Source organism: Lepisosteus platostomus, chromosome 5, assembly GCF_059453375.1.
Source record: "Lepisosteus platostomus isolate fLepPlt1 chromosome 5, fLepPlt1.hap1, whole genome shotgun sequence".
NCBI classification, from domain to species: domain Eukaryota; kingdom Metazoa; phylum Chordata; class Actinopteri; order Semionotiformes; family Lepisosteidae; genus Lepisosteus; species Lepisosteus platostomus.
The window spans coordinates 25,921,093-25,993,181 of NC_142615.1; the positions used below are offsets into that span (position 1 = coordinate 25,921,093).

Below are 72,089 nucleotides of genomic sequence, written 5' to 3' on the forward strand. Positions count from 1 at the left end.
CATACAACCTTACTGTGGCTGTGGCCCCTTTCTTTATTTTGTAATGAGTTTCTGAAGATAACACTACAGGTAATACACTGGGACGGGTGGGTCGTCTTCATGGCTCAATAGCATTTCAAATACAGCACCCACACTGTTGAAACCAAGTGTTTTACACACCAGACAGGCCCCCTAACTTTATATAACCTTGCTGTGGCTGTGGCCCCTTTCTTTAATTTTTTATGATTTTTTGAAGATAACACTACAGGTAATACACTGGGATAGGTGGGTCATCTTCATGGCTCAATAGCATTTCAAATACAGCACCCACTCTGCTGAATCCAAGTGTTTTACACACCAGACAGGCCCCAGAACCTCGTACAACCTTACTGTGGCTGTGGCTCCTTTCTTTATTTTGTAATGAGTTTCTGAAGATAACACTACAGGTAATACACTGGGACAGGTGGGTCGTCTTCATGGCTCAATAGCATTTCAAATACAGCACCCACACTGCTGAAACCAAGTGTTTTACACACCAGACAGGCCCCCGAACCTCATACAACCTTACTGTGGCTGTGGCCCCTTTCTTTATTTTGTTATGAGTTTTTCAATATGGCACCATTAGACAGGCGGTACATGGGGATAGTACATTGTGCTCTTCACGAGTCAATAGCTCTTCAAGCACAACAGCCACAGTGCTGCAACCAGGTGTTTTACACACCAGACAGCTCCCCTAACCTTATACAACCTCGCTTTGAGTTGTTTAACATTTCTTTCAAATCACTTGGGTTCATCAATCATTTGATCATTTTTCAGCGTGGAATAAACCTATTACTTGTTCCTTGGAGATTACCATCTGCTGATAAGATATGATCGCTATATTGACCATATACAATTTCTTGCATAAGGAATTCATATTTTGCATACACCGATCCCCCCGGAGTCCCAAGTGATTCTGGTTTTGGAAAGCTAAAGGACAATGAGCTTCACGATACCAGGGGGACAGTGGGTGGTCAAGTCTCCCCTAAACAATGGATCTTGTCAGATTATGATGTCAGTGCATTTAATAAATGTTGTTGAACTCTCTTTAGCCCAAATACAGAGGAGCCCAGACCCAGAATGTTACACATACTGACAGAGAGTGATCTCATTATGTGTGTTTGGATTTTAACAACTATTTTTATTGTTTGCTAGAACCAAAACAATCTATGTTAGACATTTTCATCTTCAGCCAAAAATACAAACCTGTGTACGTTGTGTGGTGCAGGTTCTTGTCCCATCCTGCTCTTGGTCCAGGTTGGAGGGTTGCACCGATTCTGAATCTTGTTAGCTGGTATGGATGGGTTTGGGGGTGTTGATACCAGAGTGGTCCAGGAGGGGGATTCAGGTGTCTCGGGGGCATTCTTGTTTTTCTATGAGTTCAGGTTGATTCTGTTGGTTCTGTCATGAATCTCCCTCACGCAGGCAAGCGCTCCCGCATTCCCTCGAGCTCTCCCCATACCAAACGTGCACATGTCAATCAGTCCTCTACTTAAACCCTCATCTGTCCCCCGGTCATTGCTCACGATTGAGATTCTCTCCCGGAGCTTACCTACTAACTACGCCTTTGCCTTACTATGACTTCTCCCCTGGACCTCGACCCCGCTTTTCCGACAACTGCTTTAGCCACTCGATTTTGTACCTTCGCCTGTTTTACGCTTTCTCGGATCCTGACCCCAGCCTGTCTCTTCATTTACGCCTCTGCCTACCGATGCAACTTCTACGCCTTCCCGGACTCGGGCCCCTGCCTGTTTACTCCGACTACGCCTGCGTCTCGCGCCAACCCTACCAAGGGCACCGCATTGGATCCCTATCCTCAGCAGTCAGCCCCTGCGTGACAGGTTCTGAGTGTCTTGGTTACATCCGTTTGTGTGTATAGATGAAAAAGCTATTGAAGAGCACCCCCACACCCCCCACCCGTCTCGGTGGAAGTTGCCATGTTCAAAAAATCCTAAAAAGATAATTAAAGTTGCACACAACAAAGCATGACTGTGAAAGGTCAGGAGGCCTGCCTAGTGAGCACAACACTTGATTACAGTAAAAAAAAACATTAAAAAATAAAGAAATGTTCCACAACTCAAAGCAAGGTTGTATAAGGTTAGGGGAAATGTCTGGTGTAAAACACCTGGTTGCAGCACTGTGGCTGTTGTGCTTGAAGAGCTATTGACTCATGAATAGCACCCCCCAATCCCCATGTACCGCCTGTCTAATGGTGCCATATTGAAAAACTAAAATTCTTATTAAAAAAATAAAGAAAGGGGCCACAACCACAGAAAGGTTGTATAAGGTTAGGGGACCTGTGTGGTGTGTAAAACACTTGGTTTCAGCAGAGTGGGTGCTGTATTTGAAATGCTATTGAGCCATGAAGATGACCCACCTGTCCCAGTGTATTACCTGTAGTGTTATCTTCAAAAAATCATAAAAAATTAAAGAAAGGGGCCACAGCCACAGCAAGGTTATATAAAGTTAGGGGGCCTGTCTGGTGTGTAAAACACTTGGTTTCAACAGTGTGGGTGCTGTATTTGAAATGCTATTGAGCCATGAAGACGACCCACCTATCCCAGTGTATTACCTGTAGTGTTATCTTCAGAAACTCATTACAAAATAAAGACAGGGGCCACAGCCACAGTAAGGTTGTATGAGGTTCGGGGGCCTGTCTGGTGTGTAAAACACTTGGTTTCAGCAGAGTGGGTGCTGTATTTGAAATGCTATTGAGCCATGAAGACGACCCACCCGTCCCAGTGTATTACCTGTAGTGTAATCTTCAGAAAATCATAAAAAATTAAAGAAAGGGGCCACAGCTACAGTAAGGTTGTATGAGGTTTGGGGGCCTGTCTGGTGTGTAAAACACTTGGTTTCAGCAGAGTGGGTGCTGTATTTGAAATGCTATTGAGCCATGAAGACGACCCACCTATCCCAGTGTATTACCTGTAGTGTTATCTTCAAAAAATCATAAAAAATTAAAGAAAGGGGCCACAGCCACAGCAAGGTTATATAAAGTTAGGGGGCCTGTCTGGTGTGTAAAACACTTGGTTTCAACAGTGTGGGTGCTGTATTTGAAATGCTATTGAGCCATGAAGACGACCCACCTATCCCAGTGTATTACCTGTAGTGTCATCTTCAAAAAATCATAAAAAATTAAAGAAAGGGGCCACAGCCACAGCAAGGTTATATAAAGTTAGGGGGCCTGTCTGGTGTGTAAAACACTTGGTTTCAACAGTGTGGGTGCTGTATTTGAAATGCTATTGAGCCATGAAGATGACCCACCTATCCCAGTGTATTACCTGTAGTGTTATCTTCAGAAAATCCTAAAAAATATAAAGAAAGGTTCCACAACCCAAAACAAAGCTGGGAAAAGTCAGAGGACCTGCTTAGTGTGCAAAACACTTGCTGCATTGTGGGTGATGTGGTTTAAATGCTATTGGTTTGTGAACAGAATACCCCTATCCCAGTGCATTGTGCCATATTAAATAAAAGCCTGAGAAAAAGAGATTCAGAATGCAAAGCTGTGTCAGTGTTCTGTGTAAAAAATCGGTTTGAACATCATGGGAGCTGTTTTTAATAAGCTGCTGAGAAAAGAATATTTTAATCTTCCTGCTGTCAGTAGTATTGTGAATATAGTTGACCCTTACCTGAATGAAAACAGGGCGTAAAGGAAGGGTTTCAGAAATCAAACAAAGCTTTATTCCCGTGCTTACAGTCTGGGTAATGGGAGACTGCGCTGTTCTGCTTCCTATGGTCATATACGGGTTTTTCGCATGAAGCCGTATTGAACAGTATTTCTCGCGTTGTGAACGTGTGCACACAGCGGTCCCCCGGGTTCCAGTTCGTGCGTAATTACGCATCGATGAAAAACCGGAGGTTTAAAAAAAGATAATTAGCTCACTGATAGTTTGATGTAAAGGCTGTGGAAATATCCACAAGTCGTGGTCTTTAAAATGCATTTGGTTTGACGGCGTTCTGTGCTTCCATTGCGAAGATATGGACAAAAGAATATTCGTGCATGGTCAAAAAAATGTCATAAAATCGAAAAAGTAAAGGCTGAGAAAGCATCCACAATGTATTTTATACACAAAACAAGCATTCTCGCAACTCTAAGAGATTTCGTGAAAGCGCTACAGGCGTGCCAAAATCGTTTTCGAACTTCGAGCTAACTTTACCCCGGTGTGAATTTCTTGAAATACAAGTTTCCCAGAAAGGGAATGAATACATGCATTTAACGAAATCAAGCCCTTTGTGACAGTCCGAAATGGTACGTTATGATAGAAGAAGATAGGAAAAAAACATGACTGGGATTTTAAGATACGTGACCTACGGTACCAGACCGGGGTAAAGTTAGCTTGAAGTTCGAAAACGATTTTGGCACGCCTGTAGCGTTTACACGAAACCTCTAAGAATCGCGAGAATACTTGTGTATAAAACACATTGTGAATGCTTTCTCAGCCTTTACTTTTTCATTTATATGACATTTTTTGGACCAAGCACGAATATTCTTTTGTCCATATCTTTGCAACGGAAGCACAGAACGCCTTCAAACCAAATACATTTTAAAGACCACGACATGTGGATATTTCCACAGCCTCTACATTAAAGTATCAGTGAGCTAATTATCTTTTTTTAAACCTCCGGTTTTTCATCGATGCGTAATTACGCACTAACTGGAGCCCGGGGGACCGCTGCATACACAAGTTCACAACGCGAGAAATACTGTTCAATACGGCTTCATGCGAAAAACCCGTATATGACTATAGGCAACAGAATAGTGCAGTCTCCAATTACTCAGACTGTAAGCACGCAAATAAAGCTTTGTCTGAATTCTGAAACCCTTCCTTTACGTCCTGTTTTCATTCAGGTAAGAGTCAACTATATGCACAATACTACTGACAGCAGGAAGACTAAAATATTCTTTACTCAGCAGCTAATTAAAAACAGCTCCCATGATGTTCAAACCGATTTTTTACACAGAACACTGACACAGCTTTGCGTTCTGAATCTCTTTTTCTCGTGCGTTTATTTAATGTGGCACAATGCACTGGGATAGGGGTATTCTGTTCACAAACCAATAACATTTAAACCACAGCACCCACAATGCTGCAAGTAAGTGTTTTGCACGCTAAGCAGAGAGCGATGTCTTCCTCGTTAGTATAGTGGCAAGTATCCCCACCTGCTACGCGGGAGACCAGGGTACATCAGGACATGCATTGAAGTGAAAGCAGGAAGCGCTGCGACATCCACTGTGCAGATCCCGCCACACTAAGAGGTGAGTGGGTCTTTTCGATCACAGCGCTAGGCGAATCCCCAAACAGTGTGCGTGGCAACAAACGAAACAGGCCTGTTTCAGCCCGGTTTTGATCCGGGGAAATAAGGCCCAGTAGTGGCGGGATCTGTACAGTGCATGTCGCAGCGCTTCAATGTCCTTCCTGATGTCCTACCCCGTGAAAAGAAAAAACAGCGTCCGCAGCAACAACAGCTCAAGTCTCTGCACAGGAGCTAAGCTGCCCCCATCTCCTCTGCTCTGCGGCTCCTGCGGAGTGGAGTCCTGCCTGGAGCCGTGTTTGCAGGCGGCAGCTCCCCCCGCCCTGTCTGTGGGTCGTGTCCAAGAGCTCCTGGGAGTAAGAGAGAGCCCTCCCACTCGGGGGCTTTTCCACGGTCTGTGTGAGGAGGGGCGGGTGTGTCCAGTAGCTTATCGAGCGGAAGCCTGGGGCGTCGGAGAGCTGTGATCGTGCAGACCTTGAAGTGTCACCTCTTTGTCTGCTTTCCCGCCCCCCCTCCGCCCAAGCTCTGCTCCAAAGTAGCCCGGCAACCCCTCACACCTGCACGTGTCACAACCTAAGGTGCGGTCATGAGACACCCATGGGGTGTCGTTCTGTTCTTGCTAATTGTTTTCTGCCCGTCGCAGGCAGGAGTCCATGCGAGGAACATGGGCTGGACAGAGCTCAGAGGGCGCACCTGGGTGGCTTTCCTTCTGAGTGACGTTCCTGCAACACTCTCCCGCTCCTCTTGGTGCGCTCATGCCGCAACACAGGAAGGCTGGAGCAGGTGGGTGTGGAGAGTGTTAGACTGAAGATTTAAAGGTCCCTGGTTCGATCCCGGGTTTCAGCATTTTGTTTCATGGAGCCCTCTGTTCCTCTCTGCAGCACCCCCTTCCTAAAGTGACGCTTCCCTTTCTCGTTTCAGCGTTTTGTTTCATGGAGCCCTCTGTTCCTCTCTGCAGCACCCCCTTCCTAAAGTGACGCTGAAACCTGAAAAGTCCCCGGTTCGAGACTGGGCGGAAACAGCATCGTTTTGCACGCTCCTGTACTTCACAGAGGTCTTGAGCGACCGGTCATTTGTTGCCAATGTATTTCCGGTGCCTTCATGCACTCTTGTACCAAACGCACGTTCCTTCTGTACACGGAGCAGATCATTCGCAATTGGGCTGTGCCGACAGACCAGGACGAGCTCTGTTGGCTCAAATGCAGTGCAGGACCTGCAAGAACAACAGAAAGATTAGCATCCAGCGGGGGCTTCTTAGTGAGCCCAAGATCTCATCAAGAATCGGCTCCAGCAACAGGGCTGGGCGCATTGTTCCATTCTCCGCCCACTCTCGGTGTAAACAAGTCTCTCCTGGTCTCTGCTTGAATTGCACTTTCCTGCGTTTGCTTTGGTGTAACTGGCTTCCCCTGCATGGGCGAATGTGAAGAAGATCCTTAGTAAGTCATTGAAGAAAACCGAGAAGAGGTCGGAGTGACCTCTGTCGTTCATCAACGATCCAGTCAGGCAGTACTCCTCTGTAAAGCGCCGTTCGTTCACATGGATTGGCTTTTTTTTGCCTTCATTCATGCAAGTAGTAAAAGCAGACGCCCCTTTAGGGAGCCTGTCAGCACCCGGAGTTTTCCCCTTCTGTAAGCTCTCCATAGCCTCTCAGCTCTTCTACTGTCAAATCCCCCTCAAGTACTTCCCTATCTTCTTCACTCAAAACGTTTTCTAGCTTTGAGGTAAAAAAATGAATTTCTTCATCCTTTACCTCTGTAGAGCTGTACAGTCTTGAGTAGAAGTGTCACGCGCTCTGCAGCCAGAGGGCGGTCCTTCTCTGTCCTGTCCCTAGTTCCTGGTCTGCTGTCCTTCCTTTCCCTCTCTTTCCCTTGGGCTATATATTTCCGGGTCTTGCACTCTGTCCTCGCTCAGCACTGACGTTCGGATGTCCTGAGACCCGCCTAGCACCAGGGCGCCCCACATCCGCTCCCTGAGGGCACAGGTTTCTATACGGCATTCCTGAACTCTTTGCACTAATGAGCCCGGGCCTTTTTCCCGTCTCGCCGCTACGCATATGGGTCTTTTTCCGCACTCCTGCTCCCCACAGTTAGTCCCTTTGGACGTCCGTGACAAGAAGGCCTCGATGCAGGAGAGGATAGCACTCAGCTCTGTTCTCTCTCTTCCCTCCTCATCAACTACACTTTCCATGACAGACTTGGAGCCTACCACTTTCCTGAAAAAGAAGCAGGTACACTTCTCATTTTCTTCCAAGAACTGCACTCTGCTTCTTAACAGCACTCCTCGACTGCTTTCTTCGGCTATGCTCCGGATGTCCTTTTTAAAAGGGTGATATCCTCAAGCACATCGAAGCCACTGTGCAGCATCGTGTAGAGACGCTGCAGCTGCCTCTGTTTCCTGGCTAGCACTCCTCTCCGTCTGGCAGCAGCCTTCCTTCCCTCAGCCATGAAAAAGGCCTTTGTCCTCACCTTCACCTCCTCCCACCACTCTCTTACTGACCCGTACAGACACTGCAAGGACAGCCACTGTGATAGTTTCTCCTTGTAGCGGGATACTACCCCCTCGTTCTCTAGCAGCTTTGTGTTGAGTTTCCAGAGGCCTGGGCCAAAGACAGTCCCGCCCTGGAGTTCCACTCTACACCCTAAAGCCTGATGATCTGAGAAGAAGACAGGCTGAAGAGTGACCCCAACAACTTTCACTCTCTCTGAGACAAAGCAATAGTCAATTCTGGAGCTGCTATTCCTCCCTGACCATGTATATCCTGCTGTTGTGGGATATATACATCTATATGTGTCTGAGAGTTTAAAGTCTTGAACTAAGTTTTGCAGGGCCAGTGAGCTGGAATCCAATTTTATCGGCCTTTTGGCTAAGATCAAGTTCAAGTGGCATGCCCGCAGTTCTTGTCTTTCCAAAGTTCTAGAAGGCAATCGAAGATCCTGAAGAGTGCTTGAGCTGGTATCGCCCTAGGTTGAGCCTAGGGGGTTAAGGCCAATCAGCAGCTGAGCTGGTTGGGATCCGGCAGCAACGTTCTCTCTCTCTGCTCTCTCCTCTCCCCTCCCCCTTTCTCTTGCTCCACCTCCTTGGCCTCTTGGCTGGGAGTAGGTACTCGTGGCCTGCCCGCGGTGCTTGCTTTCTTCCTCGAGACTCAGAAGCGCTATCCGCTCCCTCTCTCTCTCTCCTCCTGCGCTTGCACCTAGCTGGGCTTTGCCCACAAGGACAAAGTCCAGGGCTCACTCGCTGCTCCTTTAGCAGCTAAACCGTCCTCTCCACAGGACCTTGCTCTCTCTCTTTCTCTCCTTTTTTCTTTTTTCTCCTTTCCAGATGGCAGACAAGAAGACACTGATCCGGTTCCACTGGACCAAGAAAACAGAGACGATGCCAACTGCGAAATCCTTTTTCATTACCTTCCTGAGAGGGATCCTGCAGTTGGTGGCCGGAGATCTCTACTGCCTGCAAGACAACAAGGCAGAGAGATACATGGAGGCCTACATAGCCACGGACGCCTCATATGAAAAGGCAACGAAAATGATCAGAGAAAAAGGTAAGCACCCCCGTTTCTCTGATTTCAGGCCGGAGCCTATGAGGAAGACAAACCAGAGGACCATCACAATCCTCACGTACAACCCCTACGTACCAATGGCACTGGTAACAGCGTACCTAGGGAGGTATGTAACTGTGGTGGGCAAACCGACGGAGATCAGGGACAGTTGCGGCGTCTGGTACGGCAAAGGCCAGTACCGAGTCCTCCTGAAAGAGGACCTAGAGGGCGTCGACGGTTTCCAGCACCCCCTGGCCCGCTTCAACATCGGAGCCGACAGGGGGTACCTTTACTACCCCAGGATGCCGGATTTCTGCAAGAAGTGCAGACAGTCCGGCCACAAGGAGAACACGTGTGACATCGTCAGATGTCACAACTGTAACAAAGAGGGGCACCTGGCAAAAACCTGCCGGGCAGCCAAAAAGTGCGATGGATGCGGCGCCGAGGGACACCTCCTTCACTAATGCAAGGTAAGCAAACCTTCGTTTGCGCAGGTGGTGGAAGCCGACCAGCAGAAACCGGTCTCAAGACAAAGGGAGAGAGGTGAGAACAAAGAACCCGCACCTCCCCCGCAGAGAACCGAAACTGCCGAGGCCACACCCCAGCCGCACCAGTGCCTCAAGATGATCGCCAGGACGACGGACAAAATGGCTGACCGGAGGAAGGGCCCTGGATAACTCCCAGCAAGAAGGGAAAGAGGATCCACCTTCGGAAGGACAAAAGAAAAGAGTGGTGTAGCGGCGAGGCTTAATAATAAGGCAGAATTAAGGCCCCATTTCTCTGTTCATCTCTGTGGTGCAGCCACAGAGAAACTATTCATGCAGGCTGATTTAAGATGTTTTCTTTTGATAAGGACAGCTCCCAAAGGGGGATGCACTTAGCTAAGCCTGGCTATCATGATCAATGGTCACCCATTGGCGCCTATCTGTCTAGGGAGTGCCAGTTGGACATCTGGACTGCATTCCTAAGTGTCGGGAGTAAGTGACTCATATCTCACCTTGATCAACCAATCAGGGACTGGTAGGGCCGAGTAACCCACGTGGGACTCTGGTGCCCATGGAACTTTCAGCCAATCAATGAGCTGAAGTTCCTCCAGGTAAAAACAGGCAACACGAGATTCAGTAAGATTCAGTAAGATTCAGTAAGATTCTGGAGAGGATTCTGTGGACTGTTCTAAAGGGAATTCAAAGGAGAATTCCAGGGCAGGACGGCCCAGGAGCAGAAGGCTCCCAAGGGCGGGACATTCTCGCAGAGCGCCTCCTGACCATCCTGAGACTCAGCCCGGACAACCACGGAACGGCCAGAGTTTCCGAGTGCCAGAACCTTCCTTTGTTCTAAGAGTCTAGAGTGGAGGTTGCCAGAGAGAAACCAGCAGCAGGCCTCGTGAACAGGTCGGAACTGTGGACAGCTGAATCACTATTCAGAACTAGCTCTTCATCAGGAACGAACCAGTCCTCTTCCTGACTTGCTGGGACCCACAGTCATCTTTTCTCCTGTGCACAAACTTTGCTAGTTAAAGCCAACACTAACTAGCCGGTCAGTGAGCATTCCTACAGTGGTAAGGGAGAACCGTTTCCTCGTCCTAGAGGAAACGGAACTTTCTTCCCCCGAGGCCCAGGAACAACCGGAGGAGGCAGCCCAGGAAATGGAACCCCCCCCCCCCCCGAGGCCCAAAGATGACAGGAAGTGACAGCCCAGGAAACGGAACCCCCCTCCTCCGAGTCCCACGGACAACAGGAGGAGGCAGCCCAGGAAGAGGTTACCCCCTCCCCCGAGGCCCAGGGACAACAGGAAGAGGCAGCCCAGGAAGTCGGAACCCCCTCCCCTGAGGCCCAGGAACAACAGGAAGAGGCAGCCCAGGAAGTGGAGCCCCCCTCCCCCAAGGCCCAGGAGCAACTGGAGGTCCCCGAAACTCCTGGAGAAAGGGAAGAAAAAAGCCTTCCCGAAGCGGTGGCGGAGAGTATCCTCGAGGAAGACAAGATTACTTTGAAGCCGCCCTGGAGCTGGGACTGATGGTAGGGCTGGACCTGTCCAGCGTGTTTACCTTTCAGTCCCCAGCGAGACCTGGAGGGAGCCCAGCATATTCCCCCCAGGACCCGAACGAGAGGAGTTACATCTAGGCTAAACAGTGCCCAGATGTAGACTCCCAAGTTTTCCACTGTAAGCACAAAGAGAGGAGGTTCAACTTTCACTTGTTTAATCATGATTGTGAAACTTACCTTTCTAACAACTAACGTGAGAGGGCTAAGAGACCCGGTGAAAAGATGGGGAGTCTTTCATGATCTGGTCTCAAAGTCTTTCTCAGTTTGTTTCTTACAGGAGGTCCACCTGAAAGATGAAAGGGACAAGCTGACATTCACCAGGGAATGGACGAAGGGAGAATCATGCTGGAGCGTAGGAGGGGTCCACTCTTCCGGAGTGAGAATCCTCCTCAGAAACCCAGAGATGACGCTGGTTTCCTCCTTCTCGGTGGTGCAGGGCCGGATCCTGGTCGCAGACATCGACTGGAGGGGGCAGAAGTTGAGAGCAATTAATGTCTATGCTCCGACGGAACCCTCTATCCGGAAGGAAGTGTTTGCTGACCTGGCCAGCTGCTGCACCACCTACAGACAGGTGGTGCTTGGCGGGGACTTCAACATTGACCGGGAGAAGGGGAGCAACGCTAGCTCGGCAGAGCTGGAGTCGCTACTCAAGCAGTTCTCCCTGGTAGACGGTTTCAGACGGTGCCGCCCTAACGACGCCGGAACGACATGGAAAAACTCCCGGGGAGTGTGCAGCCGCATGGACTACATCTTTCTGCACACGACCTGCTCCCTGGAATCGGCGACGGTGTCCCCGGAGTGGTATTCCAGCCACGAGCGCTTGACGGTGGTGGCTAACACCAACCTGCCGGGATTCGGTCGTGGGTACTGGAAGCTGAACCGGGAGATACTGCAGGAAGACGACTTCAAGGCACTGTTCCGTAAAGACTACGCGAGCTGGGTCAATCTGAGAGACGGCTACAGCTCCATGGTGGAATGGTGGGAGTCGGTGAAGGACAGGACCCGAACCCTGGCGCAGACGTACTGCAGACGGAAGGCGGCCAGGGAGAGGAAGGAAGCTGCACGACTCCAGAGACAACTATAGGAGGAGTACAGCTCGGCTAACGGGGGAGGAGCCTTCAATTCAGCCGGGCACGGGACCTGAAGGAGAGGCTCCGCAAACTCAATCAGGTCCGAGGAGCCCAGAAAAAGAGGGTGATCCACGGCCTGAGACGGGGAGATGGAGAGGAAGTGCTGGACGAAAGCGACAAGGTAGAAGCGGCCACCGCTTTCTACACGGAGCTGTTTTCAGAAAAGCAGACGGAGGTGGAGGCAGGCGATGCTTTTCTGGAGGAGCTGAAGGCACGAGTACCGGAGGAGGTGAGGGAGGACTTGGAGGGTCCGATCGCGGCCGAGGAGCTGAAGGCGGCGTACTTGTCCATGGAGAATGGCAAGGTGCCAGGGCCGGACGGACTCCCCAAGGAATTCTACACCTGCTTCTGGGACACCCTGGCGGCAGATCTGGTGGAAGTGGCGCAGAAGATCTTCCGCCGGGGGAAAATCGGAGACACCATGAGGGAGGGCATCATCTCCTCTTCAAGAGCCCTTAGCAGAGACGGTGAGATGGGACCCTGTCATCGACGGCCTGGAGATACCGGGAGGCGCGGGGGAAACCCTGAAAATCTCCCAGTACGCCGACGACACGACGCTGTTCCTGAGGTCGGACAGGGGGTTAAGGAGGGCCCTGCAGGTCATGGAGCAATACTCCAGAGCCTCATGGTCGAAAGTGGGGGGCGAGGCCGAAAGAGAAAACTGAAGTTCTTCGGGCCCTGGAAGCACAGGACGACAGCGCCGGAGGGTCTCGAGCTCTGCACGGAGCCCCTCAAAATACTGGGGGTTTCCTTCCAGAGCCAGGACAACGAGACCAACAACTGGACCAAGATGATCGCCAAGGTGAATGCGAAGCTGGGTCTGTGGAAAACACAGTCGCTGTCCTACACAGGGAAAGTGATGGTGTTGAAAGCAGACATCCTGCCGGCTTTGGTTTACCTGGCGGTGGTGTACCCGCTGCCGGCCAGACTCAGACGAGCGCCGCAAGGGATGATCTTCGGCTTCGTCTGGGGTGGCAAGTACAAGTACATCACGAGAAACCGGATGTGTCAGCCGGTCGAGGAAGGGGTTCGAGATGTCCCACATTTCCCCCTGAAACTCGACTGCATCTTCTACTGCAACCTCTGTCGGGCACTGCAGGAGCCCATTGGCCACAAGTACCAGTACTTTGTCAGGCTGTGGCTCTCCGTCCCGATGAGGCACTTGGTCCAGTGGTCAAACACTGGGCCCAAGGCAGAGAGGCGACCGAAGTTCTACACCCACGCTGTCAAGTGGAGCAGGAGGTACGAGGCCACGAGACAGCCAGAGCTCTGCACCAACCACAGAGCCCTGTACAAAGAGGTGAGGGGGCATTTGGTCGCTGACGAAAGGCTGCAGGTTCCCAGACAAGTCTGGGAAAGGACACAGCCCAAAGAACTTGACAAGCAACTGAAGGACCTCAACTGGATGGCTGTACACAAGAGACTGGCTACCAGAGAGGTTCTCTACAGACACTCGCTAACCAGGAATCCGCATTGCCCCCGGGACACGTGTTTTGTCGAGGAGACTCAGGAGCACGTGTTCTGGAGCTGCCTCTTCGCCAAGGCGGTGTGGGGCAGAATGGACAACATTATGCAACTCCTGGGAAAGGATGCGGTGCTCAGTTACCAGTACATTCTGCTGGGGGCTGGCACCCACCGGACTGGACAAGGGGACACAGGACCTGTGGGGGCTGCTACTGTCCCTCACAAAACAATGACTGTGGAAGGCGAGGAACACTCTCATCCGGCACAACATAAAGTGGGGGGCGAGGGAGCTGGAGGAGAGGATCCTGGCGGACCTCAGGAGGAGGACGAAGCACCACGTCGCCAAATGGGGTTTCCCCACGGCGAGGGAGTGCTGGAATGGACTTTGGGCCCTATACAGGGATTAAAGGACAATAGCAAGTGGTAGGTTTGGAGGGACTCTCTTAATTGCGCAAATCCGCCCCCACTTGCAAAGATTGATAACGGACAATCAATCTCCGTTCCGCCGTTGTTTTTTATTCCATGGAGTGCTAATATGAGTGAGATGTTCCTTTTGAGATGTTTTTTTTTTTTGCGGAATAAAGTATATTTTGTAGCACAAAAAAAATCTTATGACAAGGTTTACAAGTTATCTGTTGAACTACATTCTAATAGGTGTGGTCACATTCCAGGTCATTTGTTTACGTTTTTGTTTCTGCAGCAACTGTTAGATGAAATGTGCTAATATGTAACCTAACTCCAGTGTGAATAACTAGAAGAGGGGAGCAGCTCCACTCCAGACCAAGGGAGCTTTGAGATTGGCTGGGCCAGATCTCTCATTTGCATATCTGATTTGGAAATATAACACTACACCCCCTTCTTGCATGGATTTAACTTGCACCCAAGAGTCCCCTACTGTGTATTGCTACTTATTTTTTTATGATAAGTGGTGATTACCAGTTGACAGGTTTTATTTGTTGAATTATAAATGGTTTTGTATTATCATCCTGAATGGCCTGTACTCAAGGTTTGGTAGGGAATGTGTTTTCATTTCATTTACCAAATTGAATTTTTGCTCTTTTAGTATTTGTCTAGAAGGCTTTCTGAAGTCAGGAAGCCCATTTATTTGGTGAAAAAAGATTCTGTATTAATATTAATATTGCTCATACAACATAAATAGGGTCTTTTATGAATAAAAAGATCTTGCACTTGGAAATCTTGATAAAGCTATGTGCTTCCATACACTCGAGCAGTTTTGATTCCTAATATTTGACCTTAGGTGTGGGAACGGGTCTTTTTTGCATTTGATTTCCAATTGATCAGCACAGATCAGCATAGAAAATAGACCCATAAAGCAACCTCAGCAGTGACAAATGTCACTGGGTCACTTGGGTTTATACGTCGGGGTCCGGTAGTGAAGCTCCGCTCCTGTTTAGCCTCCGAAGCCGTACAGGGTGCGGCCATGGCGCTTCAGCGCGTACACCACGTCCATGGCGGTGACGGTCTTCCTCTTGGCATGCTCGGTGTAGGTGACGGCGTCGCGGATGACGTTCTCCAGGAACACCTTCAGCACCCCGCGGGTCTCCTCGTAGATCAGCCCGGAGATCCGCTTCACTCCCCCACGGCGAGCCAGGCGGCGGATGGCGGGCTTGGTGATTCCCTGGATGTTGTCACAGAGAACCTTATGGTGACGCTTAGCACCTCCTTTCCCGAGTCCCTTTCCGCCTTTGCCTCTTCCAGACATCTTCTAGTTATCAGCTGTGAACACGACACACACTGCTCATCTTTGATGTATAATAGACATCTTTCTTTGATGTCTATTAGACATCAAAGAAAGATTTTTATAGGTGTAGAAACTAGTAAATAAAGCCAATGATTTGTTTTAGAAATGTATTCTTAAAATATACAATTATTCACACCTTAACAATATGTAGTTCAAATTATACATTATATACAATATTGTATTCAAATGTCTAATCATTATAAAAAACACAACTAGTAAACTTCAGTTAAAAATTCTAGTAACATGGCAATATATATATATATTAATGACAAACACAAACTAATTACATGAACACGCTAATATTTAACTCAAAACCACATTTCGATTCAGATATAAATTTTTAAAATTTACAACTTCTTTATTTTCACGAAAATATTATTAATGTAGCACAAACGCTACTTTCTAATAAAGACAGAAAGAAACTGTTTTGTGTCTCATGGTGATCCTCCTCTCGAGACTAATGAAATGTTTAATATGATCCCTCGAGAAAAAAAAGGAATCAATTTCCGCCTGTAATGATTGATGCCCCATCAAACATTTTGTAATATCCCTGGAAGTTTATACAGTAGAATTCTGGTTCGTGGCTTAAATTCAAGGTAAATGAGACTAAGGAAACGAGTTGGAAACTTGATGTCGAAGTGGGATTTAAATCACCCATTTCACATTTTACTTCATTGGGCAGTATGTGCCTGAAAGCAATGCCACAGCATCCCTTCGATAGCTCAGTTGGTAGAGCGGAGGACTGTAGTGGAGTCAACAAGGAATCCTTAGGTTGTTGGTTCGATTCCGGCTCGAAGGAAGGTGCTTTTTGTGTAATTTAATCAAAGAGTTAAAAACGTTTTATTCAGACATTGATCAAAAGCTCAATAATCGACTAAGCAAAGGCTCCTGTTCCGAATTCAGCCCACGTCTGATTGTCTTGTTTTGGCCAAGATCTGATCTTTGAATTAAGGGACTAGACTGTCTGCTTTGTAATTCAAAAATACATACAAATGTCAAGTTTTTTGTAGATATAAAGGTGTTCTCTGTTTTCAAAGGATAGTTACTTCATTGGCATAATGATTTGGTATTGATTTTGTATCGTTGTATTATAAAGTTTGTGCTTTCTGTGTTTTTATCGTATTGTGAACTTATTTTTTAAACAAATGCTTACAAAGGCAAACACGGCACACATCTGTTTATACCAGCGGTGAATTGTACATTTTTATTAAGTACAAGCTACTGTGCACTTCTGGGAGTATAACAGGTTCGATATAAAGTGGCAAAAATATAAAAGGGGAAAATACCCCAGACTGCATGTAAAGCCCTTGTTGTGACTGTTTTAGATAAGATGGCGTACTATGCACGAAATGTTGCAGAAACACAATCTGATATTTTGATACAGGTAGGCCAGCGCTTCCAAAGCATGCAGGTGTAGAACAGGACTTAATGCATTTTTAGAATGCAGATTGCAGATTAGAATGGCATATGTTTAGCAATAATATTATTTATGGTACCTGAAAGTTTCAGGTTGTTGCACAAAGCTAAGGTATGCGTATACGTGATCTGACAACTGGAATCAATTTCCTGTCGTTAAACTCTGTTTATTTTTAAGTTGATAATAATAATAATAATAATAAACTTTATTTTATATAGCGCCTTTAAAGGTGGCTTCTCAAAGCGCTTTACAGGATGACAATAACAATAAATAAGAAGACTACAACAATAAATAAGAAAATTTCACAAGACAGGACACAATTATAATTACAACAATACAACAATAAAAATAGAGGAGACCGTGGAAGATGGTATTAAGAAGAGCAGAGGGGTGAAGAATGGAACCAGTTAAGTAAAGGGTTTTCTGAAGAAGAAGGTTTTGAGTCTGGATTTGAAGGAGTTTAGAGAAGGTGTCTCTCTAGTATCCTTGGGCAAAGAGTTCCAGAGCTTGGGGGCATAGCAGGAGAAGGCCCTGTCGCCCATACAATGTAGACGGGCTTGGGGGACAGTAAGGAGGGCAGAATTTGAAGAGCGGAGGTTGCGAGGTGGGGAGTAGGGCGATAAAAGTTCAGACAGGTATTGAGGTGCCAAGCCATGTAAAGCCTTGTAGGTGAGCATGAGGATTTTAAAGTCTACGCGGAATTTGACCGGAAGCCAGTGCAAGGACTCCAGGATAGGAGTAATGTGAACACTTGTACTAGACCTGGTCAGGATTCTGGCTGCTGAATTTTGGACATACTGCAGCTTGTTCAGAGTAGATTTAGATACACCAGGGAGCAGAGCATTGCAGTAGTCAATTCGGGAGAATACAAATATGTTGATCAGCTTTTCAGCCACAGTTAATGATAGCATAGGGCGTAGTCTTGCGATATTTCTAAGGTGAAAAAAAGATGTTTTGACAGTATGCTGTACATGTGGGTCGAATGTTAAGCCAGAATCGAATATAACCCCAAGGTTTTTCAATTTTGATTGAAGCTCTAGTACAGAGCCATCTACAGACAGGGTTACAGGACTGGCTTTACGAAGTTGATGGGGGGTACCAATAAGCATGACTTCAGTCTTGTCACAGTTAAGATGAAGGAAGTTTTGAGTCATCCAAATTTTTATGTCAGAGATGAATTTAGATAGAATAGAGACAGCCATTAGGAGATCGTTGGTGACTTTGACTAGGGCGGTTTCTGTGCTGTGAAGTTGACGGAAGCCAGATTGGAGGGGTTCGAAGTTGAGGCCCAGGATCCAAATCTTCAGTTCTGATTTTTTAAAGTGATATCTTTCCTTCCTGTCGTGGAAGTCACACGATGTGAGCAATTGTTTTTTTTACGTTGCGATCCAAAGAGCCTCAGACGCACAGTCTAACAGTAACCAAACCAGAATGCATTCTGCTGGGAGCCGGGCTGAGCTCATTCTCACTCCCTGTGCTGAAAACAGAATTATTTCTTCCCCGAACATCGTCTACAGATCACTTGTGCGCTTTTAACCTTCTCGCAGCTACGGGCGAGACTGACGCTCATGATATGAAGGCACCCGCTGGAACACATTCTCTAACTCTCACAATCGCGGCAGACTTCGCTTTTTAAAAAAAAAGTAGATATAGCCCTGAAAAAAGCATTAGCTTTATCAGTTTTTACATTAATCTATTTTGAATCAAAGTTTGATTTTTTTATTGCATTTTACATTATAATAATAATAATTATCATCATCATCATTATTGCTTACACTTATATAGCGCTGTTCTGGATACTCCACTCAATGCGCTTTACAGGTAATGGGGACTCCCCTCCACCACCACCATTCTCCTGAATGAGCACAGAGATTCAGGACCTCGGTTTTACGTCTCAGCTGAAGGACGGCACCTGATTACAGTTTAGTGTCCCCGTCATTGTACTGGGGTATCAGGACCCGCATGGACTGCAGGGTGAGCGCCCAGCGACAGAAACCAGACGTGTGTCGGGCTCGGCTGTGAGCAGGACAGTGACGTCACGGGGACAAAGTAGAGGAAATCAAAACGGTTCTATAAAAGACCTGTGTCAGCTGTTGGTTTGCAGTCTGGACTCTAAATCCTCCGATCCGATTTTAAATCTCTCTAATACCTGAGCGGCTTCTTCCGAGTATTTATTCGTATACTTATCAGTAGTATGAAGGATGTGACAAATTTATGATTTCTTGGAACAAAATGGTTTTTATTTGCATTCGAAATGAAGCGGAATTTTAGCGCGACACACAAACCCTTTGTCTTTTTTAGATAGTAATTTTTAAACAGACATAAATGTAGAAAACGTGTTTTATTTTAGCACTACAATAGCAGGGTCAGTGGCGTAATGAATAACGTGTCAGGACTTCCATCAGAAAATTATACTGTAGGTTGGACTGCCGTCTGGCTTGTTTCGTTTATACCACTTACATTCTTTTATATAAATGAACTCCACCTGAAAGCTATAGAACACACTTTAGGTAAGTTGTCTGCAGCCTCATGCGAATTTCGACAACTTACCCAAAACACTGTACTGTCTGGAGTTCAGCTCCAGCTCTGAACTCAATTGCAATGAAAAACCATGCGTAACAAAACTGGAGAACAGCTGAACTTGTGCTCAGTTCGGTGATGAGGGTTCAGAACTGTCCTTGTTGTAATTAGCACGAACTGCACAGTCTCTGAATCAGACCATGTCAATTAGTCTGATCAGTGTAGGACACGTTAATGTAGAATTATTAATAGGTTTATTAGTTAGTTAGTTCAGGTTTACCCACCTGAACTAATGTAGAATTATTACTTGGTCTGTCTCTTGTTTGTATATAAATGAATGTCTCTGACAACTTAATGTTAGTTTTACGATGTAGGTCAGGTGTTGACATATGCACGAGTATACGAAATGTCTCACTCCTGATTCAACTTATGTTCTATAGGAGATTGGCGATTCCTCCTGTTTCTCGTACAACCATATCAGAACAGAAGACCGTGTCACCCAGCTGTGATTCAAGATCGACTCGCATCTTTATCCCTTTTTTGTTCGTGATCATTATTTTCTTTAGTTATGATCAATATTGAACTTTTTCGAAATTAAATGACAATAATCAAACATGCAGGCAGATTTTTTAAAAGTATTCAGAATTGACAGGGTGCCCCTTTGGAACAGTCGTCAGAAAATGTGAGAAAATGAAAGTTATGTAAGCTCTGACACAAAGCATTGAAGATTGGAATCTGAGTGTAAAAAAGCTACCCGTCTCCCAATGATAGGCAGGGATACACACCATGACTCGAATAGACTCAGCGAACTTTAACACCTATGATATTACAAGTGCTTTGCACGTGTCGAATTTCAAGAAGGAACTACTACAACAGTTGTGGACATAATTCATTACCACCGGCAAAGTCCAATACCGGCAGCTTCTGAGAAAATAATGTTCACTCATGGAATTTGGTCTTTGAACGGCTGGCGGGAAAATTCATTTATACTCCTGTTGCACCCTCAGCTGAAACATGTTAAAATAACAACGCAGATTTGTTGGAGAACCTGACAAGAATTATTGGGTTAGCACTGTATGTATTCTGGTATATTTACTTTAATTTTAATATAAATGTAAACATGCATGCTGTATAATCTATTGTAATTTTAAAATATGTTAGCTGAGGATGCGAGGGGGGCTATTATACCTTGTGAAACACGCAAGGAACTGTAAAAAAGGCTGGTATTTGAAAAAAATTGGCGATCACAAGAAAACCACAATTTATGTGGTATCATCAGCAATATCCTTCAAAATCTATGTTCAAATGAAGGATTTAAAGAAACTATGAAAAAAGCAACAGTAATAGCAGAGGATTTTGATTTTTGCTCTTCAAGTCAGTAGATCGATGTAGAGTTGCACCCCTACAAACAGCACAAAGGATGAAACCCACCTCTTTCGTTATTGCTATGTTTGTGCCGGTGAAAGTAGCATTTGTGCTATTGAAAGCATCTCGGAAGATGAAGGTGCAGTCACTTCCACATGTCATGATATCATTAGATCCGACGACAAGAGCTGAAGCCCCCGGCATTTTCCAAGCCAGGAATGTGAGGAAGATGGGCATGGAGGAAGGTAGCGTGGCCGAGCAGTCTAAGGCGCTGGATTTAGGCTCCAGTCTCTCTGGGGGCGTGGGTTCGAATCCCACCGCTGCCAAATGTTAGTGTTTTAAGACCTGCAATACGATCAGTAAAACCACTTTTTGTTAGGCTGCGGGAGGTGTTTAGAGATAGACTTTCTAAAAGACAGGCTTAACATCAAGGCAGAAAAAATATTTTGTTTTCTCAACAAAAATTATTTTTGGCACGTTCAGCTTTATGTAGGGAACAACATCTGCCGAGATCACTTTTGAGGCAGTGCACATGATAGTGTACCAGCAAGTAAATTTAATATTGGCTGTGGTGGTGAGCTGCTTTTGTCTGTGAAACTTTTAATTCTTCACGCCGAATCGTTGGCAGGGGTAATAGCTTATCTTTGAACAGAGCGCTCCATCAGAAATACTTTGTTCGTGCTCAAAAGAGATCAGAGGATTAACTTCATGAATTCACATAGCATACCTTACAGGAAAGATTTAAAAGGGGAATTGATTGTGCTACCTGATGTTGTTCCTGTGGTTTCTTTGGATACAAAGGTGAATGTTCTTTGACGTTCTGCTAGAGTATCCACTGGGTGGGTTTTATCGATAAGCTCGGATAGGTCATCAGTGCTCCGTCTCCGGAAAATAATCAGCACTGTTTTTTCCTGTGCTGTCTTTTAAAACATATAAGATCACGAGTTTACAGATTTCTCCAAATAACAACTATACATTTCAACCCAGCGGTTAGCATTCCTTCAATCCAATAGTTTTACTCTAGGTTAAAAGCAGCGCAATATACAGAGAGATGATATTCAAATATTTCAATGTTCTGTTGGATTACCTGTATGGAGATATCACTCAGAATTCCTAATATGATTTTGAGTTCAGTTTTGCTTTACTACTTTCAGAGTCTTATATTGACCTTGCTGAAGCAGAGAAGTGACATAATCACAAATAGTCTTATTAATATTTCAGTTAAATCTTTTTTTCTGTAGTAACATCAGTTGATATTAATATTAGTCCTGATTTATAATTTTTTGTCATGGTTGATCTTAAATAATTTTGTAATTAGTTTCAGTTTTGAAAAATCATGCAGAGAAGCTACCAAAACGGGTATAGTTCATATAATGATTAATGCAATAGCAGCATTTTGGGTTGAAAACAAAAAGTATATCTTGGTATGAATCCTAACACTTCATAGACAGCGTTCTAGGACTTCTCGCTTCAGATAAAGTTGTCAATACATCATAGATTTCTACTCAATCAATATCAGCAGTGTTATCACTACCGAACGCTAAATATAGATCCTGGCAATACTTCGTGAGATCTTCGTAAGAAAATCCAAAATACTACGGAAGGAATCAAATTTATATGTTTCTTTGGATCGAGAAGATGATCATTATGAGACTCAAAACATGCCTGTCTTTTCTTTTTTCGAGGACAAATGGATTATTGAGGTGTAAAGATGGGTTCAAAACCAAAATCACCTGCTATCGCTGCTGTTTCTTCAAATCCTTCAACTGATCATCGATATCGAGGAATAATATATAGTTTCTTCAAATCCTTCAACTGATCATCGACATAGAGAAATAATATTATACAATTGTGGTTTTCTGTTAATTGCCAATTTGACTAATTACATCTTCGTTTACAGATGTCTTGCATGTATCACAAGGTATAATAGTCGTCGTGCGTCCTCAGTTAAAATGTACGACAAAAGTACAACATTTATGGTTACATCCATATTAAAATGAAGGTTAATATACCAAGATATTAAAATACAATTGTACAGTCCTAACTTAATAATGCCTGTGAAGTTTTCCAACAAATCCAAACTGTAATTTCGAAATATTATAGCTGAGAATGAAAAGAGAGTACAAAGATCAAATTCAATGAGTGAAAATGCACCAGTAGTTCTCTAAGCTGAGTTTCTTCCCTGAACATGACTTGCTTGCGAAGCACCAAGCAGCCTTGAACGGATCGCGGAAATCAAATATAGAGTACAGATGGATTCAGAGTGTCCTTTCCAACTTTTGTGCAACATTTTCCTTTGATAGGGTGGAGTTGTCTTCACAATCTGGGTTAAATAAAAAGGAGTGACGTCAGTGTTAAACAGCTTTCCTTCTTGGAGAACAATGGTTGTGTTCCATATTTCTAATTATTTTGGTTTCAAGATCGCAATTTAGTGTGAAACATAAAAGCCAGCTGGATAAGCTTTATTAATTTCCCTCATGGGATCAATAAAGTATCTACAGCAGTGGTTCTCAAACTTTTTGGACCAAGTACCATCCCTAATCCAACCAAAGCATCCAAGTACCACCTACAAGTCATCATCTCATAGGAACCCCAGAAATTCTCAATGACCAACATGAGTGTACGTGCACATACTCACACATACATATAATAAATATTATAATAATGAACTTTATTTGATATAGCGCCTTTAAAGGTGGCTTCTCAAAGTATTTTACAGAAAAAAAAACATTAACAACAACTAATAAAAAAGCACCATTTCAGTGAGAGGAGTGAGCCTATTTAGTTGAGCAAAGGAGATGTGAATTAATTTTTCGAGCCTTGATACAATTCACAACAGAGTCTAACAGATATTAAATCGTCAGGCATTTTCTTGACGGCAAAGGTCTCGCGGTGGATGTTGTAATGCGTACATTAATTTCTGGAGCAACCTCTCTAATTCGTGCAACTGCACCGTTATGTCGGCTTGTCATTGCTCTAGCACCGTCTGTACAAACTCAGACGCATTTTATCAAGTCGAGGTCATTCTCTTCGATAAATTCATTCAGAAGCTGAAATATGTGCTCTCCTGTAGTTCCTGTTGGTAGCGGTTTACAGAACAGAAAGTCTTCATGGGACATACCCTCAAACTCGTATCTAACGTAAACGAGCAAATTGGCCAAATCAACTACAGACTCATCTAATTGCAGTGAAAAACATCTGCTCATCTTAACGCGCTCTATCAGTGTACGTTTGATATAATCCTTCATTTCAATAATTCTATGAATGACTGTGTCTTTCAGGGGGAGGGGGGCAGCAGGTCGAGCTGTTTAGCAGCTTTTTTTCCCACACATAATACGTGTCAGCTCTTTTGCCAACGGTAAATAAGGTTCTTCCAAAATAGTGTAGCTTACCTGCTTTAGCAATCCGCAAGCTTTTTCCGCGTTTCCGTTTTTATTTCCGTATTTATTTAAAGTTTTTATTTCATGCGCATGGGAGCGAAACACAGAGACGCTCGGTGTATTTTTCTCAAATTCGAACAGTTCTTAAATATTTTTCTATCACGCTTTCGTGTGCTCACAAGATTGCCTGCGTTCGTAGCACGTATTTCTATGCATTCCTGTGTTTACAATGTTGGCATTGTTCCAAAATCACGCACATTCTCCTTTCTCCCTATTTGCTGGAGATACAATAGCTTTTTTTAAATACAATTGGTCACTTGCATCCGTAGCACGCATTCCTATAGAGTGGTATAGAATTACAGAGTATCTCTTGTGTCCACTGAAGTATTAGCACGCACTGTATCGTAGTATGTAGGCTGCGTATTCGACACGTATTAAAATACAAAATATGAAAACCCATCCCGATTTTTCAGTGCACACTACACAGTTCCAGGGTCATTTGGCGTACCACCTGGTGGCACTCCACGTACCACTGCCGGTACGCGTACCACAGTTTGAGAACCACTGATCTACAGTATCTATAAATCTCTTACACGTCATTTACAATGGCTTTTCAACTAATAGCCCGTGCAGGGATCAAACCCTAGCTGTTGGTACAGTACGAGTTGCGTAAGGCTCTGTAACGCGCAGATGAGAAACTAACCTCTGCTTCTTCATTATATACACAGTGAGCTATATATGCGAGCTTACTGCCTCCTACGGGCTCTGTATTTGATTGCGGTACAAGACCGGCCGTGGAGATAAAGTGAGACGGGTGTGTACATTAAAAGGCTCATAGTGTCCCTGGGAGGGCTCAAACCACCACCCTTTTGGTTAACAACCGAACCACAAAGACTCATGTACAGCTTAACACTTCTCGGTCTCAGTGAAAGTGATACACTCCGTAAAATTTCCAGAGATTCATTTATTTTTAAAGGAAAATCACCAACAGCGGCCGAGATCTACTGGAGTTTTTTCATTCTATACTGCGATTTCTGAAGGGTACTCTGTGAAAATACGAGTTTTGACGAGAAGGGATGGACATATAAGGTCAAAAGGCTTGAGGAATTGAACCTTAAGGTGAAGACTGGGGGTTCAGTAGCAGCAGAACCTGATCAATATCAGTTGACTCCGATATACTTTGAAAATGAACTTGGGGATTTAGAGTCAGACGTGCTACCGTTGCACCATGGGGTACTTAATTAAAAAAAAAAATAGAAAAAAAATCAGTGTTCCTGGAACTGTAATTGAGAACAACACCTGCACAAGAGCTGCGCAGGAAGAATAAAATGTGGTCTGGGAAGAAGAGACTCTCTTCGCAGAGCTGCGCTCTTCACAGATTTTTTTTTTGTGAAGCTGATTTGTCTCCTTTGGGAAATTCAACAGTACTGACAACCGTGCCTTCATGGCGCAACGGTAGCGCGCCTGACTCCAGGTCAGAAGGCTGCGTGTTCAAATCATGTCGAGGTCAGCTGTTACTTTTTCAGGTTCTGCTGGTCCTGAACACGGAATTCACCCCATGCAGTTGAGTTCTATCTGTACACCACATAGATAATCAAAACAAAATAGAGCAGTACAGGACACGCAGTGTGGAGCTCACACAGGCTTACAGTCTCCAGCATTGGAGTGGAGGGGAAAAAAGAACTTTTTTTTTTTTAAGAGAAAAGGCACAGTTCACATCTGCTTAACATCACGTCCAACTTTAGAGACAGCTACATCAGATAATGGAATCCCGGAAGTTTCAGATAACTTTTTTTAATACAGGTTCAAGCAAACCTGAAAGTTAATGAGTTTCCGGACACTTTTGTTTTATTAAAAAGTGTCTGAAGCCTGAAAATGTAATTTGAAAACAAAACCCGCTATTGGACATTAGCAGGTGCTTTTTGTAACGATTTGCTATTTCATGCTGGAAAACAAAGGAAACAGACCCAACGTTTGCTTTCAGGTGCGGTTCATTACATAATATACATCTATTACTGAGGAGCTTGAATAAAATTTACACGAGCCAGGTAGAAGTCGAACCTAGAATCTTATGATCCGAAATCAGACGCGTTGTTTATTAAACCGCTGGCATTTCACATGACCTGAATTCCCCCATAGTGTGCTCAGCGCCGCTACTAGTAATGCACCGCTCCGTCTAAAATTTCAAAGTGAGAAACATGTGTTTTCTGATTTTTTATGAGTTTTAAAATATAATCTCTTTAAATACAGACAAGGGGTTTATGTTTCGCACTGAAATTCCGATTGACTGAGAATTCAAAGAAAGACTGTTTTCTTCCACAACACCGTATAATTATCACATCCACCAGACTCTCCAACCTCTCCAGATCTTGCTGGTCGAGCAATTGCTCCGATAAATTAGGTCACGTATCATGTTAAATCATTTCTTCTCAACACAACATTTCCTGGTGCACGTTTTCTCTATGAAAAAAAGACATTTTTCCGTTGCACGATTTCTCCTTTTTTATCAAAGCGTACAGAAATAAAAAAGAAGAAGAAATAGTGTCGCAAAAGAACTCTGTCGCCCTTGGGAGATGTCAAACGCATTGGACATGAAAATGGCAGATAAAAGCCAGTTCTCTTCGTTTCTCAGTGTCGGGGCTGCTATGTAAAAGAGGCAATTTGCTCTGAGCGCAGGTTCAGCGCTTACTGAACGCAGATGTCTCAGAGCGGTGTGTCCAAGCGGCTGTAAAAGGTGAAGACTGTCCTGTCACCGTAGCCTAGTTGGTTAAAGCGCTTCTCTATTAAACAAAAGAACCGAGATTCAAATCCCAGCCGTGTCTTTCTTCCTATCTTGTAGTACAGAACGTATCATTTCGGGCAATCACAAAGGGCTTGATTTCGTTAAATGCATGTGTTCATTTCCTTTCTGGAAAACTTGTTTTTGATGAAATTCACACAGCTTGCGAAAAATGAAATTCAATTCTTGGTTATCAGTGCAGAAGAAATATTACAGGAGGCAAAATAAACGGGAAGAGATTTTTTTTTAACCGAAAACTTGTGATTCGAGAAATGACCTTACCAGTCAGTCTCTGTGGCGCAATCGGTTAGCGCGTTCGGCTGTTAACCGAAAGGTTGGTGGTTCGAGTCCACCCAGGGACGGGGTTCTTTTGCGATATAAACATTGTCTTCAGTCGATTGGATTTCTCAGCGAAACCTTAACCATTTTAATATTTGCAGGAAATGCGAGTGTTTAACACGTGTCAGGGTCACCGGGAAATGTCCAATAATGCCCAACATTGCAACTCCCCAGAAAACCATATTCACTCAAAAAAAAATTATCGTCGAATCTTCATTTATACTCCAGTTGAATCCTCTGCTGAAATATTTTAAAAATACAATGCAGGTTTGTTTGAGAACTTGACAAGCATTCTTACAATAGCACCGTGCAGTTGGATTTTGATATTTTGACATATTTACCTTAATTTTAAACATAAATACTATACAGTCTATTGTAATTTTAAAATATGTTAGCTGAGGATGCAAAGGGGTGAAAGGGAAAGGTCAGAGGGTATAGTAAAAACAAGGTTAGGATTGGTGGAGGTGGTAGGGGTGTTGTTGGTTTTTCTCTTGTCATGGAAATATAACTATTAATTTTAAAGGATCACTTACTGACGTCAGACAGCTGCCAATTCTCCAGACGCGTCTCTGGAAGGATAAACAGTTTATCCTCCGAGGTTCGTCCAATTTGCTAAAATTGTCCGGGTCCGGATGGAGTTTCAGCAGCCGTTCGCGCTCAGGTTTGTGATCCCGGACGAGCCCCCAAATTGTCATGGAAATATAACTATCAAGGAAGCCACAAGAGAGAGTTCTCACCTGAGTAAGGTCTTTATTTCAATATTGCAATTTTGGGAGCCCTGCAAAGTGCAACCAGAGACTCAATTTGTTACAAGCAGTACAGGGTTTTTATAAGACGTTGCGCTGTAAAAAAGTTCAGCACTTGGTCCCTTCTAAAACTTCCCCTTTCTCTAAGAGAAAACAGATTACATCATAGAGCGAGAGAAGAAAAACTAGATTTGTTATTCAAAGCTTATCAGTTACTTTCAGCTAATTCGAATGACCCAGACAGCATATATTGTTTTGGTACATTGTCTTCTAAACTAACCTAAACAGTGTACTTTGTTGACGAACTGTTTTCTAAAATTCTGCACGCACTGTAGCACAGCAGTTACATCCTTGAAATATATTATCTAAAAGCACCAATATATTTTTTCAAAGCTCTCTACATTTTTAAGAATCAATTTACTTATTAGATTTCCACTTCACCGGCATCATGCAAGCAAACTACATAAATATGAGAAAACACGCAAGAGAGTTGTCACTCAGAGTGTCGAAGGGTCGATGTATACTGGGGCTCAGTTGAAATGCAACGTCAGGATTTTTCCGAATTATGTCACACGAAGAGAGCACAGCCCTTTCCGCCCTGCCGCGTGTGTCTCGGTAACTCGCTGTGATCGTATAGTGGTCAGTACTTTGCGTTGTGGCCGCAACAACCCCGGTTCGAATCCGGGTCACGGCAGAATAGGGGCGTCTGCTTTTACTACTCGCACGAATGAAGGCAAAAAAAAAGCCAATCGATGTGAACGAACGGCGCTTTACAGAGGAGTACTGCCTGACTGGATCGTTGATGAACGACAGAGGCCACTCCGACCTCTTCTCGGTTTTCTTCAATGACTTACTAAGGATCTTCTTCACATTCGCCCACGCAGGGGAAGCCAGTTACACCAAAGCAAACGCAGGAAAGTGCATTTCAAGCAGAGACCAGGAGGGACTTGTTTACACCGAGAGTGGGCGGAGAATGGAACAATGCGCCCAGCCCTGTTGCTGGAGCCGATTCTTGATGAGCTCTTGGGCTCACTAAGAGGCCCCCGCTGGATGCTAATCTTTCTGTTGTTCTTGCAGGTCCTGCGCTGCTTTTGAGCCGACAGAGCTCGTCCTGGTCTGTCGGCACAGCCCAATTGCAAATGATCGGCTCCGCGTACAGAAGGAACGTGCGTTTGGTACAAGAGTGCACGAAGGCACCGGAAATACATTGGGAACAAATGACCGGTCGCTCAAGACCTCTGTGAAGTACAGGAGCGTGCAAAACGAGGCTGTTTCCGTCTGGTTTCAAACCAGGGATCTTTCGCCTGGGAAGCGAACGTGAAAACCGCTACACTACGGAAACCTGCAGGGACCGCTGCTGGTGTCTCGCTTGCGTTTCGGGCTGAGAAAGGGACGCGTCACTTTAGGAAGGGGGCGCTGGAGAGAGGAACAAAGGGCGCGATGAAACAAAATGCCGAAACCCGGGATCGAACCAGGGACCTTTAGATCTTCAGTCTAACGCTCTCCCAACTGAGCTATTTCGGCGGTGCGCAAAGCCCACAGCCACCTGCTCCAGCCTTCCTGTGTTGTGGCATGAGCGCACCAAGAGTAGCGGGAGAGTGTTGCAAGAACGTCACTCAGAAGGAAAGCCACCCAGCTGCGCCCTCTGAGCTCTGTCCAGCGCATCTTCCTCGCATGGACTCCTGCCTGCGACGGGCAGGAAACAATTAGCAAGAACAGAACGACACCCCATGGGTGTCTCATGACCGCACCTTAGGTTGTGACACGTGCAGGTGTGAGGGGTTGCCGGGCTACTTTGGAGCAGAGCTTGGGCGGAGGGGGGCGGGAAAGCAGACAAAGAGGTGACACCTCAAGGTCTGCACGATCACAGCTCTCCGCCGCCCCAGGCTTCCGCTCGATAAGCTACTGGACACACCCGCCCCTCCTCACACAGACCGTGGAAAAGCCCCCGAGTGGGAGGGCTCTCTCTTCTTCCCAGGAGCTCTTGGACACGACGCACAGACAGGGCGCGGGGAGCCGCCGCCTGCAAACACGGCTCCAGGCAGGACTCCGCTCCGCAGGAGCCGCAGAGCAGAGGAGATGGGGGCAGCTTAGCTCCTGTGCAGAGACCTGAGCTGTTGTTGCTGTGGATGCTGTCTTTTCTGCACTCGGGGTAGGACATCAGGAAGCACATTGAAGCGCTGCGACATGCACTGTACAGATCCCGCCACTACTGGGCCCGATTTCCCCGGATCGAAACCGGGCGGAAACAGGCCCGTTTCGTTTGTTGCCACCCACACTGTTTGGGGATTCGCCTAGCGCTGTGATCGAACAGACCCACTCACCTCTGAGTGTGGCGGGATCTGCACAGTGGATGTCGCAGCGGATCCTGCTTTCACTTCAATGCGCGTCCTGATGTACCCTGGTCTCCCGCGTGACAGGTGGGGATACTTGCCACTATACTAACGAGGAAGACATCGCTCTCTGCTTAGTGTGTAAAACACTTACTTGCAGCATTGTGGGTGCTGTGGTTTAAATGCTATTGGTTTGTGAACAGAATACCCCTATCCCAGTGCATTGTGCCACATTAAATAAAAGCACGAGAAAAAGAGATTCAGAACGCAAAGCTGTGTCAGTGTTCTATGTAAAAAATCGGTTTGAACATCATGGGAGCTGTTTTTAATAAGCTGCTGAGTAAAGAATATTTTAATCTTCCTGCTGTCAATAGTATTGTGCATATAGTTGACTCTTACCTGAATGAAAACAGGACGTAAAGGAAGGGTTTCAGAATTCAGACAAAGCTTTATTCCCGTGCTTACAGTCTGAGTAATTGGAGACTGCGCTGTTATGCTTCCTATGGTCATATATGGGTTTTTCGCATGAAGCCGTATTGAACAGTATTTCTCGCGTTGTGAACTTGTGTATACAGCGGTCCCCCGGGTTCCAGTTAGTGCGTAATTACGCATCGATGAAAAACCGGAGGTTTAAAAAAAGATAATTAGCTCACTGATACTTTGATGTAGAGGCTGTGGAAAGACCACGTCGTGGTCTTTAAAATGCATTTGGTTTGAAGGCGTTCTGTGCTTCCGTTGCGAAGATATGGACAAAAGAATATTCGTGCTTGGTCCAAAAAATGTAATATAAACGAAAAAGTAAAGGCTGAGAAAGCATTCACAATGTATTTTATGCACAAAGCAAGTATTCTCGCGATTCTAAGAGGTTTCGTGTAAACGCTACAGGCGTGGCAAAATCGTTTTCGAACTTCAAGCTAACTTTACCCCGGTCAGACAGCGAGAGCAATGAAAAGGTGCACGACGCTGTGAAAGAAAACAGAGAAGTGAAAGGCAGTCCTTTCTCTAAGGAGGTGAAAGAAAAGCTACTCCCCGTCGGGGAATCGAACCCCGGTCTCCCGCGTGACAGGCGGGGATACTTGCCACTATACTAACGAGGAAGACATCGCACGCGCCGACCCCCGGCATCGTGTCCCGACCCACCGTGCTGGAAGCCGACGCGTACTGTGATCCCTTTACGGAGCAGAAATGACAACCGAGGAGCCGAGAGATCATTTCAGCATTTCGCGTCTGAACGGAAAACTCAAACGACCAACTCGGAATGACTTGCCTTTGACGCTTTTCAAAGCATTCTTTGTGCACGACGACTGCGCCGCCTAGCAGATACAAATGGGTTGTACAACTTTGAATCACCAGGGAGCACACACACACACACCCGTGCCGTTGAAGTGCTCTGCTTCATTTCTAAGGGCAACTTAACATTCACTCCTACCCCGTGAAAAGAAAAGACAGCGTCCGCAGCAACAACAGCTCAAGTCTCTGCACAGGGGCTAAGCAGCCCCCATCTCCTCCGCTCTGTGGCTCCTGCGGAGCGGAGTCCTGCCTGGAGCTGTGTTTGCAGGCGGCGGCTCCCCGCGCTCTGTCTGTGCATCGTGTCCAAGAGGTCCTGGGAGGAAGAGAGAGCCCTCCCACTCGGGGGCTTTTCCACGGTCTGTGTGAGGAGGGGCAGGTGTGTCCAGTAGCTTATCGAGCGGAAGCCTGGGGCGGCGGAGAGCTGGAGGGTGGGTGTCAGGGCCATATGACACTTCTTTACGCAGGGAGTGGCAGGGGTGGGATGTCAGGGCCTGACGATACTGCTTTACGCAGAGAGTGGAGGGTGGGTGTCAGCGCCATACGACACTTCTTAACGTAGAGAGTAGCAGGGTGGGTGTCATGGCCATACGACACTGCTTTACACAGTGAGTGGCGAGGGTGGGATGTCAGGGTCGTACGACACTTCTTTACGTAGAGAGTGGCGGGGATTGGATGTCAGGGCCTATTGACACTGCTTAATGCAGAGAGTGGAGGGTGGGTGTCAGGGCCATACGACACTTCTTTACGCAGAGAGTGGAGGGGTGGGATGTCAGGGCTTGATGACACTGCTTTATGCAGAGAGTGGAGGGGTGGATGTCAGGGCCATACGACACTTCTTTACGCAGAGAGTGGCAGGGGTGGGATGTCAGGGCCTGACGATACTGCTTTAAGCAGAGAGTGGCGGGGTGGGATGTCGGCGCCATACGATACTTCTTTACACAGAGAGTGGTAGGGGTAGGATGTCAGGGCCTGATGATACTGCTTTACGCAAAGAGTGGCGGGTGGTGGGATGTCAGGGCCTGACGAGACTGCATTATGCAGAGAGTGGCAGGGGTGGGATGTCAGGGCCAGAAGATACTGCTTTTCGCAGAGAGTGGTGAGGGTGGGATGTCAGAGGCTGTTGACAGTGCTTTACGCAGAGAGCGTAGGAGGCGGGATGTCAGGGCCATACGACTGCTTTACACATAGAGTGGCGGGGCTGGGATGTCATGGCCTGAATGTACTGCATTACGTAGAGAGTGGCGGGGGTCGGATTTCAGGGCCTGACGATACTGCTTTACGCAGAGAGTGGCGGGGTTGGATGTCAGGGCCATACGACACTGTTTACGCAGAGAGCAGAGGAGGTGGGATGTCGGCGCCATACAACACTTCTTTACGCAGAGAGTGGTGGGGGTAGGATGTCAGGGCCTGATGATACTGCTTTACGCAAAGAGTGGCGGGGGGTGGGATGTCAGGGCCTGACGATACTGCTGTACGCAGAAATTAGCAGGGGTGGGATGTTAGGGCCTGACGATACTGCTTTACGCTGAGAGTGGCAGGGGTTGGATGTCAGGGCAGTAAGACACCGCTTTATGCAGAGAGTGGAGGGGGTGGGATGTCAGGGCCGTAAGACACTGCTTTATGCAGAGAGTGGAGGGGGTGGGATGTCAGGGCCATACGACACTTCTTTACGCAGAGAGTGGCAGGGGTGGGATGTTAGGGCCTGACGATACTGCCTTACGCAGAGAGTGATAAGGGGGGGGTGTCAGGGCCTGACGAGACTGCATTATGCTGAGAGTGGAGGGGTGGGTCTCAGGGCTATACGACACTGCTTTACACAGTGAGTGGCGAGGGTGGGATGTCAGGGCCTGACAACACAGCTTAACGCAGAGAGTGGAGGGTGGGTGTCAGGGCCATACGACACTTCTTTACGTAGAGAGTGGCGGGGGTGGGATGTCAGGGCTTGACGACACTGCTTTATGCAGAGAGTTGAGGGGTGGGTGTCAGGGCCATACCACACTTCTTTACGCAGAGAGTGGCAGGGGTGGGATGTAAGGGCCTGACGATACTGCTTTACGCTGAGAGTGGCAGGGGTTGGATGTCAGGGCAGTAAGACACCGCTTTATGCAGAGAGTGGAGGGGGTGGGATGTCAGGGCCGTAAGACACTGCTTTATGCAGAGAGTGGCGGGGGTGGGATGTCAAGGCCTGACGATACCGCGTTACGCAGAGAGTACAGGGGGTGGGATGTCAGGGCCTGACGACACTGCTTTATGCAGAGAGTGGAGGGGTGGGTGTCAGGGCCATACGACAATTCTTTACCCAGAGAGTGGCAAGGGTGGGATGTCAGGGTCTGACGACACTGCATTATGCAGAGAATGGAGGGGTGTGGATGTCAGGCCAGTAAGACACCGTTTTATGCAGAGAGTGGAGAGGGTGGGATTTCAGGGCAGTAAGACACCACTTTATGCAGAGAGTGGTGGGGGTGGGATGTCAGAGGCTGACGACAGTGCTTTACGCAGAGAGTGGAGGGGAAGGGATGTCAGGGCCTGACAACACTGCTTAACGCTGAGAGTGGAGGGGTGGGTGTCAGGGCCATACGAAACTTCTTTACGCAGAGAGTGGCAGGGGTGGGATGTCAGCCTGACGATACTGCTTTACGCAGAGAGTGATAAGGGTGGGATGTCAGGGCCTGACGAGACTGCATTATGCTGAGAGTGGAGGGGTGGGTCTCAGGGCTATACGACACTGCTTTACACAGTGAGTGGCAAGGGTGGGATGTCAGGGCCTGACAACACAGCTTAACGCAGAGAGTGGCGGGGGTGTCAGGGCTTGACAACACTGCTTTATGCAGAGTGTGGAGGGGTGGGTCTCAGGGTTATACGACAGTGCTTTACGCAGAGAGTGGTGGGGGTGTGATGTCAGGGCCATACGACAGTGCTTTACACAGAGAGTGGTGGGGGTGGGATGTCAGGGCTTGACGACACTGCTTTATGCAGAGTGTGGAGGGGTGGGTCTCAGGGTTATACGACAGTGCTTTACGCAGAGAGTGGTGGGGGTGTGATGTCAGGGCCATACGACAGCGCTTTACACAGAGAGTGGCGGGGGAGGGATGTCAGGGTTGTACGACACTGCTTTATGCAGAGAGCGGATGAGGTGGGATGTCAGGGCCATACGACACTTCTTTACGTAGAGAGTGGTGGGGGTGTGATGTCAGGGCCATACGGCACTTCTTTACGTAGAGAGTGGCAGGGGTGGGATGTCAGGGCTAGACAACACTGCTTTCCGCAGAGAGTGGTGGGGGTGTGATGTCAGGGCCATACGACATTTCTTTACACAGAGAGTGGTGGGGGTGTGATGTCAGGGCCATACAACAGTGCTTTACACAGAGAGTGGCGGGGGTGGGATGTCAGGGCCTGACAACAGAGCTTAACGCAGAGTGTGGAGGGGTGGGTGTCAGGGCCATACGACACTTCTTTACGTAGAGAGTGGCGGGGGTGGGATGTCAGGGCTTAACGACACTGCTTTAAGCAGAGAGTGGAGGGGTGGGTGTCAGGGGTATATGACAGTGCTTTACGCAGAGAGTGGTGGGGGTGTGATGTCAGGGCCATACGACAGTGCTTTACACAGAGAGTGGCGGGGAAGGGATGTTAGGGCTTGAAGACACTGCTTTATGTAGAGAGTGGAGGGGAGGGTTTCAGGGCCATAAGACACTGGTTTTTACAGAGAGTGGAGGGATTGGTGTCAGGGCCATATGACACTGCTTTACACAGAGAGTTGCGGGTGTGGGATGTCAGGGCCTGACAACACAGCTTAACGCAGAGAGTGGAGGGGTGGGTGTCAGGGCCATACGACACTTCTTTACGGAGACAGTGGCGGGAGTGTGATGTCAGGGCCTGACGATACTACTTTACCCAGTTAGTGGTGGGGGTGGGATGTCAGGGCCATACGACACTTCTTTACGTAGAGAGTGGCGGGGGTGGGATGTCAGGGCTAGACGACACTGCTTTATTCAAAGAGTGGAGGGGTGGGTGTCAGGGCTATATGACTGTGCTTTCCGCAGAGAGTGGTGGGGGTGTGATGTCAGGTCCTTATGACAGTGTTTTACACAGAGAGTGGTGGGGGTGGGATGTCAGGGCCATATGACACTGCTTTACACAGAGAGTGGCGGGATTGGGATGTCAGGGCCATATGACACTGCTTTACACAGAAAGTGGCGGGGGTGGGATGTCAGGGCCTGACAACACAGCTTAACACAGAGAGTGAAGGGGTGGGTGTCAGTGCCATACGACACTTCTTTACGTAGAGAGTGGCGGGGGTGGGATGTCAGGGCCTGACGATTCTTCTTTACGCAGAGAGTGGCGGGGGTGGGATGTCAGGGCCTGAAGATACTGCTTTTCGCAGAGAGCGGAGGAGGTGGGTTACGACAGTGCTTTCCACTGAGAGTGGTGGGGGTGGGATTTCATGGCCATAAGACACTGCTTTATGCAGAGAGTTGAGGGATTGATGTCAGGGCCATACGACAGTGCTCCAGTCAGGCTTCTGCTTGAATTTGTACTCCTCCTCTCTCTCCCTACCTCTACCTCTCCCTCTCTCTACCTTTCTCCCTACCTCTCCCTTTTCCCCTCCCTACCTCTCTCCCTACCTCTATTTCAATTCAAGGTGCTTTATTAGCATGACCGATGGGTACAATCAGTGTTGCCAAAGCAAATAAAAATAATAAAATTAACAAGGAACAAAACAAGAAATAGAAGTAAAATAAAATCTACAGACATGTTACAGACATTTACAACAAAGACATATTATAAAATATTGACATATACTGTAGGCGGCTGGAGCATTATTGGGAGACAGACTCACTGTTCCTCAGGCTGTGACAGGAGATCACACACTGGGCTGCCAGATCAACTGAGTTCCCTCCTCCCTCTCCCAGTAGGATTGGGACCTGTTGTGGTTTTGGCAGGTGTGGGAACTCTGGGATTAGATTTCTGAATTTCGGGAAGAATGTTTCTCTAATCCCAGAGTATCTGTCACAGTGCAGTAGGAAGTGCACCTCTGTCTCTATTTCTTCCCGCTGGCAGTGGGAGCACAGCCTGTGCTCTCTGGGCAGCCAGGTCTGCCTGTGTCGCCCAGTTTCTATGGCCAGGTTGTGGTCACTGAGCCTGTACTTCGTCAGGGTCTGTTTCTGTTTGTTATTTTTTATTTTGGTCAAATATTCAGCTAGTGTGTATTGTCTGTTTAAGGTTCTGTAGCATTCCAGTTTATGTTGTGTTTGTGTGTGTCCCAGTGTGTGAGATATTGCTGTTTGATCTGTGCTGTGATGTGGTTGAGTCTGGGTTGTGGTGCTCTACCTCTCCCTCTCTGTGGGGCCAGCAGGGGGTGCTCACCCTGTGGTCTGTGTGGGTCCTAATGCACCAGTATAGTGACGGGGGACACGATCTGGCCCACCAGCGACGAGCAGGTTACCAGATCTAGACAACGGGGGCAACTCTTAGTCGTATGAGCTTAGTCACACATCGCAGCGATTAAAAAAACAAAATAAACGTATTATGTCTGTTACTAACAACTTTTTTTTCCTACATTGAAAGTCTCTTTCCCGGGTGATTTTCTAGCGTGACTGGGGCTCTTCATTTCTCCTCGGTGTCTCATCGCGGGCGGATTTGAAACAGACTACAGAACCTGCCGCTGCAGTGCTCTCGGTTAGGGGGTCTCATCCTGCATCACCTATCTTCCACAGGAGGGACGGAGCTGGATTTCTGTCTGGAAAATAAACTCCAGAGTGAGAGAGAGAGAGAGCAGAGAGGGGTAGGGAGAGGTAGAGAGAGGTACAGCGGTAGAGAGGTAGAGAGAGGGAGAGAGGTGGAGGGCGAGGGAGAGGGAGAGAGGTGGAGAGAGAGGGGGTTAGGGAGAGAGGGAGAGGTAGAGAGAGGGAGAGGTAGAGGTAGGGAGAGAGGTAGGGAGGGGAAAAGGGAGATGTAGAGAGAGGGAGAGAGAGGGAGCAGGAGTACAAATTCAAGAAGGAGAAAATCCAAAACACAACACAGGCGTCGGCATGCGTGGGCTACAAAAGGAACAAGTAAAATGTTTCTTCCAGGCTGAAAAGAGAAGGAAGGAAAACACACCGTTGCGGCGCTACGACACGAAGACGCCGAGCCAGTTGAGCACAGCAAACCCAACCTGTTCTCACAAATTGCTTGTGCTTCAGGCGAAATAAAAGCTGCTGAGCTAAATCAGGAAGCGGTAATTATTAGGACTGCTCACTGTTCCTCAGCCTGGGACAGGAGATCACACTGTATTATTATTATTGAGAGACAGGCTCACTGTCTGTTCCTCAGGCTGGGACAGGAGATCACACACTGTATTATTATTACTGAGAGACAGGCTCACTTTCTGTTCCCCAGACTGGAACAGGAGATCACACACTGTATTATTATTATTGAGAGACAGGCTCACTGTGTCTTCGTTTGGGCTCGGACAGTAGATCACACACTGTATTATTATTACTGAGAGAGAGGCTCACTGTCTGTTCCTCAGGCTGGGATAGGAGATCACACACTGTATTATTATTATTGAGAGTCTGGCTCACTGTTCCCGAGGCTGGGACAGGAGATCCCACACTGTATCATTATTATTTAGAGACAGACTCACTGTCTTTTCCTCAGTCTGGGACAGGAGGTCACACACTGTATTATACTTATTGAGAGACAGACTCACTGTCTTTTTCTCAGTCTGGGACAGGTGGTCACACACTATATTATTATTGAGAGACAGGTTCACTGTCTGTACCTCAGGCTGGGACAGTAGATCACACTGTATTATTATTATTAATATTATTGAGAGTCTGGCTCACTGTTCGCCAGGCTGGGACAGGAGATCCCACACTGTATTATTATTATTGAGAGACAGGCTCACTGTTTGTTCCTCAGGCTGGGACAGGAGATCCCACACTGAATTATTATTATTGAGAGACAGGCTTACTCTCTGTTCCTCAAGCTGAGACAGGACATCACATACTGTATTCTTATTATTGAGAGACAGTCTCACTGTCTGTTCCCCAGGCTGGGACAGGAGATAACATTGTATTATTATTGAGAGACAAACTCACTGTCTGTTCCTCAGGCTGGGACAGTAGATCACACTGTATTATTATTATTGAGAGTCTGGCTCACTGTTCCCCAGGCTGGGACAGGAGATCCCACACTGTATTATTATTATTATTATTATTATTATTATTATTATTATTATTATTGAGAGTCTGGCTCACTGTTTCCCAGGCTGGGACAGGAGATCCAACACTGTAGTATTATTATTGAGAGACAGGCTCAGTGTTCCTCAGGCTGGGACAGGAGATTATACTGTATTATTATTATTGAGAGACAAGCTCACTGTTCCTCATGCTGGGACAGGAGATCACACTGTATTATTATTATTGACAGATGAACTCACTGTTCCTCAGGTTGGGACAGCAGATCACACTATTATTATTGCTTAGAGTCTGGCTTACTGTTCCCCAAGCTGGGACAGGAGGTCACGCACTGTATTATTATTATTGAGATAAAGGCTCACTGTCTGTTCCTCAGGCTGGGAACGTAGATCACACTGTATTATTATTATTGAGAGTCTGGCTCACTGTTCCCCAGGCTGGGACAGGAAATCACAAACTGTATTATTATTATTGAGAGACAGGCTCACTGTCTCTTCCTCAGGCTGGGACAGGAGTTCACACACTGTATTATTATTATCTTTGAGAGACAGGCTCACTGTCTGTTCCTCAGGCTGGGACAGGAGATCACACACTGTATTATTATTATTGAGAGACAAGCTCACTGTTCCTCAGGCTGGGACAGGAGATGACACACTGTATTATTATTATTGAGAGACAGGCTCACTGTCTGTTCCTCAGGCTGGGACAGGAGATCACATAGTTTATTCATATTATTGTTGAGAGACATGCTCACTGTCTGTTCCTCAGGCTGGGACAGTAGATCACACTGTATTATAATTATTGAGAGTCTGACTCACTGTATCCCAGGCTGGGACAGGAGATCACACACTGTATTATTATAATTGAGTATCTGGCTCACTTTTCCCCAGGCTGTGACAGGAGGTCACACACTGTATTATTATTATTGAGAGACAGGCTCGCTGTCTGTTCCTCAGGCTAGTACAGGAGATTACGCACTGTATTATTATTATTGAGATAAAGGCTCACTGTCTGTTCCTCAGGCTGGGACAGTAGATCACACTGTACTATTATTATTGAGAGTCTGGCTCACTGTTCCCCAGGCTGGGACAGGAAATCACAAACTGTATTATTATTATTGAAAGACAGGCTCATTGCCTGTTCCTCAGGCTGGGACAAGAGGTCACACACTGTATTATTATTATCTTTGAGAGACAGGCTCACTGTCTGTTCCTCAGGCTGGGACAGGAGATCACACACTGTATTATTATTATAGAGAGACAGGCTCACGGTTCCTCAGGCTGGGACAGGAGATCACACTGTATTATTATTATTATTGAGAGACAAGCTCACTGTTCCTCAGGCTGGGACAGGACATCACACTGTATTATTATTATTGACAGATAAACTCACTGTTCCTCAGGCTGGGACAGTAGATCACACTGTATTATTATTATTGAGAGTCTGGCTCACTGTTCCTCAGGCTAGTACAGGAGATCACGCACTGTATTATTATTATTGAGATACTGGCTCACTGTGTGTTCCTCAGGCTGGGACAGTAGATCACACTGTATTATAATTATTGAGAGTCTGACTCACTTTTTCCCAGGCTGGGACAGGAGATCACACACTGTATTATTATTATTGAGTATCTGGCTCACTGTTCCCCAGGCTGGGACAGGAAATCACACACTGTTTTATTATTATTGAGAGACAGGCTCACTGTCTGTTCCTCAGGCTGGGGCAGGAAATCACACACTGTTGTAGTGTGCTCTCACGAGGCACCAGTTCTGTAGGGGTTTGGGCATTTACTGGGACAATTATTTTTGTGGCAGTAAATCACAAAATTGTTTTTTTTAATGGTCTTAGAATCCAACCATGCGATATAACTCAAACAACGCGCACACAGGTACTAATACATGAGGATACATTTATTAATATATAGAATATGCGTGTAAACCTAACAGATCTTATCGTAAGGGTTATCAGAATACAAAAGATATAAATTCATTCAGTTACAAAGAGTTACACATATCAAGAGGACATAAGTTTCGTATATCATTCATTTAGACCGTTTCGTAATTGAACTTGTTTACAACTTCTACATTAGATACTCAAAACAAGTACATAACCCTTAGGAATTAAATTGATATTAACTGGTTGGGAGCAGTAACGCAATGAGGTTGAATACTCACTGCCGGTGGACTTGTGTTCTAACCGTTTCCGTAGTTGGGAGAGCGTTAGACTGAAGATCTAAAGATCCCGGGTTTCGGCATTTTGTTTCATCGCGCCCTTTGTTCCTCTCTCCAGCGCCCCCTGCCTAAAGTGACGCTTCCCTTTCTCAGCCCGAAACGCAAGCGAGACACCAGCAGCGGTCCCTGCAGGTTTCCGTAGTGTAGCGGTTTTCACGTTCGCTTCCCAGGCGAAAGATCCCTGGTTTGAAACCAGACGGAAACAGCCTCGTTTTGCACGCTCCTGTACTTCACAGAGGTCTTGAGCGACCGGTCATTTGTTCCCAATGTATTTCCGGTGCCTTCATGTACTCTTGTACCAAACGCACGTTCCTTCTGTACGCGGAGCCGATCATTTGCAATTGAGCTGTGCAGACAGACCAGGACGAGCTCTGTCGGCTCAAAAGCAGAGCAGGACCTGCAAGAACAACAGAAAGATTAGCATCCATCAGGGGCCTCTTAGTGAGCCCAAGATCTCATCAAGAATCGGCTCCAGCAACAGGGCTGGGCGCATTGTTCCATTCTCCGACCACTCTCGGTGTAAACAAGTCCCTCCTGGTCTCTGCTTGAATTGCACTTTCCTGCGTTTGCTTTGGTGTAACTGGCTTCCCCTGCATGGGCGAATGTGAAGAAGATCCTTAGTAAGTCATTGAAGAAAACCGAGAAGAGGTCGGAGTGGCCTCTGTCGTTCATCACCGATCAAGTCAGGCAGTACTCCTCTGTAAAGCGCCGTTCGTTCATTTCAGCATTTCGCGTCTGAACGGGAAACACAAACGACCAACTCAGAATGACTTGCTTTTGACGCTTTTCAAAGCGTTCTTTGTGCACAAAGACTGCACCGCCTAGCAGATACAAATGGGTTGTACAACTTCGAACTAGCAAATGCAAGAGGGCTAAACCCCCTCTCTTTTAGCCCAGGTTCGATCTGTCTCCCAGAATCACCAGGGCGCACACACACACACACCCGTGCGCCCTGGTGATTCTGGGAGACAGATCAATCGTTGAAGTGCTCTGCTTCATTTCTAAGGGCAACTTAAGATTCACTCCTACCCCGTGAAAAGAAAAGACAGCGTCCGCAGCAACAACAGCTCAAGTCTCTGCACAGGGGCTAAGCAGCCCCCATCTCCTCCGCTCTGTGGCTCCTGCGGAGCGGAGTCCTGCCTGGAGCTGTGTTTGCAGGCGGCGGCTCCCCGCGCTCTGTCTGTGCATCGTGTCCAAGAGGTCCTGGGAGGAAGAGAGAGCCCTCCCACTCGGGGGCTTTTCCACAGTCTGTGTGAGGAGGGGCGGGTGTGTCCAGTAGCTTATTGAGCATGTTGTGTATCTTAATAAAGAGCCTTTCTTACATGATTTAGACTATTTTATTAACTACACAAATTACGCTCTCACACCATATGTTCCCGCCTTCTACTCTCTCGTTCTGTTGTCTTGCGATGTCTATTCACTATACTACATCCCTTCCTTACCATACAATTGTAACAATTTTATATCAACACACAGTAAACGGTTATTAACTTTTACAACAAAATGTATATAAACCCTTTCATTTCTATTCAATACATTCATCTTTTTTTACAACAATTTCTATGCGTACCAACTCAAATTTTAGTTCAATTTCTACTTAAGTCACTTCTAAATATCACCTCATTTCTAGCAGTCTAAGCAACATCTACATAGATAACACAAACAAAATAGGGCAATTTAACATTTGGAGAGCTATGCAAGTCCTGTATTTTTAAATGTCTCTGTAATGAGCCGGTTTCCTGATAACCCTGCCACTAATGGCTGTTACGTTACTTCTGGGTAAAGTTACTGGCTCTCCTATGGATGTACTCTCCACTGTCTGAGGACTCGGCACTTCCTGCACGTCAGAAAGTCCTGTATTCTCAGCATTTTCTGTTTCTGCAGATTCAAAATCAAGATCCAATGGAGGAGCGTGTCAAAGATGTTTTACATTTCTCATTATTTTTGAGCCATCTTCCACATTCACTAACTCAAAAGAGTTACAAGAGGTGTTTCTCAATAACACATAGCGAGTGTCTTTGAACTTGGCATCCAATTTACCGGTGTCTAGGCCAGCCACAAACACTACGTCACCGACCTTGAAGTTATGATCCGTGTCTGGTCTGCATATAATTTCATTTTGTGTGCATACTCCTCATGATGTCTATGGATATCTTTTGTCTTTTGAATGTCCCTTGACTCTTCTTCTTTCTTCTCCACGTTTGGTAGTTTAGTCCGGATATCACGCCCAAAGATAAGATTAGCTGGGGTTTCTCCAGATGCCCTGTGTGGTGTTGATCTATAAGTCAGCAGAATCTTAGGGAGTTCCTCTCTCTCTTTTTTCCTTCTGTCACAGCTGCTCTTAAGGCCTTTTTCAGGTATCTGTGAAATCTTTCAATTTTGCCATTACATCTTGGATAGTAAGGTGATGCACGGATGTGTTTAATTCCACAATTAGTCAGAAATGATTCAAACAACTGTCCTATGAATTGCCTGCCATTATCTGTTACTACCTCTAGTGGATAACCAAATCGTGCAAAGATGTTCATCAACTCTCTAATAACTGTGGCTGAAGATATGTCTGATACAACAACCGCCTCAGGTTAAGAAGTATAATAGTCTATGACAGTCAATATGTATTCATTCTGAATGGGGCCTACCAGGGCAATGCCCAGTTTTGTCCAAGGCCTTGGTGGTAATTCAAGTGGTTGGAGAAGTTGATCCTCCTGCAATGGCTGATTCAACACACAAGTGGAACAATTCCTGATTAGTCTTTCAACATCACTGTCCATGTTGGGCCAGTAAAAGTTGCTTCTCAGGTACTGTTTTTTACAAACTACACCGTGATGTGTCTCATGTGCTATTTTCAGTGCTTGTCTGATTTTTGTTTTCGGTAACACAATCCTCTGTCCTCTTAAAAGCAGTCCATCATATGTAGATAACTCCAACCTACACCTGTGGTATGGCTGCAGTTCGTCTGGAATTGGATTAGGCCATTGTCCTTTTTCCACTATGGACATCAACAATTTCAATGTGTCATCTTCGTTTGTTGCTTGTTTAAGTTCCTCAAGTGTCAGTGCATGCAGTTCATAAGTGCTGATTGAAAGCACTCTATCAACATAGGTGTCTTCATAACCAGTGTCTTCTGTGTCTGGTAAAGGAAGACGTGACAATGAGTCTGCGACATTGGTTTTCCCTACTATGTGTTCAATTTTGTAATCATAAGGCCATAATCTCAATCCAAGTCTTTGTATCCTGGGTGGTAACAATGTTGCCTTTTTGGGATTGAACATATAAATGAGGGGTTTATGATCCATATGAAGTGTGAACTTGCCTCCCCATAAATATGTCCTAAAATGTTCCACTGCCCAAACACAACCCAAGGCTTCACGCTCTATTTGTGAGTAATGCATTTCTGTTGGGGTAAGTGAGCGACTTGCATATGCCACTGGTTTGTTCTGTCCATCTTCTTGTCTTTGTAGCAATACTGCTCCAAGTCCTACAGGATTCGCGTCACTGATCACTACTGTTGACGCATCTAGTTTGAAGTATGCCAGACATGGTTCAGTTACAAGTGCTCTTTTCAACTCAGCAATGGCTTTCTCAGTTTCCGATGTCCATTCTCACTTCTGTCCTTTCCTCGTTAGTTTTCTAAGGGTTCTGATATATCTGCATAATTAGGAATTAATTTAATCAAAAATCCACAAGTGCCTAAGAACAAGTGCAGAAGCGCAACATTCTCAGGTCTCGGTGCACTGCAAACAGCTCTCACCTTTTTCGGGTCTGGTTTTATTCCTTCTGCATCGACCAAATGTCCCAGTATCTCGATCTCTTTTAGGCCAAAGATGCACTTATCTTTATTTAAAGTAAAGCCTCTGTCTTGGAATCTTTGGAATACTTGCCTGAGCCTCTGTTCAAGTTGTTCTTCATTTTCCGCATGTACTACAACATCATCCATATACCATACAACACCTGGCATTTCACACAACATCGAGTCCATAGCCTTCTGATAGGCCTCTGGGGCACTAGACAAGCCATAAGGAACTACTCTGAAATGGTAACAACCCCTGTGTGTGGTGAAGGTAGCAAGGTGTCTTGATGCCAGGGCCAACTCAACTTGCCAGAATCCTTTTCGAACATCTAACTTTGCAAAAACTTTGGCTCCTTGCACTGCTTGCAATATGCTGTCAACCGTTGGTACTAGATGTCTCTCTCTGATTACTGCTTTATTCACTTCTCACAGATCCACACACAGTCTCACATCATTGGTGTCTTTTTAGGTATTATCAGAATATTTTAGATCCATCTGCACCTTGATTCACTTCTTCAATAATTCCATCATCCAGGATTTTATCTAACTCCTGATTAACAGCTTCTATCACTGGACAGGGTACTCGTCTCAGACTTTGAGCTACTGGCAAAACTTTCTCATCTACTGTAACCTTGATCTGTCCTAAACCTTTAAAGAGTGACTCATATTCCTGTGCTAACTGCTGAAACCTCTCTGAGGACTGGTCAACCACATTGACAGTGTCTCCTACATTCAGAATCTTCAGATCAAAACATGCTTTTCTTCCCAACAACTGTTCTACATGTCCTTCAGTTCCATAGGCTTTGTCCTTTATAACATTTTCCTACCATTTCAGCTGTGCCTCAAAGTAGCCAACACACTGAAGTGGACTAATTTGTGCATAGGCATAGCATTTCTTATTAGTCTGCTTAAGTTTAGTTCTGTGTGCAAACACTTTCTTGAAACGTTCTATTCCAATGAGGTTTCTTCCACTTCCTGTATCTATCACCATTTTTATCTCTTGGCCATTTATTTGAACAGTTTCTTTACCTTCAGGGTCAATGGAATAAACAAATTAATCTGAGTCTGAAGAAGGTTCTTGAACTGCGCTCACTGGTTTATCCGTTTTTTTAAGCTTTGTCCCTTCCTTATTTGTATTAACTTTCTTTTCTTTTTGGAAACTGATTTTCTTTCTAAACACTCTGGTGCATAATGACCTGTTTTCTTACAGTGTAGACATTTTGTTACTTCTGCTTCGCATTCATCTGCTTTGTGCGTTGGTAGTCCGCACCTCTAATGTCAGTTATGTAATGTCAGCCATCCCCTATTCTTCTATGTCTGTAACTTGACTGCGTCCTGCTGCTCAGCTTTTGTTTCTAAAGTTTGAGAGAGCAACCCGTTCAATGTTTCTTTTGAAGTAAACATGACTCTCTCTAGCTTTGTCACTGTGGTTAGAAAGCATTTTTTTGATTCTGCTTGAGCTGCTTCATAAATTCTAGCAACTGTAAGAGCTCTTTCTAAAGTCGATCTCTTAACATGTCAGCTTCCAATCCTTCAAAGTCACATGATTTGGCCAGTTCTCTTGGTGCATTTACAAAAGCATCAACAGACTCGTCCTGAGACTGAGATCTTGTCACAACCGCCAGCCAGCCCAGATAAACTAACCAGTGCCAGCAGCAGTTTGAAAATAACAATTGAGTCTTCTCTTAGAGAGCTCTACCTCGCCTTTCTTTATACCTCGCTTACTATACTTCTCCTGGTTTCTGAACTATCCTTTTGGCCCTTGACCTTGAACCTTGCCTACTGATTTGGATTGTAATATTCTTGTAGCGGCGAGGCTTATTAATAAGGCAGAATTAAGTGTTTCTGAGCTTTCCCAAATGAGGCCCCATTTGTCTGTTCATCTCTGTGGTGCAGCCACAGAGAAACTATTCATGCAGGCTGATTTAAGGTTCCTTTGATAAAGGACAGCTCCCAAAGGGGGATGCACTTAGCTAAGCCTGCCTATCATGATCAATGGTCATCTATTGGCGCCTATCTGTCTAGGGAGTGCCAGATGGACATCTGGACTGCATTACTAAGTGTCAGGAGTAAGTGACTCATATCTCACCTTGATCAACTAATCAGGGACTGGTAGGGCCGAGTAACCCACGTGGGACTCTGATGCCCATGGAACTTTCAGCCAATGAATGAGCTGAAGTTCCTCCAGGTAAAAACAGGCAACACAGAGAGCCTGGGAGATTCAGAGGGGGATTCTGTGAGAATTCTGTGGACTTTTCTAAAGGGAATTCAAAAGAGAAATCCAGGGCAGGACGGCCCAGGAGCAGAAGGCTCCCAAGGGCAGGACATTCTCACAGCGCGCCTCCTGACCATCCTGAGACTCAGCCCGGACAACCACGGAACGGCCAGTGTGCCAGAACTTTCCTTTGTTCTAAGAGTCTAGAGCGGAGGTTGCAAGAGAGTAACCAGAGGATCCACCCAAGGTTAGCACCAGCAGCAGGCCTCGTGAACAGGTCGGAACTGTGGACAGCTGAATCAGTATTCAGAACTAGCTCTTCATCAGGAACGAACCGGTCCTCTTCCTGACTTGCTGGGACCCACAGTCCAACACTAACTAGCCGGTCAGTGAGCATCTGCAGTGCACCGTCGCAAGCCGCACAGCACAGCCTGGCACCGAGCCAGAGAGCGCGGATTGGACAGCAACAGCCTGCAACTGTTTCTTTGTGCCCACAGGAGCTCTGAATCCCCAGAGATTGGATGAGTATTCAACTTCAATGCATTACAGCTCGAGAATTCAATTGTTATCCCAACCAGTTGATATCAATTTAATTCCTAAGAGTTATATACTTGTTTTGAGTATCTAATGTAGAAGTTATAACCAAGTTCATTTATGAAACAGTCTTAATGAATGATATACTGAACGTATGTCCTCTTGATATATGTAACTCTTTGTAACTGACTGAATATATACCTTTTGTATTCCGATAACCCTCTCGGTAAGATCTGTTAGTTTTACATGCATATTCTATGTATTAATAAATGTATCCTCGTGTATTAGTACCTGTGTGTGTGCGTTGTTTGAGTTATGTCGCATGGTTGGATTCTAAAGCCATCAAAAGAATCAATTTTGTGATTTACTGCTACAATTAATAATTGTCACAGTAAATGCCCAAACCCTACAGAACTGGTGCCTTCAGAGAGCCACTACCATTACATTTTGGCTATGGCAACATTACATTCTCTTCGGATCTCCTGGATTTTGAACTACCTTTCGACCACGATCTCGCCTGACGTTTTGGATTGTACGCCTGTTTTGATATCTACCTGGTCCTGCGTCTGCATACGATCTGCATACCTATTCGTGGGGGATTCCTTACAGATCCTTGTCTAAATTTATGCTATTCCAAAACCACATTTCTCTGCAGTGTAAAGTAAGCATCTAAGGCAGCTACAGTCTGTTCATATGTACCTTTTTCTCCACAGAGGTTGGCGAAAATCCACTGCACAGGATTACAGTGCAGTAAGGTAGCATGATTCACGGCATCTGGAGCTCCTATAGATCCACTGGCTATTTAAAAAAATCTGTACGCCTCCATCCATATCTTGTATTCCGTATTCAAATCCGGAGCTCAAGGTTCAGTGGAAGCAGTGGAGAAAGCTGGGCATGAGCAAGGTTCTTGGCGTGGCTGCCTTATCTTCCATGGCGCAGCTAAACCAACAGTCCGAAAATTCAAAAGTGTGGTTCCACCAGCAAGAGAACTAGAATCTGCAGTGTTCTGCTTGCTTTGAGTTCGTCAAGCACTCGTTTCTCGTCGCCATAAATGTTGTGTATCTTAATAAAGAACCATTCTCATATTCTTTTGACTGTTTTATTAACTACACAAATCACACCCTTATGCAATATTCCCACTTTCCACTCTCTCTTTCTGTTGTCTTATGATGTTTACTCATTATATTTCACAGAAGATGTTCATCATGAGACTCAATACATTCCTGTGTTTTCTTCGTGCGTGGACGAGTGAATATTTGAGATGCAAATGTCAAAAATCAAAATCCTCTGTTATTAATGTCGCTTTTTTTCATAGTTTCTTGAAACTTAAGGATTAAAATTAAGGTAAACATGCCAAAATACCAAAATACATCTGTACAGTGCTAACCTTATAATAGTAACTTAGTAATGCTTGTCAAGTTCTTGAACAAATCTGAATATAAAGAGGGTTAAGGACAATGTTTATATCAAAATCCCAGAAGTGCCTCTCTTGGTAGGTTTGATCCACCTACCTTTCAGTTAACACTCAAACATACTAACTGATTACGCCTTAGAGACTCATGCATGTGACAACCAGAATTGAATTTCATCTTCCTCAATGTGTATGAATTTTTGTGATTGTCCAAAATGTCACATTCAACACAACCAGACAGGAAGAAAGGCACCAGTGGGATTCAAACCCAGAACCTTCTGTTTAGTAGATGGGTGCTGTAACCAACTAAGCCAAGGCACCAGAAGAGCCTTCTCCTTATACAGCCCCTTGGACACACCGCTCTGAGATGAAAAAAAAATACCAGCACGATGCTCATGAGAGGAAAAAAAGTGAAAGCACTTGAACATGTCGGCGTAGTGGCAAATCTATGCCTTGTAAACAGAAGGTCACGGGTTTGACCTCAGTCAGGTTTACATAAGTATTACAATTATTTGCATCTCCCAAACAAAAACAAAAGACTCACACAAGCACTGTTAGCAAGTAGTAAACGCGCAATTCTGAATTTCAGGTTTACTTAAGTATTACAATTATAAGAAATGGAGTGTTAATCGCCAATTAAGTCTTCCTATGAATTTAGTTTTAATGTGCATTACAGAAACTAACTCCTGGAGAGGAACCAAAATGCAATCCCAGAAAAAACAGGCAACAGTGGACAAAAGCAAAACCACTGAAGCACATAAAGACTCTGAAATTGAAGAAGACGCATCTGAAACTGATGCAAACTAAATTGAGGATGATCTGGGATGATTGCAACTGTATAGCATTAGGGAGGATGATAGAAGAATAATTTGGATTATACCAGCAGTGTCTGGAGTAAAACTAGAAATGGAGCTAGACACAAGGTCAGCCCTTTTGAAACTTACACTGATGAGACTGTGCCGGCTCTTGGGAAATTAAAGGAAATGTAGCCTCCAATTGAAAAACACGTAAGCCAGACCTTTATTTGCTGGAAAAGAGGTGTCTGTATCGTCAGGTCATGAGCGGTTGAAAAAAAGTCCCCTCAATGGGAGCTCCATCAGGGCACTAAATCTAGGCTCTTCAAGTAACAAACCCACCAAAAAGAGAATTTCACAGTTATTGCCTGATGCAAAACATGAAAATAAGGAAGGCATTGCAATCTTGAAGGGAATTAACACAAAAGCTACAGTTAATGAGATGGATCGCGACACCCTGTACCATATGTTATTTGTCTTAAGGTGGAGTCACAATTACAACATTTAGAGGAAATGGGAATCTTGTCTAAATCTGAATGGAATGAGAAAATCCAACAGTCCCAGTTCTGAACTGAGGAAAGGCTGGTGATGTGCACATTTGTAGAGATTTTAAAGTTACTATAAACCCTGTACTCCTCAGTGTTCATTACCCTTTACCTTGTGTAGAAGGCAATTTTGTAACGTTAGCAGGAGGTGAGCATTTCTCCAAGACTGACTCGGCCCAGGGATATCTTCAAATGGAAACTGAAGAATCATCAAAGCAATGTTTGACAATTAATACTAGCAAAGGCCTGTTTCAATACAATCACCTAGTTTCTGGGGCTCAAGCTCTATGGCAGAGGGTGATGGAACAAGCCCTGCAGGGAACTCCAGGTACACAGCGTTATCTGGACGACATTATTGTGAAGGATGGAGAACATTTAAAAAAAAATAGATAGAACACTTACCAGGCTCAGAGACAAGACTAATATCTAAATATGCCAAGTGTGAATTTCCATAAAGAGAAATCTCACGTGATTAACAATGATGGCCTTCAAGAGGCACAGGAAGAAGTGAAAGTAGTGTTGAGAGCACCACAACTACAAAATGTTTCACAACTATGTTGTTTTATTAAACTCATTGGTTTGAAATCTGTTTTAGTAAACACTACTTTGATTAAAAAACTCTTTTATTTTTAGATTTTGAGAACCAAAGGGGGTACAGGCTGCAATAAAACTGCAGTATAGCAGATAAGAACCACTGATATAAAAATGTGTTCTGGCATTTGAATGTTTTTTTCTGGGACAGTGTACTCATGATATATATGATACAGAATTCCTTCATTTGAGAGTTGACCAAATGGGTGAATGACCTCAGCCATGCACTTATTAATTAAAAGGTGAATGTACGTGAAGTTTCAGAAGAATGCACTGCTGATACATCATGCATAAGCAGGTGTGTTTAATTGCATTACAAGGTTAGATGACACATATGTAGCTGATGAGTTCTCATTCTGCAACACAATCAAACTGAACTTTGACAAAGAAATGAAACGGGAAACTCACGTTTAAATATGAGAGTCCATTAAGAACATACAGTGAACCTCAAAAACTGCAATGTATTGATGTCTAGTTATAGGGATTTTCAACCTGAACTTGATGAAGATGAAGATGAAGAGCTTTCTGTGAAGCTAAAGCAACATTAAGAATCTAAAAAGAAAACCTCAATCAGAGCTGAACAGACAAGAAAAAGTGCAGCTGTGGAGCTCAGTCACTCCAGAGAACGTAAATTGTCTGAACTGGAAGAGCTACCATTCATCTGCCCCTGCCAAACGTAACACTACACAACAGGAGGAAAATAACAGGCTAAGAAATTCAACAGTAAAAACATACCCTGAATACATATACACCTGAGTTTGAACTTATTATGCTTGAAGCAGGGGTGAAATCCACATTTCTGTTGTGAAAGTACTCAGGTTTGAAGAGCGAAACTCATATTGATAATGTTTCTAAGCAAAAAGGTAAACAATGTTATATAAAAACATAGTTTCACTACCGTGAAAATAAATTTAATGGCTGGATATAGAGAATGTTGGAGCTTACATGCACAAGTGTATCACTTGTATTTTTTTAAATGTGTTGTTTATGATGATGTAAGTTTAACTTGAGGGTGTTGTAAATGTAAAACCCGTAAAGACACCCAATCTGTGACTTCTGCTATGAGGTTAAACACCTCAGATATTCATTTATTTCATGAATCTAGCCATGGTGCAATAGATTAGAAAAAAAACAAGTATTTGAAGTTTCAAATTCATAAATCATTGTACAACTCTAAACTTCTGTGTACCATCTTATCATGTGTTTCTCTCCTCTGTGAATAAGCTGGTGTGTTTTTAAACTGCGTTGCAGACTAAAACTTTTCCCACACTGACTGCAGCTGAATGGTTTCTCTCCTGTATGACTAAGCTGGTGGGTTTTTAAATGGTTTTTCTGAGTAAACTTTTTCCCACACTGACTGCAGCTGAATGGTTTCTCTCCTGTATGACTAAGCTGGTGGGTTTTTAAATGGTTTTTCTGAGTAAACGTTTTCCCACACCGACTGCAGCTGAATGGTTTCTCTCCTGTATGACTAAGCTGGTGGGTTTTTAAATGGTTTTTCTGAGTAAACTTTTTCCCACACTGACTGCAGTTAAATGGTTTCTCACCTGTGTGAATGAGTTGGTGTTTTTGTAAACTGCTTGCCCTATTAAAACTCTTCCCACAATGGCGGCAGGTGAATGGTTTCTCTCCTGTGTGAATTCGTAAGTGGGTTTTTAAATGACTTGCCCGATTAAATCTTTTCCCACACTGACTGCAGGTTAATGGTTTCTCACCAGTATGAGTGCGCTGGTGACTTTTTAATTTACTTGGTTGCCGAAAACATTGTTGTCGTTTGTGCTGAACAGACATTTTCACCACTTTATCTGAACAAGGTTTGGGATGAGTCTTCCTAAGTTTCTGGGCTTTAGTCTGCTGCACTGACAATCTCTGCATGTTTGCAGAAGAAGGGATCATTCTTATCAAGTCCTGTGGGCCTCCCTGTTGTTCCTCTCTTTCCTCTCGGTCCTGATCCCCCTCTGTGTGCTGTAACTCAGTGCTGTTCTCTTCGCCAGATATATCAGTCTGCTGCTCTGCAGGTTGAATCAGCTGGGACCCACTTTCCTGCTCCCTTAGACTGAAAACATTAAATTCCTTCTCTCCCTCTTCCCTGCACCCTTGTACAGAGACCAACTCTAGTTCTTTTATATGCTTTGCAATATTCTTAGTGTTCAGATTACACTTCTCTACAAAGTCCTTTGATACTAAGGGATTATCCGATTGTTTAAACCACTTCTGCAATGACAGTCTCTCCACCTTAACGGAACAAGGCCTTATTATCATCAAGCCCTGTTGGAGTTGTTGTTGTTCCTCCCTATAATGACTCTCCATTGTGTGCTGTGACTCAGTACTGTTCTCTTCACCAGGTATATCAGTCTGCTGCTCTGCAGGGTCAATCAACTGGGGCTCAACGTTCTGCTCTGTGAGATTAAACCCATCCAGGTCATTCAGCTCCTCCTCTTTGAGCCTCTGTATAGACAGAGATTCTAGAGCATTGAAATTTATTGTAATAGTATTATTGTCCAGAATATTAACTTTCCCTGTAAAATCATCAAATACTAAGAACCCAGCTGTCTCACTCTCAGGCTCTGTTTTAATCACAGGCACAGAGTCCAGATCCTCAACACTCTGTCTGCTCTCTGTGTGCTGCTCATTAGGTGTCTCTGTCCCTTCTGCAGTAGTGAGACCTGTATCCTGCATCAGACTGGAGCCCCACTCCTCCTTACTGTGCTGCTCTTCAAGAGGAGCACTTTCCCCAGCATCAGGGAGAGCACTGGCCTCTGAGCCTATAACACAGGACAAGATGACAAGACCTTTAGCATGAGCTTGGAGAAGTGATGAAAATGAAGTCATTCCAATACAAAAAAAAATCTTAAAATTTAAATATGAGATAGCAAAGACATTCTGTAGTATCTGCATATAAGTAAAGTTGTAAAAACTAAAATAATCATGAATTATGTAGTGTAATTACATAATTACATCATTTTCACACAAATTCATGTATACCTAGTCAGTGGTGAAAAAAATACAAGTAGTGTAAATACAAATTTAAAAAATGCAGAAAATTTCACAAATTGAACTCACACATCTGAGCTGCTCTTTGGGATCTGGTCACTTGTAATTATGCAGCATTACCATCAATATGACAAGTACGAAGAGGAAAGGCAAGGCAAGAATAGTTCAATTGTATCATTGTTTTTATTATACTTTAAACCAGTTACTTAAGTATTACAATTATGAGAAATGAGGTGTTAATCGGCAATTACATATTCCTATGAATTCAGTCTTAATGTGCATTAAAGAAACGAACTCCTGGAGAGGAACTAAAATAAACATAAAAAGATAGTTTTCTGTATTTTTTTCTTTGCCTGAAATATTTTATGGGTAAGCAGAAAAATTCACCTTAGCCATGTTATCTGCATACACAATAGTATCCCCTAATTCGATATGACACCGGCAAAACCTTCTGAAAAGACATTTAAAGAAAATGTGGTTGCCCTGTGGAATCATTTGAGCTGAAAGCCATTGATCATAGTGGAGAGATTTCCATTTCATAAATGAAACCAGTGAAAGACTGAAAGCATATCAGAATACTTCGCAGCGCTACATAGATCATCAGAACAGTGTCAGTTTGGCTCCGGGCTGTCAAATGCTTTGATGGACAGACTGGTGAGTGGGTTGCTCAGTGAAAACACACAGACTCAGCTGCTCACTGAGCACAATTTAACTCTGCGGCACGCTTTAAACATTGTGATTTTGATGGAAATGGCTACCAAAGATGCAAACGAATTGCATCAGAAAATAGTTGCATGTGTTACACATAAGATTTTTGTTAAAAAATACTGGAAAGGGCAGCCTTGTTTTCATGGTGGCAAATCCTCACATGACCCCACTGACTGGGGTCACATGTTGGTTTAGAGAAAAAGACTGTGGAAACTGCCACAAACGTGGCTACATTAAGAATGTGTAGAGCAGCGAAAATGAAATCCCAGAAAAACAGGCAACAGTGTTGGAAAAAAGCAAAACCACTAAAGCACATACTCTGAAATTGAACAAGGTGCATCACATACTGATACAAACTCAATTGGGGATGATCTGGGATGATTGCAACTGTATAGCATTAGGGAGGATGATAGGAGAATGATTTGGATAATACCAGAAGTGTCTGGAGTAAAACTAGAAATGGAGCTAGACACAACTTTCACTGGTGAGACTGTGCCGACTCTTGGGAAATTAAAGGAAATGTAGCCTCCAATGTAAAAACACGTAAGCCAGACCTTTATTTGCTGGAAAAGAGGTGTCTGTATTGTCAGGTCATGAGTGGTTGAAAAAAAGTCCCCTCGATGGGAGCTCCATCAGGGCACTAAATCTAGGCTCTTCCAGTAACAAACCCACCAAAAAGAGAATTTCACAGTTATTGCCTGATGCAAAACATGGAAATAAGGAAGGCATTGCAATCTTGAAGGGAATTAACACAAAAGCTACAGTTAATGAGATGGATCGCGACACCCTGTACCATATGTTATTTGTCTTAAGGTGGAGTCACAATTACAACATTTAGAGGAAATGGGAATCTTGTCTAAATCTGAATGGAATGAAATCCAACAGTCCCAGTTCTGAACTGAGGAAAGGTTGGTGATGTGCACATTTGTAAAGATTTTAAAGTTACTATAAACCCTGTACCTCTCAGTGTTCATTACCCTTTACCTTGTATAGAAGGCAATTTTGTAACGTTAGCAGGAGATGAGCATTTCTCCAAGACTGACTCGGCCTAGAGATATCTTCAAATGGAGACTGAAGAATCATCAAAGCAACGTTTGACAATTAATACTAGCAATACAATCACCTACAGATGCAACCATTCAAAGTGCGCGGTACAGACACGTACCGGAAGTAATTGGCTACGGCGTCGCGCATCGTGACGCAAGATGACGTGGGGTACCGCGGTACATGATTGGTTGACCGACAGGGGCACTCGTGGTCCGTTGGTCTGTCGTAGAAAGATTTACAGTAAACGTCTTTACTCTGCTCATTGTAGATATTGAATTTTACCACTGAAGGGAAATCTTATTAGCTGAGCATAAAAAGAATAGGAGCATACTGCAACGCGTGTGAAGGCCATAAACGATATTAATTTTGGAACATAAACATACAATATATGGCTGGTCTCGGTACTTTAAAGAAAACATACACGAAACATGGTTTCATTATGACCAGTATCGGTCTTGAGATATTTTTAACTTGATTTACAGTATTTGAGAGGAATGTCTTGACACTGATACTACGTAATTACTGCTCACGTATATGTTTCTAGGTTTATATTATGCATTTCATACGGTCAAATTACTTTTGAGCAACTGATAAGAAGCACGAAACGGTATGCCCAGGGCGTTTTAGTTTTCGTTTTGTTTTAATGCAGTGCAGTGGATTGATTAGAGATATCAAGTACATACAAGTCATTTTTTAAATGTTGTAGTTCGTCTTGTAAAAATGTTACAAGTACATCATCTGTCAACAATTACACAGGTTCTGTTTTCATATTGCGGATTTTGGTTACGTAATATTATTTTCTAATTTCACGTTGTGAATATCTGATTTGGGCAAACAGAGCCGCAAAGAACTACATTATGGGTTGTTGTTTTTTTTTGCAGTTTTATCTAGAACAAGCAATGCTTAAACCTTTGTCTGATTCTTGTGAAACTATCCACACGAGAGTTACCTAGGAGTTGACTTCAGTGATGTCACTGATGGGATGTTTCTAAAAATCCATCCACTGTAAAACGTCTTCTCCACTTGTCCTGCATATGTATTCGCTAATGAAGCTGTGTGTTCTGAGCCTGGATCTCTACATTTCTGTATGAACCAGCTTAGAGGGCTAAAGACAGCTTGTGTTTAAATTGAGTGAAAGGTAATTTATGCTTCTAAAGTCATGGTCAGCATTTATTATTGTACTGTGCTGTAAAATTCTTCTGTGCCTAATTACATTATTTTATAGCTTTATCAAATCTGTACATTGTCTGTCGATAATGTTTCTGTAGTGCTTTTTTAGCCCTCAGCATGTGACTGTGCCGGTGGCGCTGTGGGTTAGGTGCCTGACTTCCACGTCACACGGTCTGTGATCAAATCCCATGGAACTATGACTTTATTTTTTAACAAACATTTCTTTGAAAAAATGAAACGTTTCCCTTGGTCAAAGATTAAATAAAACCTCACTCGCACCAAACAAATTTATATTTCTAAATATCACAACATGATCGAATTTAAGTCTTTTTAATAACAATGAATAGTCACCTATGCGTTACAAAATAAACATTTATATTGATTTGAATCGCGTTTTGATTTAAATCGTAAACGCATGTTTAAATATATGTGTTTAAAGGCGATATACTGTATAAAAGCGCTGATTCTTATGGAATGTGTTCCGCCCGGGATTAAAAAAATTCTTATTTTTTTTAAATCGCGTATCTAAGGAAAATTGCAGTATAACTTTATTCATGCACATCATTATACAGTATCTCATTTTGTATTTCTATAAAAAAAATTGTTTGCCCAGCCACTATTGTTGTTATTGTTTTTATCCTGTAAAGCGCTTTGAGGAGCACAGCTTTCTCACCACTTAGATTACTTTTTGACACCATCCTTACACAAAGCAGAAACTGATTGTATTTTCCGATGACATACAAGTGCAAAGATTACAGATTTTAATCGTCTTTTTTCTGAACCAGGGAAAATCTGATCATGTTTCTCTATAACAATAATAAAAAACTTTATTTTACATATCACCTTTAAAAGTGGCATCTCAAAACAATACAGTAGATGTAAACCACAGATTACAAAGTAAATACCCAGACAAACGCAAACGCGTTTTTAATAAAATGCTTTCATTCATTCAACAGAGAGAGAGCGTAAAACCTGGGTGTAACAGCTGTTCCTTTTTCTGATCACTCGCTCTCTGGATAAACGTCTCGCCTGTCCAGTTCTATCAATTTATTTTAGTCAAAATTTTATATATCACCTTTAAAAGTGGAATCTCAAAGCAAAGTAAATACCCAACACTGATTGTACCCATCTGTCATGCTAATAAAACACCGTGAATTGAATTGAGGGAGAGAGGGGGGGAGGGCGAGCGAGATAACCAGGACGCAAGGCAAATAAGATACACTCCACAGGCATTCACAACAGCAACATATGAAACGTTTGCACATATAGTTAGGTTATTACTTGGTTTTCAAAGTGCAATGAAATACAATATTGTTGTTGTTGCTGTTCTTGTTGTTTTTATCCTGTAAAGTGTTTTGAGAAGCAACCTCTAAAGGCGATATATACTGTAAAAGCGCTGATTCTTATGGAATGTGTTCCGCCGGGGATTCAAAATTTTTTTTATTTGTTTTTTAATCGCGTATCTAAGGAAATCTCAGTATAACTTTGTTCATGAACAAACAGTGGCATGTTACATTATTATTAGTTTTTTTGTTAACAAGGCTCACCAGCTAATGTGAATCGAAACCTGTCTTTCTAGCTTTTAAAGTCGTGCGATGTGTAAGCCACAATTCAAATAGAGAAAAAAGAGCTGACTGACAAGATTTAAGATGTGGCTGTCAATGTTGGATTAAAAAAAACACATTGCCCGACGTTTGTTGCATTGCTTGAAAAATAACTTTATTTCGAGAGACTGGATGAGTAATTCAAGTGTTTTTTTTAACTTCCTGAAAAACAACTAATAATTTAACTATATGTGCAAACATTTTATATGTCGCAGTTGTGAATGTGGAAATGTGCTGGCTGGACAGGAGGCTCTACTGTACACAGAGAGGGGCGGGAGGAGGGGACAAGCCGATACATACTCTTAGAGTTTGATTAATAGGGAATATAATACAAAAATATAGTACTAAAAATAAGATACACTCTACAGACATTCACAACGGCGACTGTCAGAAGATAGGACACAGCGGCTCAGGCTCCCGCTGAATGGAAAAGGGGCACTTTAATGTTCTGTATGGCTAATACTAAAGCCAATACTAATATTCAATACTTTAATATTCTTTTCTGTATGTTTAACAATAGTGGGTACTGGCCTAATTCGTCCCTGCTCCCGTTGTTAGGTGTTAATGTGTTGTTAAGTGTGAATTTGTACCTGTTTCCCTGAGGTCTGGCTTTTTTTCTGGAAAACCATAACTCTGGTCTTGTCCAGATTGACTGTTGGCGCCCAGGTCTGACAGTGCTGCTCCAGCAGTGCCAGGTTCTGGCGCAGCCTTTGTTCTGTGGGCGACAGCGGGACCAGGTCGTCTGCAAAGAGCAGGAACTCAATTTCCATAATTAATGCAGATCAGTAAATCAAGGGACAAAACAACTATTGCGCCCGGGTCCTCAATGGGCTTTGACGTGCTAATGCGTTGGTTTAACAGTCCGGGTGTGGCAAGCCTCTAATGTTTAACCTTTAACTGTTTTTCCATCTACTGTATTGCTTTGAGATGCCACTTTTAAAGGTGATATGTAAAATAAAGTTTTTTATTATTGTTATAGAGAAACATGATCAGATTTTCCCTGGTTCAGAAAAAAAGATCTAAAGTGCTACACCTAACTTTCTTAATTCGATGTATTTAAAGCAGTGAACTACTGTAGGTGTAACATAACATTCAGAAATACAATCGAGAATAGTTTTGTGGTGTTTGTTTAGATAAAACATTCCTAAAACGTATAACGTAACAAAATTAAAGACGATTAAAATCTGTAATCTTTCCACTTGTACTGTATGTCATCAGAAAGTTTCTGCTTTGTGTAAGGATGGTATCAAAAAGTAATCTTAAGTGGTGAGAAAGCTGTGCTCAATGTATTTAAGGGACTTAAAAGTAAAAGGAGATGCTTCATATCGCTTGACTAATTTTAAAAACTAAGTTATAAATGCAGACGCTCCCTCGGTGCCGTGCCGGGTGTAAATATCAAAATATACATTCGTCCTGGGCAGAGACCGAAGAGCGCCCGGCTGGGGTGCGCGGGGAAGAGCAGGACAGGAGTGAAAGGCAGGGTTTAGGAAGGCGTACAGTCTGGGCAGGTATAGATTACACTTTTCTAAAAATAATTTGAAAAATAAAAACGATTACAACCTAATCCTTCCACGTTTGATCCCAAAATCCCAAGAAATATAAATCTAAACGGGTAGAAAGCTATGCTGAAAGTTTATTAAGATACTTAGAAGACAAAGATACTGTATCAATTTATGTTGCATTAGCCTGATTATGATAAAAAAACACATATAATTAAACACGCGTTTGCGATTTAAATCAAAACACGATTTAAATCAATATAAATGTTTATATTGTAACGCATACTGTCCAGCCTCCATTTCTCTATAAAAATTTACTCTATTACACACACACACAATAGAAGCAGGAAGCAGAAGCAGGGACCGTTGTCAGAAGGGAAGAAGTTAACTATTCATTGTTATCAAAAATGACTTAGAATCGATCATGTTGTGATATTTTGAAATATAAAAGTCAATTGATTGTCCATAATATTGCTATTCTATTTTTTCAAAGAAATGTTTGTTAAAAGAAAAGTCCAGCACCAGCTGGATTTGAACACACAATCCATGAGTTGGTAATCGGGCACGTAGACCAGTAAGCTACAAGGGAAGGCGCATGAAGAGAAAGGCGAAACAGCCCTACACAGCCCTGTCGCAGTACACGAATATAATCATATCGTTCTTAAATTCTTTAGATACGCGATTCCATATTATATTAGCAGAAAAGCTTAAAACTACCACTTTTTCACACGCTATTTCACATGCTAGTTAAATACTTCGATGCTTAAAATCGTTAGAGAGAAATGGAATACCGGTGTGTACTTTTCCTTTAAAGTACCGATTCCTGGAATCTGACTGGCTGACACCATTCTGAAGTGGTTCCATAAAATCTGGTATATGGAAAAGAAAGCGTTGATAACAAAGTATGGCTTGGACAGATTCCAAGTGCTTGTACAAATGTGCTTAAGAAATTATACTTTGAGTATACAGCTTGTCCAATGTCACTCATTATTAATACTATTATTAATATCTTCGGTAAAGGCTTTGATGCATAAATATTTCTGATAAAGGTAGGTTGTGTACTTTTGTCCAACTGAGCAATCTTGCTTTCATAAAATATACCAACATGACTGATGATTAACATGCTGTAATACACAGTTCAAAATTAAAAGCTCAAATGCTGTACATGAGAGGTTAAGCTCCCCCTGGCGGTTTTACAAGGTGACGCCGGATAGTTTCCGGCATGACGTCAAATGACGCGATTAACTGCGTGATACTGCGTGATACTGCATGATAACACGTGATAACGCGACACGCCCACTGGTGTATGCCGCGAAATACCCCACCCATTTTGAATGGCTGCATCTGTAGTTTCTAGGGCTCAAGCTGTATAGCAGAGGGTGATGGAACAAGCCATGCAGGGAACTACAGGTACACAGTGTTATCTGGACGACATTATTGTGAAAGATGGAGAACATTTTTTTAAAAATTAGAAAGAACACTTACCAGGCTCAGAGACAAGACTAAGATCTAAAAATGTCTGCTGCTCTGCGGGATCAATTAGCTGGATCACCATGTACTGCTCTGTAAGATTAAACCCATCCAGTTCATCCAGCTCCTCCTCTTTGATCCTCTGTACAGACACAGATTCTAGAGCATTGTAATTTATTGTAATAGTATTATTGTCCAGAATATTAACCTTCCTTGTAAAATCCTCACATCCTAATAACCCAGTTGTCTCACTCTCCGGCTCTGTCTTCATCATGGGCACAGAGTCCAGATCCTTGACAGTCTGTCTGCTCTCTGTGTGCTGCTCCCTGAGTGTCTCTTTCCCTTCTGCAGCAGGGAGCTCTGTCTCCTGCATCAGACTGGAGCCCCACTCCTCCTCTCTGTGTTGCTGTTCAAGAGGAGCCCTTTCCCCAGCATCAGGAAGAGCACGGGCCACTGAGCCTGAAAACACAGGAGAAGACGACAAGACCTTTAGCATGAGCTTAGAAAAAATGTAAAAATGTAAATAATGCAGGAAATTTCAAGAACTCAACTCTAATAGCTCAACTCTAGTAGCACACATCTGAGCTGCTCTTTGGGATTTGGTCACTTGTTATCATGCAGCATCACCATATTTGACAAGTACGAAGAGGAAAGGCAAGGCGAGTTAAGTTATATCACTGTTTTTATTATACTTTAAACCAGTAATTCTCAAAGTGTGGTCCGCGGGCTCACCTAATCATTTTTCTTAAAACTGTTTAAGTCAGAGGAAAGAATATTGTAGTGTCCGCTATGAAGGGGCTAGGGGCACTGTTAAGAACTGCAAGCTGTAAAAAGTGGGAGCAGGGACTTGTGTGTTGAGTCTAGGTATTGGGGTTTCAGCAGTCTTTAAGGAGACTGTGTGTCATTAGTGGGGCGCGCACCAGCCTAGTCGAAGGCTTGGCTGGCTTGAGGGTCTGCCAAAAGGCAGTTTCAACTCATTCTCCTTGGCTGTACCCTTCAGTTGCCTTTGTGTTTTAATGAAGCTTGAGTTATGACAGACCACCTCTCCTTCACTCTCCCCATCAGCACCTATCGCTTCAGTGTTTTAGTTTTATGCACCTAGAATGAAATTATGTCAGTTTGGTGGCGATGTCCTTGCCGCTGTGCAGCAGTCTATTGTCTTTAGTGATGCACAGGTCATCTTTTTTTTACCCAAACCCCCACCAAACTGATCTTAAATCTTTTTTTTAACCCGAGTCAACCTCGGTTGATGTGGTGGTGTTCTGATTATATGTGATTTTGGATATACAGGCTTTGTCAGGAGCCTAATTACAATGTAAAACGTGAGTCTACTGTAATAATATCACTACTACAGATGCAGCCATTCAAAGTGCACGGTACAGACACGTACCGGAGGTAATTGGCTACAGCGTCGCGCATCGTGACGCAAGATGACACGGGGTACCGCTGTACGTGATTGGTTGACCGACAGGGGCACTCGTGGTCCGTTGGTCTGTCGTAGAAAGACTTACAGTAAACGTCTTTTCTGTGCCCGTTGTAGATATTGAATTTTACCACTGAAGGGAAATCTTAGTAGCTGAGCATAAAAAGAATAGGAGCATACTGTAACGCGTGTGAAGGCCATAAACGATATTAATTTTGGAACATAAACATACAGTATATAGCTGGTCTTGGTACTTTAAAGAAAAAATACACACCAGTATTCCATTTCTCCCTAAACATTTTAAGCATCAAAATCTTACCGGAGTCAACAAGCATATTTTTAGAATTTGATTAAAAGGGAATATAATATGGAATCGCGTATCTAAAGAATTTAAGAACGATATGATTATATTAGTGTACTGCGACAGGGCTGTGTAGGGCTGTTTCTCCTCACTCTTCATGCGACTTCCCTTGTAGCCTACTGGTCTACGTGCCCAATTATCAACTCATGGGTTGTGTGTTCAAATCCAGCTGGTGCTGGACTTCTCTTTTAACAAACATTTCTTCGAAAAAATAGAATAGCGATATTATGGACAATCAATTGACTTTTATATTTCGAAATATCACAACATGATCAGCATAGCTTTCTACCCATTTAGATTTATATTTCTTGGGATTTTGGGATCAAACGTGGAAGGATTAGACTGTAATCGGTTTTATTCGGTGTATATTTTGATATTTACACCCGGCGCAGCACCGAGGGAGCGTCTGCATTTATAACTTAGTTTTTAAAATTAGTCAAGCAATATGAAGCATCTCCTTTTACTTTTAAGTCCCTTAAATACATTGAGCACAGCTTTCTCACCACTTAAGATTACTTTTTGATATCATCCTTACACAAAGCAGAAACTTTCCGATGATATACAGTACAAGTGGAAAGATTACAGATTTTAATCGTCTTTAATTTTGTTACATTATACGTTTTAGGAACGTTTCATCTAAACAAACACCACAAAACTATTCTCGATTGTATTTCTGAAAGTTATGTTACACCTACATTAGTTCACTGCTTTAAATACATCGAATTAAGAAAGTTAGGTGTAGCACTTTAGATCTTTTTTTCTGAACCAGGGAAAATCTGATCATGTTTCTCTACAACAATAATAAAAAACTTTATTTTACATATCACCTTTAAAAGTGGCATCTCAAAGCAATACAGTAGATCGAAAAACAGTTAAAAGGGACCAAAGTAAATACCAGACAAACGCAAACGCGTTTTTAATAAAATGCTTTTATTCATTCAGCAGAGAGTGAGAGGGACATCCAGCAGAGAGAGACACACACACCGGTTTTCATTGACAAAAAGTAATTGTTTTTTTTACATGCAGTTCAGTGTGCAATTAACCCTTGTATGTGCTGTCCGCGCTCAAAATACAATTTAAAAAAAGTCAAAAACCGCGCTCAATATGCAATTTAAAGCTTTCTGGCAAGAGGAGACACCCAAATCAATGTAACATGCCACAGTTTGTGCATGAACAGGGTTATACTGCCTATTCCCTTTGATACCCAAGTAAAAAAAAAAAATATATGTTTTGAATCCCAGGCGGAACCGGGCATCCATATGAATCAAGTAACAGGTTTATTCCATGCTGAAAAAAAGAAGAAAGAAAAAACACATTCCATAAGAATTGACTGAGCTCCGCTCTGTACCATGCAATGATCCCCCCGAAGTCTCTGCCCCGGGTTATTTGGTATTTTAGACAGAGGGTAAAAAACTCTCTCTCTGGCTTGACCTCCCTCTCCCTGGGTATTGTCTGTTTTTTTGTTAACAAGGCTCGCCAGCTAATGTGAATTGAAACCTGTCTTTCTAGCTTTTAAAGTCGTGCGATGTGTAAGCCACAATTCAAATAGAGAAAAAAGAGCTGACTGACAAGATTTAAGATGTGGCTGTCAATGTTGGATTAAAAAAAACACATTGTATGGAGTGTTGAGGTATTGGTTTTGTGTAATGCTTTATGTTGAAAATTGAGGTGGATTTTGTTTATGATAAAGAGGATAAACTGGGATGGGAGGAGGGTTTGGTTTTGCATAAGGGGCGGGATTATGATAACTGCATGAATTTGAGAGAGTTTAATGGTTTTATATTTTTGATTTTGTATTGTGGTTGTTATCTATGTTTTTGGTTGGTATTATGTTTGTATGGTTGTTTTTGTTGGTTGGTCGTTATTATGGTTATTATGTTTATTGTGTCATTTTTGATTATTGGATGTAATAATCAAAAGAGAGAGAGGGAGCGCCTTCTTTTTACTTTTGTAGCCAAAGGGCATTGCAGATCCAATTCCCTTCCCCCTCTACGGAAAGACAGACACATATTTTCACAGTTAAGAAGCTGCTCTGGAAAGATTAGATTTAGAAGCCCGTGGAAAGATTAGATTGTAATCGTTTTTATTTTTTAAATACATTTTAGAAAAGTGTAATCTATGCTAAAAAACTGTACACCACCTGCTATAAAGATACATATTGTAATACTTTCAGGTTCGGATAGGACGGACACAAGAACTCAGACTTGCAAAGTTAAAGCAAGTTAAAGTTAAAGCACCTTGAATTGAATTGAACTGAGAGAGAGAGCACAGCCAGGACAGACAGGCAAATGACATACACTCCACAGACATTCACAACAGTGACATATCATAAAACGTTTGCACATATAGTTAAATTATAAGTTGTTTTTCAGGAAGTTAAAAAAAAACACTTGAATTACTTATCCAGTCTCTCGAAATAAAGTTATTTTTCAAGCAATGCAACAAACGTCTGACAATGTGTTTTTTTTAATCCAACATTGACAGCCACATCTTAAATCTTGCCAGTCAGCTCTTTTTTCTCTATTTGAATTGTGGCTTACACTTCGCACGACTTTAAAAGCTAGAAAGACAGGTTTCGATTCACATTAGCTGGCGAGCCTTGTTAACAAAAAAACTAATAATAATGTAACATGCCACTGTTTGTTCATGAACATAGTTATACTGAGATTTCCTTAGATACGCGATTAAAAAAAAAAATTGAATCCCCGGCGGAACACATTCCATAAGAATCAGCGCTTTTACAGTATATATCGCCTTTAAAGGTGGCTTCTCAAAACGCTTTACAGGATAAAAACAACAAGAACAGCAACAACAACAATATTGTATTTCATTGCACTTTGAAAACCAAGTAATAACTTAACTATATGTGCAAACATTTCATATGTTGCTGTTGTGAATGCCTGTGGAGTGTATCTTATTTGCCTTGCGTCCTGGTTATCTCGCTCGCCCTCCCCCCCCCCCCCTCCACTTGTACTGTATGTCATCAGAAAGTTTCTGCTTTGTGTAAGGATGGTATCAAAAAGCAATCTTAAGAGGTGAGAAAGCTGTGCTCAATGTATTTAAGGGACTTAAAAGTAAAAGGAGATGCTTCATATTGCTTGACTAATTTTAAAAACTAAGTTATAAATGCAGACGCTCCCTCGGTGCCGCGCGGGGTGTAAATATCAAAATATACATTCATCCTGAGCAGAGGCCGAAGAGCGCCCAGCTGGGGTGCGCGGGGAAGAGCAGGACAGGAGTGAAAGGCGAGGTTTAGGAAGGCGTACAGTCTGGGCAGGTATAGATTACACTTTTCTAAAACGTATTTGAAAAATTAAAATGATTACAATCTAATCCTTCCACGTTTGATCCCAAAATCCCAAGAAATATAAATCTAAACTGGTAGAAAGCTATGCTGAAAGTTTATTAAGATACTTAGAAGACAAAGATACTGTATCAATTTATGTTGCATTAGCCTGATTATGATAAAAAAACACATATAATTAAACACACGTTTGCAATTTAAATCAAAACACGATTTAAATCAATATAAATGTTTATATTGTAACGCATACTGTCCAGCCTCCATTTCTCTATAAAAATTTACTCTATTACACACACACACACAATAGAAGCAGGAAGCAGAAGCAGGGACCGTTGTCAGAAGGGAAGAAGGTGACTATTCATTGTTATCAAAAATGACTTGGAATCGATCATGTTGTGATATTTTGAAATATAAAAGTCAATTGATTGTCCATAATATTGCTATTCTATTTTTTCAAAGAAATGTTTGTTAAAAGAAAAGTCCAGCACCAGCTGGATTTGAACACACAATCCATGAGTTGGTAATCAGGCACATAGACCAGTAGGCTACAAGGGAAGTCGCATGAAGAGAGAGGCGAAACAGCCCTATACAGCCCTGTCGCAGTACACGAATATGAATATAGTCATATCGTTCTTAAATTCTTTAGATACGCGATTCCATATTATATTAGCAGAAAAGTTTAAAACTACCACTTTTTCACACGCTATTTCACATGCTAGTTAAATACTTCGATGCTTAAAATCGTTAGGGAGAAATGGAATACCGGTGTGTATTTTTCCTTTAAAGTACCGATTCCTGGAATCTGACTGGCTGACACCCTTCTGAAGTGGTTCCATAAAATCTGGTATACGGAAAAGAAAGCGTTGATAAAAAAGCCTGGATTCTCATGTATCTCATACAAGTATCTTTTAATACAGTCTTTGCTGTGCTCTTGAGGATCCTTGTGATATTTTGAGCTCTAGTTGAATGATAAGTGTCGCATTTTAAATCATCTTCGTAGTTAGAAACTATGAAATGCCCTGTTAAAAGCAAGGGAGTTTTTATGCCCATTGAAGTAAAACAAAATGCCTGACAAAGTATGGCCTGGACAGATTCCAAGTGCTTGTACAAATGTGCTAAAGAAATTATACTTTGAGTATACAGCTTGTCCAAAGTCATTCATTATTAATACTATTAGTAATATCTTCAGTAAAGGCTTTGATGCATAAATATTTCTGATAAAGGTAGGTTGTGCACTTTTGTCCAACTGAGCAATCTTGCTTTCATAAAATATACCAACATTTTAATGACTGATGATTAACATGCTGTAATACACAGTTCAAAATTAAAAGCTCAAATGCTGTACATGAGAGGTTAAGCTCCCCCTGGCGGTTTTACAAGGTGACTCCGGATAGTTTCCGGCATGACGTCAAATGACGCGATTAACCGCGTGATACCGCGACACGCCCACCGGGGTATGCTGCGAAATACCCCACCCATTTTGAATGGCTGCATCTGTACATACAATTAACACTGCAGTGACAGTGAGGGTTTACTACAGACACACTGACTGGACACTACAGTACATTAACACTGCATTGAAAGAGAGGGGTTAATACAGACACACTGACTGGACACTCCAGTACATTAACACTGCACTGAGAGAGAGAGCGTAATACAGACACACTGACTGGACACCACAGTACATTAACACTGCACTTAGAGAGAGAGCGTAATACAGACACACTGACTTGACACTCCAGGACATGAACACTGCACTGAAAGAGAGAGCGTAATACAGACACACTGACTGGACACTCCAGTACATTAACACTACACTGAGAGAGAGGGGTTAATATAGACACACTGACTGACTGGACACTACAGGACATTAACACTGCACTGAGAGAGAGGGGTTAATACAGACACAGTAACTGAACACTACAGTACATTTACCCTGCACTGAGAGAGAGGGGTTAATACAGACACAGTAACTGAACACTACAGTACATTTACCCTGCACTGAGAGAGAGGGGTTAATACAGACGCATGATCATTGCTATACATATACAAATCTAAACCAATACAACGTAAATGCAAACTGAATAGTTTTTTTCCTAATGACATACCTGTAGGATTATACAATAATCCAGGGAAACAACTAGTATGTCTGAACGAAGTATTATAATCGCCATAATCAGACAACAACAGTTCAGACACTAACTTCCTACAAGTCACCCCACTGACCTGACAGCTCCAGTTTCGCGTACATTTCTTCCTTTATTCCTGCGGTGACTTCACAGGGAAGCATGTGTCCAACACGATCTGTCTGTCCCCGATCTCCTCCTGCTCCCGACTCCTTCTCGCACTGCTGCAATCTCCGCTTCAGGCTCTCGTTCTCCTTCTTCAGCTGCGCCATTTCACTCCCGACACTGTCCTCCACCCACTGTGTGATTTTAAACACGGCCCGCCTCACCAGAGTCTGTGAGACGCTGCGGAGTTTGTCTTGAAACTTGTCCTCGGAGTCAGACATCCTGTTTCTGAAAACTTCTGACACATCATACACGATCGATTTGAGTAACATATCTATGAAAGAGTGAATCTCGGTTTGTAGATTCAACAAACACGTCGCCATCCTTCTGCAGAGTCAATCATAAACAAAGGCTGACTTAAACTCAAGAACTTTATTTTTATTCTTCACAGATTCTGTAAGAATAAAAATATTTGATTCTGTCAAATATGAACACAACCGACAAGACATAGCATATTCAGACCCTGAAACGGTACTTAAAAAGCAGAATAACTTTCCTCTTTATTATTTAGCTAAAGCAAGCGTTTCAATCAACGCCAAGTGGATGACATATCGTCAGAGCCGCTGCAGCGGTTTAAAAAAAACGAGCGGGAATGGTAAACAAGAGTTTCTGCAGCCGGATATAAACCTGACGGCACCTTCTAGCGCCACCTATTGAGGAGGAGTGAATTATATGCTAAGTTAACGATGCTCGTATCGATTTAGTGCAACTGATAATATATTTCCACGTTTTACTTGCAGGATACTATAATGTACATTATTATCGATGTAGGATTTGATGTAAAACTATTCTTAAATTCATTTAAAAAAAACACTGATGGATTTACACCTGTGTCAATTATTTTATGAAAGAGATTCGGGGGCTGAATTGTGTGAAAGGGAGAGCTGTAATCTATCACCAAGGCCCATGTGTACTTACTGGGGGCCTCAAGGTGCTGGATGTCAGAGAGTTCGTGTTGATGTGAGTCTAGGTGGGTGATGAGCACATGCTTACCAATTTGCCATTCAAACACTGAAATAGTGGCTGATCTTACTGTCCTGTAATACTTTAAACATGTTATACTCAACAACTTTGGCACTGGGATAATAACAGTAGACTTACTAATAAAATTGTTTGTGCTCTAAAACCTATTTTTAAGAATAAACAAATACAGTCTGAGGATACATTTTCAATGTTGCATGTATGTTTTCAATGTTAACCCATTGTTCTTGTTTGGAGTTTAAAAATATATAATACAAATACAAAAATTGTGTCAGAAGCTGATGTTGTTCTAGATCTGGGAGATTTAACCCACCTTCTGAGCTGGGCAGATGTAGACGTTGCCTTCTTACTCCATGAGTGTGTTTAGATCATATAAAATCTTTGATAATTGAAGAAGCTGTTCTGAAAAATGTTTTTGGAAGAGTTACTGGGATCATTGAAATAAACTTAGGTAACTATAATTTTACAGCTTTGGGTGACGGAAGTGGGAAGAGTAAAACACTCCTAACTTCCAAGGAGGGAGGATGTTTGCTAAGGTTTGAGGGGTCCCTTGAGCTGAAATAGTTGTAAGGTTTATCTTAGCACACCTATATACATTGTAGATTCATGATTGGCAAGGAGCAGCATGGCCATACACAAATTATCATGACATGAAAACACAGAGAGAGAAGAGAGAAGACAAGGTGGAAGAGGAGAAACAAGGAGAGGAGAGAGAAGTCCGCAGGAGTTGGGACTTGACGCTTACGCCAGGCAAGATCCCCTACTTCTTGGTCATCTGAACCAAACCGGACTGCAGCTAAGTATCTGAACCTTGTTAGGGAGAGAGATCTAACTGCAGGTTGCATTGTATTTAATGAGAAGGCACCTCGTCTCTTATGTGGCCTCTGTAGGCATTAAGAATTCAGTCCGTAGTACCAGTCCAGAGTTTTCTGGGTGACCAGAATGTTAGACCTCTGAGATGATTTGTGTGTAAATACTTTATATAAAGTAACATGTGTGTTGTATGTTTTGTTGGGTGTAGTGCAGTTTGTGTTTTGTGATTGCAATAAATATTTGTTTTTAACAATGTGTGCCTGTATTATTACACTTCTCAACAAGGTGGTCAAGGATCTGTCTTTTAATACAAGCATTTACCACACCTAGCATAGGGCTCAAATACTGTACATGACCCTGAGATTAAGAGTCTCATGCTCTAACAGCTGAGCTAGTCAGGCACTGGTTATTGTCCCGGCTAACAATAACAATTTGTCAATTTGACGTATAACAGCTGGCTGTCATGATTATAGTCCCCCCTCCTTAAGGGTGCTCCAGCCCTTTCACGTGAGACCTTATTCTGTGCACCTGCTCCCTATTACCAGCCCACCTTAAAAGCCAGGCGCTGACGCTCATCCGGGCTCTGCACCTGATTTCCGTATCGTGCGAGTCCGGGACCTGGAAGCGCCTGGTCCCGTTCAGGTTTAACCTCCGTTCCCGTTCCCGTTCCTGTTCCCTGTCCGCCAGTTCCGACCCGGCCTTCGTGGTTTTAACTTCGTGTTTTGATGGATCTCCTGGTTTTGGACTTTCTCGTGTGTTTTTGGATACTCTAAGGATTACTCTTTGGGATTGTTCGCCTCGGCACACCTCCCCCGTGCACCAGCGCACCTTGGACACGCCCCCCTGTCTTCAGCCCAGTATTCCTGCATGACGTTTCCCTAGTATTCCCCCACTTCGTCGGATTGTGTCGTCCACATAGGGTCCGGAAAGAACTGTTCGTTACACTGGCTTTTAATGATGTGGTAGTCCAGAGTCTAGTGTTGTGGCCTGTGTGGTGTGCAAAAAGACAGATCAGCGATATTAGTAGGTTAGGACTGTACAGTTATATTTTTATATTTTCGTTTATTTACCTTAACTTTAATAATCTGTAACCATAAATGCTGTTCAAGCTATTGTAATGTTGATGTAGTTTTAAAAGATTTAATCTGAGAATGCAAGGAGAAGTATTATACCTGGTGAAATATCTACGACAACAGTAAAAGAGCCTGGTATTTTAATAAAATTGGCGATCAAAAGAAAACCACAATTTGTACGATATTGTCACCCAATATCGACATTCAGTTGAAGGATTTAAAGAAACTATCAAAGAAGCAACAGCAATAGGGGAGGATTTTGATTCTGAATTGATTTTTTGCAACACAGTAATCCATTCGTCCTCAAAAGAAGAAAAGACCAGAATGTCTTGAGTCTCATGATGATCTTCTCCTACTTGCCTACATTTAGCGTTCGGTACCAATAACACGGCTGATATTGAGTGAAAGATTTATTGACATCTTTATCTAAGCGATAAGTTGAAATTCATGGCACACTGCAATTTGCACTGACTCAAAAGTGATCTCTGCAGACATTGTTCCCTGCATAACACAGAAGGTGGCAAAGCGCATTTGGGTTGAGAGGATGCAAGGAAGTTTTTATTTTTCTCCCTTGATGTCAAGCTGACAAAGTATCTTTAAACACTTTGCTTAGTTTTTCAAGAGACTGTCCAAAAGCAATTCCCTTCCTTGTGATTGAAGTCAGTTGAAAGGGGGTCTTGACA

The 72,089-nt window shown here is 43.6% G+C and overlaps 1 protein-coding gene and 7 non-coding genes across 8 annotated transcripts; 5 read left to right on the forward strand and 3 right to left on the reverse strand.

Moving 5' to 3' along the window:
• The first annotated feature begins 14,490 nt into the window (after nt 1-14,490).
• On the forward strand, nt 14,491-14,546 carry LOC148665481 (U7 small nuclear RNA). Its single transcript, XR_015938949.1, has one exon. It is a non-coding gene; the product is annotated as a U7 small nuclear RNA (small nuclear RNA).
• Nucleotides 14,547-15,918: 1,372 nt separating this feature from the next.
• trnay-gua (transfer RNA tyrosine (anticodon GUA)) lies at nt 15,919-16,006 on the forward strand. Its single transcript is given in 2 exon segments — nt 15,919-15,955; nt 15,971-16,006. It is a non-coding gene; the product is annotated as a tRNA-Tyr (tRNA).
• Nucleotides 16,007-20,753: 4,747 nt separating this feature from the next.
• Nucleotides 20,754-20,835, forward strand: trnal-uag (transfer RNA leucine (anticodon UAG)). Its single transcript has one exon. It is a non-coding gene; the product is annotated as a tRNA-Leu (tRNA).
• Nucleotides 20,836-26,956: 6,121 nt separating this feature from the next.
• On the forward strand, nt 26,957-27,030 carry trnan-guu (transfer RNA asparagine (anticodon GUU)). The gene has a single exon. It is a non-coding gene; the product is annotated as a tRNA-Asn (tRNA).
• A 1,345-nt stretch (nt 27,031-28,375) lies between these two features.
• Nucleotides 28,376-28,447, forward strand: trnah-gug (transfer RNA histidin (anticodon GUG)). Its single transcript has one exon. It is a non-coding gene; the product is annotated as a tRNA-His (tRNA).
• A 757-nt stretch (nt 28,448-29,204) lies between these two features.
• trnaf-gaa (transfer RNA phenylalanine (anticodon GAA)) lies at nt 29,205-29,277 on the reverse strand. The gene has a single exon. It is a non-coding gene; the product is annotated as a tRNA-Phe (tRNA).
• A 1,834-nt stretch (nt 29,278-31,111) lies between these two features.
• trnad-guc (transfer RNA aspartic acid (anticodon GUC)) lies at nt 31,112-31,183 on the reverse strand. Its single transcript has one exon. It is a non-coding gene; the product is annotated as a tRNA-Asp (tRNA).
• A 19,774-nt stretch (nt 31,184-50,957) lies between these two features.
• LOC148665488 (uncharacterized) lies at nt 50,958-69,098 on the reverse strand. The gene is made up of 3 exons (XM_088631600.1): nt 68,475-69,098; nt 61,176-61,619; nt 50,958-53,433 (listed from the first exon to the last, which is right to left on the reverse strand). Exons 1-3 carry the CDS (start codon nt 68,860-68,862, stop codon nt 51,842-51,844), a joined length of 2,424 nt encoding a protein of 807 aa, XP_088487726.1. The 5' UTR covers nt 68,863-69,098; the 3' UTR covers nt 50,958-51,841.
• Between the last annotated feature and the right edge of the window lie 2,991 nt (nt 69,099-72,089).

Coding starts and splice junctions, on each gene's coding strand:
- LOC148665488 (XM_088631600.1), bottom strand. CDS start 68,862: ATGGCGACGTGTTTGTTGAATCTACAAACCGAGATTCACTCTTTCATA. Junction 61,620..68,474: donor CGCGAAACTGGAGCTGTCAG/GTCAGTGGGGTG, acceptor CTGTGTTTTCAG/GCTCAGTGGCCCGTGCTCTT. Junction 53,434..61,175: donor TAGTCTTGTCTCTGAGCCTG/GTAAGTGTTCTT, acceptor CCTGTGTTATAG/GCTCAGAGGCCAGTGCTCTC.